This window comes from Salmo salar, chromosome ssa05 (assembly GCF_905237065.1).
Source record: "Salmo salar chromosome ssa05, Ssal_v3.1, whole genome shotgun sequence".
NCBI classification, from domain to species: Eukaryota; Metazoa; Chordata; class Actinopteri; order Salmoniformes; family Salmonidae; genus Salmo; species Salmo salar.
In genome coordinates this window covers 25736042-25808130 of record NC_059446.1, presented here as the reverse complement: position 1 = coordinate 25808130, position 72089 = coordinate 25736042, and the positions used below count along the sequence as shown (strand labels likewise).

General features: G+C 40.9%; 2 protein-coding genes and 1 long non-coding RNA gene across 7 annotated transcripts; all 3 read right to left on the bottom strand.

Moving 5' to 3' along the window:
* Positions 1 to 24098: 24098 nt before the first annotated feature.
* Positions 24099 to 41336, bottom strand: LOC106604549 (farnesyltransferase, CAAX box, subunit alpha). Of its 4 annotated transcripts, none has more exons than XM_045718012.1 (10): positions 40891 to 41336; positions 40121 to 40208; positions 39581 to 39709; positions 39261 to 39375; positions 39005 to 39109; positions 38544 to 38670; positions 36398 to 36546; positions 33762 to 33824; positions 32645 to 32816; positions 24099 to 24831 (listed from the first exon to the last, which is right to left on the bottom strand). In XM_045718012.1, the coding sequence occupies exons 2-10, from the start codon at positions 40197 to 40199 to the stop codon at positions 24700 to 24702; spliced, it is 1071 nt and encodes a 356-aa protein (XP_045573968.1). In that variant the 5' UTR covers positions 40200 to 40208; positions 40891 to 41336; the 3' UTR covers positions 24099 to 24699. The 4 variants fall into 4 exon arrangements, with proteins under 4 accessions (XP_045573968.1, XP_014054776.1, XP_045573967.1 ...); XM_014199301.2 differs by having other exon boundaries at positions 39581 to 39666; positions 40891 to 41330; XM_045718011.1 differs by lacking the exon at positions 40891 to 41336 and having other exon boundaries at positions 40121 to 40832.
* Positions 41337 to 43769: 2433 nt separating this feature from the next.
* On the bottom strand, positions 43770 to 59336 carry LOC100136484 (glutathione S-transferase P). Its single transcript, XM_014199302.2, has 7 exons — positions 59223 to 59336; positions 54543 to 54578; positions 50407 to 50513; positions 50002 to 50089; positions 49356 to 49459; positions 44358 to 44459; positions 43770 to 44148 (listed from the first exon to the last, which is right to left on the bottom strand). Coding segments are annotated over exons 1-7 (627 nt in total). The 5' UTR covers positions 59224 to 59336; the 3' UTR covers positions 43770 to 43959.
* Positions 59337 to 61932: 2596 nt separating this feature from the next.
* LOC106604561 (uncharacterized) lies at positions 61933 to 64724 on the bottom strand. Of its 2 annotated transcripts, none has more exons than XR_001328693.2 (4): positions 64617 to 64724; positions 64034 to 64163; positions 62718 to 62805; positions 61933 to 62236 (listed from the first exon to the last, which is right to left on the bottom strand). It is a non-coding gene; the product is annotated as an uncharacterized lncRNA (long non-coding RNA). The 2 variants fall into 2 exon arrangements; XR_001328694.2 differs by having other exon boundaries at positions 64519 to 64635.
* Positions 64725 to 72089: the final 7365 nt, after the last annotated feature.

Genomic DNA, 72089 nt, shown 5'->3' with positions numbered 1-72089 from the left:
GTTTGAAATGTTTGGACCAAGTTTACAGGTCAATTATTAGATACTTTGTAGGCATGTTGGGCGAGTTGTATTTGTGAATCAAACGCGCCAAATAAATTGACATTATCGAACAAAATGACCATTTGTGATGTTTATGGGACATTTTGGAGTGCCAACAGAAGAAGATCTTCAAAGGTAAGGAATTAATTATATCACTATTTCTGTCTTTTGTCACGCACCTGCCTTGTTGAAATCTCATTTTCATGTGTTTGTATGCGGGGTGCTGTCCTCAGATAATCGCATGGTTTGCTTTCACCGTAAAGTCTTTATGAAATCTGACACCTTGGCTGGATTAACAAGAAGTTAAGTTTTATTCTGATGTATAACACTTGTATGTTTTGTGAATTTTTATTATGAGTATTTCTGTTTTTGAATTTGGCGCGCTGTAATTTCACTGGGTGTGGTCAAATCAATCCTGTTAACGGGATTCGAGCGGGAGTGGGATAGAAGGGTTCCCTAAGAGGTTTTAAGTTCCTCTGCGTACACATCACAGACAAACTGAAATGGTCTACCCACAAAGTCAGCGTGGTGAAGAAGGCGCAACAGCGGCTCTTCAACCTCAAGAGGCTGAAGAAATTTAGCTTGTCACCTAAAACCCTCACAAACTTTTACAGATGCACAATTGAGAGCATCCTGTCGTGCTGTATCCCCGCCTGGTATGGCAAATGCACTGCCGTCAACCGCAAGGCTCTCCAGAGGGTAGTGTGGTCTGCACAACGCATCACCAGGGGCAAACTACCTGCACTCCAGGACACCTACAGCACCGATGTCACAGGAAGGCCAAAAAGATAATCAAGGACAACAACTACCCGAGCAACTGCCTGTTCACCCCGCTATCATCCTAAAGGCGAAGTCAGTACAGGTGCATCAAAGCTGGGACCGAGAGACTGAAAAACAGCTTCTATCTCAAGGCCATCAGACTGTTAAACAGCCATCACTAACATAGAGAGGCTGCTGCCAACATACAGACCCAAATCACTGGCCACTATAATAAATATATTTAATAAAGGTATCACTAGTCCCTTTAAATAATGCCACTTTAATAATGTTTACATATCCTACATTACTCATCTCATATGTATATACTGTATTTCATACCATCTATTGCATCTTGCCTATGCCGCACGGCCATCGCTCAACCATGTACATATTCTCATTCACCCCTTTAGATTGTGTGTATAAGGTATTTGTTGTGAATTTGTTAGATTACGTGTTAGATATTAATGCATTGTCGGAACTAGAAGCACAAGCATTTCGCTACACTCGCATTAACATGCGAGGGGGGGTATTCCGACCCAAGTTAAGCATGCGTAAATGGAAGGTAATTCCCTTTTTATGCACTTTTCTCTCTGTATGTATTCTGACCTTGAACTTAAGCATGAGAATAGCATGCTATTTACCTGCTATTCCTTTTGGGTGGAGATCTAATACATGAAGGTGTGTGTATTCTGACCTTAATTCCCTTCTAATTCCACCACCTTTACATGCAATGAAGCAATGAATAAGGTTGAGCAACCTGTCAGTTCCAAGTGGAACAACATGTACTTTATTTGTTCCGATAGAAATAACACCATTCTCCATGCACTGTAATTTACAACTTGATTAGAGCTATTGATACGAGCTAGGTAAATTAGTAATTTGTTTGGATAAGTAGATTGTAAATATTAATGACAATTGTTTTAGATTTATTTTACCTTGTGATCACTGGAGACAAACGGTCCCGTGTGGCTCAGTTGGTAGAGCATGGTGTTTGCAACACCAGGGTTGTGGGTTCGATGCCCACGGGGGACCAGTACGGAGAAAAATGAATGAAATGTATGCATTCACTACTGTAAGTCGCTCTGGATAAGAGTGTCTGCTAAATGACTAAAATGTGAAACCGGTCATATGCAAGCAAACTGAAGCATATTAACATATCACCTTTTCCATGGTGAAGTTTATGAAATGCTGGCCTTATAATTTGGGTTAAAATTTGGAGACCCAAGCTATTGGCTTCTGTAGCCAAGCGCAAACCTACCAAGTTATCCATTGTTAGTTTACCTTTCTTTCCTCTGTCACATTCGTGTGGTTGTTCCTGAGGATCGCTAGCAATAGTGGATCATATTAGGCTAACATATTACAAGTTGTGCAATAAGACATGTAGCCTATTTTAATCATTATGGAACACAGACCATATGTAGCAGTTTAAACCTGGAGCCTGGCACACGGTTCACGACGACTGGACTGTTGTCATACAGTTCCATGATTAGTGTGGATTATTAGGGTAGATTTATAGGATTACAGTTCAACACCTATTATACACTGTTCATAACTTTCTAGTATTTAACGGATTGAACAATTGAATATGGCAGCTTTCAGGATGCATCCAACCACTGTATTTTTTTAATGAATCTATATTTAATGCACAAAGGCTCTCCAAACCTAAATAATATACAACATCAGAGTATTTTTAAATTTACCAATTGGTGCTGAAAAGTAGATGAATATGCATATATGGCTTTCTTTCATTGATCCCTAATATTCCGATCCATTCTCTCCATATATTTGAGTCTGTCAAAAAAATTCAAATTAAAGGTACACCAAATTTAAAGGGATGGCTACAGATAAAAGGGATGGCTTTAGATACTGAAAACCCTATTGAATGAAAACTCCACAAGAAAATATGTTGGCAAGCAAGTTGGAGGGTTTTCAGCGGTTTAATTAAATGTATTCAGCGCGCGCAACGGAACCACGCCTGCAAAGTCTGTTGTGCACCTTCATAAGGTAAGTCTGAATACCAACGACTGAGAAGTGCATACGAAAGGCTTTTGTAGGAAAGGCGTACATTTCCTAAGTCTGAATCGGGCCCCATAAGAGCCTTGTTCCAGGCAGTAGAAAGACAGCTGAAAGTTCTACCCAAAGACCAGCTGTTGTCTTTCATTACAAATGGTTCAAGAGCCCTTCAAGCACAGAATTAAAAAACAAGACAATAATAACTTGGTCAAAAGTAGTGCACTACATAGGGAATCACAGTCCTCTGATTTAAATGATCCACCTGGTAGTCGGTGGGAGCCAGTGCAGTAAATCATCTTGATTACAGTGGAATTGCCCAGAAAGGCCAAGCAATAAAGACAAACTGAATAAACAGGTTTTTATTAAACACTGGATAGGAGTCAAATTAATGGGATGCTTTAATGCAACGTGTCTCATTGGGTTTAAAGGTTCCATCTGAGATTGGTCAGGCTGAAAAAAATTGTCTTAAAGGTGCAGTCTGGAATATTTGCAGATGTTGATATCATGAAATGTGCCTATGAATTTAAGAGTGGTTACAGTTCTCCAGCCTAATCCCTCAATTTACGTTGTGGGGCTGCTGTTGGGCTGACACACAAATACCAGATTGTAGCTATATCAATCAACTTTTGAAGAGAGACAAAATGGAGAGAAAAATAGTGCAAGAAAAATCCAGTTTTCAGATTATAAAATAGGACGTTAGCCACTAGAATAGGATGCTTGTTTTGCTCCCACCTTTCCCAGGACTGTGATTTTCACTTTGCCAGCTCTTTTTGCTGAGCAGAAAGATGAAGCCCTCTTTTTCACCCCACCATCCCACCCACCCTCCCTCCCTTCCACCATTCCCCCTTTCCTTCTCCTCCCTGTCAATTGACTGAGTGCAGTAACCACAGTGCGGGTGTCAGGACCTTGGCTGGAGGCCAGTGCTGACAGAGAAACAAACAGAAACACTGCAGAAAAAACACTGGCCTCAGACATCTACTTTGCATTACAATACCGAGAGCTACACGTAACACCGTCCAAGATGGAGGGGCTCTGATGCCAACGTTTCCTCTCCACATTAGAAGGTGCCCAGTATTCTCTAGAAAGGGATGGGCAGTGGGGGCAGGCTTTTCTTCCAGCCAAGGGCTAGGCTACATATGATTCAACAACTCTAAAGTATACATAGAAGATTGTGGTTAGCTGATTAGTTTAATTAGATGTGTTACTGCTTGGCTGGAACTTGGCAGAGTAAGATTGCCTACCTACAACATCATTATATCTATACCATCCTCTCCCAACCCACTGTGATAGTACTACAGTACCTTGACTTAACCTGGATACTATAACCCACAGTGATAGTACTACAGTACCTTGACTTAACATGGATACTATAACCCACTGTGATAGTACTACAGTACCTTGACTTAACATGGATACTATAACCCACTGTGATAGTACTACAGTACCTTGACTTAACATGGATACTATAACCCACTGTGATAGTACTACAGTACCTTGACTTAACATGGATACTATAACCCACTGCCATAGTACTACAGTACCTTGACTTAAAATGGATACTATAACCCACTGTGATAGTACTACAGTACCTTGACTTAACATGGATACTATAACCCACTGCCATAGTACTACAGTTCCATATGAATATCTATTGGAGAGTCAGAAAGAATACGCACCGTGACATCCACCATTATCTCCTGGCTGGCAGTCTTAGAGAACCTCATTAAGCAAACTAAAGTGCATTAGTAGTAATAATATAAAGGCCCAAATGAAGTAAATCAGTTTAGTTAAACTGCCCGTGAAACCGTGAGCCTAAATTGCCCTCTCGTATTAAAGTTACACTGCTTTCAAAGAACACTACTGTACCTGATGACATCACACATCACAGGAAAGTCACATTAGTCAATGCATGTCCATATACATGTAAATCATAACCCTTACCCCGTTTGTCTGTCTGACAAATAAGCGATGTAGTTAGAATTTACAACTTGGAAATATTATTAATTAGCCTAATTAACAGCCCTAGGGCATGTGCCCTCTGAAAATTAATTAATAAACAGCCCTGTATGTTCTTATCCTGGTCATTTGAATAATCATTAATTGGATGAGGTGAGCAGGAAGGAAATAAGAAGATTGCATTGCAATACATTACATTAAGCAAATTAACCAGCAGTGATTTTATAAATCAAGGATAATTTTAGTCAGCTTTAAATGTTTTGATGTACAATAGACCATTCAGAAAGACAGGATGCCAAGATGCCATCAATGTAACATTAAACATGCCTGACATCATAGTGTTATTGTAACATATGACCCAAATTATGTCAAATATTTTCTAAACGACTTGCAGCTTTGCAGCAATTACATGCCAGGTTGGATACTGATATATCACCACTGAGCACTATATACTGTAACTGCAAGTACATATTCTACATATATTGTGCTTGGTAATGACAGAATTCCATTAGTACCACTGTAAAATAAAGTTTTATGATATATCTCAGGGAATAATTATATGCAAGCATAATCATACAGGTATCCTATTATGCAAACTGTTCTGTAAAATATCCAAGGTAAAACTGAGAACTAACAACAATAAAATATCCGTGGTCCCTAAGCAATTCCAGAAATCACTTTCTCATTGAGATCTCAGATAGACTATAATGAACCGCAACAACTAGCAGGCCCTGCAGTTTTTGATGTCTTTATGCTCAAATGACTGTTCCCTATTTTCAAAAGACCCCCAATATGGGCATGTAGACCCATTCAATCCATTATCTCCCCCTGAAACAAACAAATTAGCTGTTTATCTCAACTCACAATATATTTGATCCCTTTTACAAATGACAACACTATGACCATGTAAAGACAGCAGTTTGAACTGAACTCTTGTCACAGTTTGCTTTGAAATGAGCATACAGTGTATATATCAGGTGATTCAGTACATTTCAGAGGCATACAGCCCTACAGCTCCACTGTCCCATACAGTACGGGGCATGTCTTTCTAAATACTGTATGTTCAACTCCTGTACGCCAAGATCACATGAATATCTAACCCCATTTATATCCAATCATTCTCGCTAGTCGCACACGAGAAACAGAGGTAATATCAAAGTTCCTAGCAACGGCTGAGGAAGTGATTTCACACCCAACTTGAGTAATCTTATCAGGTGAGAGTGAGAGCATCACACCCACTCAACACTGGGTGAAATTCAGCAAAGAAGTCATCAATGAGAGTTTTTATCGGCCACTTAGGGGGTGAATGGGAGGTGTGGTGCTCTGGTGACTCATACTAGTGAATGGATGTGTCCCAAATGGCATCCAATTGCCTTTACAGTGCATTACTTTTGACCAGACCACTATGGGAATAGTGTGCTATTTGGGATGCAGACATAATACTCAATGGTTTAGTTGCTATTTAGTTAAGCATGTGAAACAAATGCAGGCTACCCATTAGGTTAAACTGCAGTGAGAACAAGAGCAATTGGCTCCGCAAAGTGTGCAAAAAGGTGGAAGGGGAATACATCTACCTTTTTCATTACTACTGTATTGCATTTATATGGAAAAGTAAATTCATTTCCAATTTGGAATGATGTGGGCCTGTCTGCGGTCTTGTTAATCAAGCACTAGCCTAATTTAATGGGCTACACCTGTTGGGTGTACAAGACACATTACAAGCCCATTGTGGATGTTAGAGTATTAGGCAGGTAAAATGCAGGTTGGTTTTTGAATAGAACTTCTAACATCAGGTGAGAGTAAATATACTTTTATTCATATGTTAAAGAAAACAATAACAACAGCAAACTATATGGGCATTTGATGTGTATCCAATCTGAACTCAAAACAACTGCTGCTTTGAGATTTGGACTGGTATGGTAGCATCTTATGGTCTATGGATCTGGTATTTATTACCATGGAATTTCGACTGTATCGATGGATGGCAATAGACTAGTTAATTGGCAACATAATGGTAGATGCGCATAAAGTGGACCAGGAGGCTACCTTTGCTGAGAAAAATAAGCATAAAGGAAATGGAAAAAACTGTTTACGTAAGAATCTCTCCATGATTGTTTGTCCCAGCACTGTATAGACCGAAGGGAGAAAGCCAGTGATTGTCACTGCAGAATTTAGAGCCCATGTTCCAACTTTTTTGTTTGTTCAGAGTGAGTTGCTATTTGTTACTTTCGTCTCCAGGGAAAATGTCTTCGTACGCGGGCGGTAACTCGTTCGGGAGCGGGTAAGAAAAGGGGTAGGAATGGTTGAGCTCGGGATCCGTGGGTGAGTAACCCGGGAGATCGATAGACGGGTGGCCCCCGCATTGTACTTCAACACCTGCTTCGTCGAACACTTGAAATACCCCCAAGTTAATGTAGGAAACCGGTTGGAATTCGGACACGGTAAAGTCCTGCTCCTCACTGAAAATAATAGTCCCCACGCTCTGCCTCTGTGATTGCCTCCGTCTGTAAAACTGCGCTGTTTTGTACCTTTTGATGATCACCAAGTTCATAAGCCCGAGAAGGCATTCCAAAGTGCTAAGAATGGTTGAGATGACTAGACTTCTCTGATATTCCTTCAGTTGGTTGCAGATGGCGGTTAATTCCACTGAGTCTATGTCTAGGCAATAATGGGAATATTTGCGCTCCACCAGAGACACCGTGTCCCCGTCCACCACGGCGCCGGAGAAGGCGGTGAGAACTCCCAACAAAAACACCAGGATACCCAGGAGAAAGAAATTCCGACATCCGGGCGTCCCTTTGCAACAAAGTAGCGCAAAGCCCAGCAGCGCCTGCCCGAGTCCGACCAGTATCCCCGAGTAGAAAGCCCCGGCCGCGGTCGACAGGTGAAAATGCACTTTTACTTTGGTGCCCAGCGAGATGCATTTGAATCCGACAACAACTTCGCTCACCGCGCAGACGAAGAGGAGGGCGCTGGAGACGATGGTACACAGTCCTTTCCCACTCAACTTCATTATATTCCTCCTCTGCCTCTCCCGGTCCCTCTCCCTCCTTCATCCTCCTTTGTCCTCCTCGTCAGCCCGTCTCGAAGCACTGTCAGATTGTGACATAATACGCCGGTGACTGCAGTTCAAAACCTGTATCTCCGGAGCTGTGTGCTCTCCCCCCCTTTCCCGCTGCTTCAGGGATGGATGAATTATTGATAGGAAGAGCGCGTTCCTTCTACGGTAGCGACCCCCAAAATCCAACTCAAAGGTAATGATCACCCTCATGACCCTGCTCGCCCCCCATCCACACCGTTATGCAAGCAGCCACATCTTCAAACGCGAGTGCAAATTGTTAAGGTAGGACCATTAGCTCAAACCCGCGTGATTGCGATCATACACTGAGTGCTAAACGGCATGCGGCAGTGGAGTGCCGCTGGGAGCGCAGAACAACTCTTTCCGGGAGGAGGGAGTAGAGAAGGCGGCTATTAAATTGTTCAGAATCCAGACGGCTTGCAGCTCCTAGCAAATGGCCATACTGGCTGCCGCTCTCTAGCCTGTTACACCTTTTTGGCCCATCACTCGTGTACAAACTGAATCGTGAATAATTGGTATGTGGTTTTGCTTTGAAAAGAAAACAAATAGCCCCATGCTTTTTAGTCCGTGTCCATTTTAACAAGCGTTGTCCCTAACCAGTATTACATGCGCTGTCCATTGTGCTGAAACCTCGGCCAACGAAGGGGAGAAGGGGTTGGCGGGGTTATCAAGGCTTTAGGGGGATAAACGCCTGGTTATCGCTGTTCAGTATTGCACGAGCTGTGCGTTGTGCAGAAAAGTCGTTAACCTCAGCCTCAACCGAGAGGGGACTGGTAGTGAGGGCATACAGAGTTTAACGAGGATGTAGGCCTAGTTGGTAAAGTTGGAAAAGTAATTTGGAACGTAACATCATGTCTGTGATTTAAAGCATTACTGTCCACATCATTTCATTAGCCTACCTGTCTTTCGTTCAGGGAGGTGCAGGTATCCAATCATAATCAATTTCTGGACTGACACTGAGATGACGGATTTGTTTTTGTTAGTGACAGGAATTAGTGCCATATTAGTTCCCATTTGTAAGCAGGCACCCAGGGTCATATGGTGATAAATTGTTTTCAGCAACTTCAGGGTGCTGGGGACTTAGCTGCAAGTTGGTGGGGAGAATAATTAAATCCAACCATTGTACGGCAAACCTTGGATCCATTCTTTGAACATAAGAACCCTTTTTATCAATGCGTCATGTCGACATTTTATATTCTATGTTTTAGGCCTTCAATATGCTGTTTAAATATCCAGCTGTGGAACTTGATAATGAAATGAATCGCCTAGCTATTTAATAAAATAGGGTTTTAGAGACTGAGATTATGTTCTGTGTATTAGATCTCCTTGTAGAACGCGAATGCCAGCAGTCTGACTGGCAGGTGACTAAAACGGATGTAGGAGAGAACTTTTTCTGCACCTGTAACCCTGACTCTATCTAGAATTCACACTAGAGAGCACCCACACATTATCTATTCACTGGAACTAAAACCCTGTGGAGGTAGACGATGTATTTTCCAAAATCCACAGATTAATTTTGACAATTCCAAGTGTTTCCTTTCACATAATCCATAGACATCCAAGGCACTAATGAAACCCTCCAGTGAAATCCTCCATTATCCCGCTAAGCAAGTAATCACTGCAATTAACTGCTGATCCCGATGTCTGATTGACTTGCTCTCTTAAAGAGAATACCCCTGAACACTGGTCCAAACTGTGTGTGTGTGTGTGTGTGTGTGTGTGTGTGTGTGTGTGTGTGTGTGTGTGTGTGTGTGTGTGTGTGTGTGTGTGTGTGTGTGTGTGTGTGTGTTTCAGCACCATGGGCAGCTCAGGTCATACCGTTTTGGCCTCCGCGCTCCAAATAGATCAATGGCGTTATTGTATTACTGCATGTGAAGGTACTAACTCCAGAGAAACTGAAACTGAAACTAGACAACCAAAATAACAAATCAGCGGTTTTAAACCAAACATCTTTCATAAACTGGTATTTTAAGGCATAATAACAGCAGTTTCTAAAAACCACCTGTTTATAATACATTATGGATGCACTTGCAGTGCCTAATATCACCACATAGTGCAAGTATAAGACTTGCTATAAGCATTCATAACTATTGCATTTTAACACCCTTTATAAATGTCTAAATGCTACATATGCATTCCTAAAGGATTACACACATGGACATATGCAATATAAAACATGAGCGTTCATAAAATTGACTGACTCGAAATATAGTTGTATGCATTATACAACATGACATAAACCAACATCTAAAAGGGCAATTATGCCACTTTTCAACCTCATTCATCATCTTCAGCACCATACCAGTGTCTACATATGTGAAAACATCGTGTTTCTATGATCTGTGGTTAAAAAGATAAGAAGAAAGGTCCTATAAATTGCTTCTCTGTGGCATCACAGGGTAGGATTAAAAGTAAAGGCTCTATTCAATCTGTAAAACTGAAGCATTACAGATTCTGTGTTAGAAATGTTAAGGTCATTTCCGATTGAGCTGACATAGCCTATACAGCGTTTACCGTGAATGTAGTCTCCACTAACACAGGGACATTGCCTTTAAATTACAATCATGCTGTAACCCTGAATTTCCGCTATACATATTGAATAGAACCCTATGAAAAACGGTGGTTTTCAAAACCTGCAACGAGTTTCTAGCACTCCCAGCAAATCTCTGTGTCACTGTTTTTTAAATTATTTTTATTTAACTTTTGATGACGTCATCAGGTATAACTTTGTAAAAAAAAATATATAATCATACAAAACGTAGAAATGCATCGTTTTCACATATGTAGAAACTGGTATTGTGCTGGAGATAATGAAAAGGAGGTTGACCAGTGGTAGAATTGCCCATTAAATGAAAGCTCACTATATGTTTAAATGCCTATGTATTTATGATGCATTACAAACCAGGAGGCATAAAAAGTGTTACCAAAGGGGATCAAGTAATAATAGCATAAGGCTATTAATCCGTACACACTGCTCTCTTATAGCTATCTTTGATATTAGACACATGCTTACTTGTGTGTCTGCATGTCATCCAGCATACATATGCATGAGCAAAATATGCTTATGTATTTATTTTTGTGTTGGTGACTGTGTTGGTGTGAGACGTCTGTACATGTGTCGAGTTAGACTGTGTCGCCAGCTTGTTTATTCATGCTTGCCAGGTAAAAAAAAAAAAAAGGCACAATGAGGACAGATGACAGATGATGAGATTGCTATTTTCTCCCTTCATGTTTTTACATCGTTGCTGTGGTTGCTATGGCGCAAAGCAGCTGGTGTAGGGCTCGAACACACGGATAGGGAGTTCAAAACGATTTTACATGTAGAATCGCGCGACAATGCCTGCAGTCAGGCGTCTACAGCGCGCTGAACGATCGGTAGAGGAATGGGAGAACCACATTCGGTGCGATGTATGCGACCCTAGAAGTCCAGTCCCTTAGACACTGCCACTAACAAAGCCAAAGGCCAAATGACTCACTACAGGTCTCAGTACATTGGATGGAGTTTGACAGCTTTCTTGATAAACTACTCAGACAATGGAATCACAACACAGATTTAACAGGAGAAAAGGCCAAAATGAAGTATATTGCCATGTAAACACATACAGTACATTGAACATCTAGATGCTCTCACGCTTCAAAAAATAAGTGCCAGACGAATCCAGACAGACACAGGCCTACTAGAGACATTTAGGCGAGGCAGCCCTCCCTCCCTCTTTCATCAGTATTCTCGTCCCCAGCCGGGCCATAAAATGAAGGTTTACCTGCGCCGTGACAAGGTGAGGGAGGAGGGATTTTCCATTCCTCACCTCCAAACTCATTCCTCTTTTCACTCATACAGCAATAATGAAGGCTGAGTGAACCAAGTTTTACCTGGTGTCGCTAAGCAACCATATTCTTGGTCGCTCTCACTCCTTACTTAAAAAGATTTTTGTCAGAGTGCAGTATATCTGCAGTATGCTGCAATCATTGCGTCCAAAATAACACAGTTGACTGCAGTTACTGCACTTTTACTGCAGTTTCAAAACAGCAATATTTTTTGTATGCGTCCCTCTCCCTATTTCAAGTTCTTCCCTAAACGAGGAAAAAAATGCAGTGTAGAGCTTGATGGCTTGATGGTGAATGCGAACAAGGAGCTGTGGACATCAATGGAAATGTACAGTAGGTTATATAAGCAAAGTCATGGATGTTGGGACTTGGCACTACAATAAATGTTATATTTTTGGGATTATATGTTCCAAAGATTTATGTTGGACCCTTCAAAAGGAATCAGGCAAATATCGTACCTGTGAAAAAGAATGCAAATGCCTGTACACTCACTCTTGAGCGTGTGCACGCACGCACGCGCGCACACACATACACCACACACACACACACACACACACACACACACACACACACAGCTGTATTTTTTAAATCTGTTATTGGAACGTCTTGATTCATCTCAGTAGGAGTTCATTGCAGTAGGTGGTAATTAGGTCAAAAGCCAACTAACTTTACAACAAACCAAGCCCCCTGCTAACAGGTAGCTGTCACATACTAAAAACCTTTGTTTGAACTTTGCTTCCCAATATTGGATATGTTGTCTCTTTCTTAATTCATCTTTCCTCCATTCCTTGCATCCTATGTCCTCCCCTCCTTCCTAAAACGCATTGGAGAAGAGGGTCTGAGGGGAGGAATCACAGAAAGAATGTGTCTCTAAACACATTTTCATCCACAGTTTGTATGTGAGTAAAGTCATACCATATAAAAAAAACATGACAGCTGTTTTGGAAACTGGAACTTTTGGCTAAATGTTATAAATGCAAGTCGATCATTTGTTCGTTCGACATGGTGGGATCTTTTTGCCTTGGTCAAATTAATTATGTGAGAAATGGTGGTGGAGATGCCTTCATGCATAAATATTGCTATAATAACCATCATATCGAAGTAAACTTGGATTCACAAGATGATATGGTGTGTGGTCCTCCCACTACTATTCGGGAAACCATGCAATTTATTAGGCTACAGATGAAATAAATGATGATGAACTTTACAGGGTGGTGATAGTGCACGATGATCTTGATGCTCCTTTCCAATAAATATTGAGGTTCTTATTCTGGTGGCATGTGTCTGCGAGCTGTTCGCTGGAGTGCACGTGCCAAGACCAGAGTAGGCACATTTGCTATTTAACGCAACAGTGTTAGTGACAAAACTATCGGTAGTGTTGAAAATGCGAAACTCATTGAACTTTAGATTTTTATTTGGTACACGAAAACTTATGCGAAAGTTGTCATCACACACTGATTTTTATCCGCAACAAGTCTGTTTGGTGGAAACACACCTCTGGTGGGAAAATGTGCATCTTTTTTCTTAATGCTGATTTTTTAAATATTTCCATGAAAATCTGTCGCCAATTGGATGGAAACCTAGCTACTGTCAAATGATAGTGTAACATTTTTGTGTGAAATGGAACTGGGCCCATTGCTGCTGCTAACTGATTGGGTGATGGTGGACTGGGTCATAGTGGACGGTGTGTTTGGTTGGAGTCCAGAGTCACTGCTTCCTTTATCTGTACAGTATACAACCATCTTATCATATCACACAACCTTGCATATGTGTGGGTGCGTACGTGTGAAACCAACCTCTGTTCCTGACAGGGGCTCAGCATAGCCTCTGATTAGTTCTGGGTAGCTGTAGGGGAAGGAAATATCTGACAGTATTTTCCCACACACCTCCTCTAATGCCTTTCTACTCCATTTCTTTTCATGTGGTTGGCATTTCCCTCAATAACTTATGAAGATTACAGAGTCACAGGACTGAGCTTGCTTCCTGAGCTTGCTGATAAATTATGAGTTGTAAACTCAGGTATCCAAAAGCAGCAACACAGTCTAATAAAAACAATCCTATACTTTAATAACAGTATACTTTTTAATTAATGATCTGCATTGTTTTCAATGTCAATTTGATGCTAGTGTTCTAACCATCGCAATTGCTCAATTGATGGCTACAGAAATACTGAAAAGGCTTGAAGTATATCGCAGGCCTTCAGCGCTACGGATTGAATCGAGCCCTTAGAGGGCATGGCGGAAGTAGATCTTTACAGCATGATTGAAATTTAAAGGCAATGTTCCCGCTTTAGCGTAGACTGCATTCATGGTAAAACGCTGCATAAATGTTACATTCTATCGCAGAATCTGTAATGCTTTAGCTTTAGAGATTGAATAGATCCCTTCACTTTTATATAAAGCTTTTTGATATCTAAAACTGACGCCTAGATTCAATCAGATCAAGCGTTAACCGGCGATAGTCTACACCCGCCTAGCAGATGTTTTGGAGGTGTAACTACTTTGAAGTTGTCAAATCGGTGAGCAGCTGCTCTTTATCATTGTCATGAAGCCACACCCATCCCACTCATATTAGAAGTTCAGAACGAGAAAGTGTAGGCCAACCAAACATCAACTGGTGGATCACGGTCTGTGTCTGGACCCAGAGAAGGGTCAATCCAAACCGGACAACATCACATTTTGTTATATAAAAGTAAAATTATTTTTAGACAGCTTTTAAAAAAATCTACCGGCCACAGCGGCCTCTAACTCAGCAACCTCTCTTCCTCACCCTCTCAGGAAGTAACGCCCACCTCTACTAGTGCCCTGTCTAATCCAATTGTGTGGTTATATGCAAATACAAGAGGCCGCGACTTACCCAATCACATCAATCCTAATATCCTCTGCGGAACCTTGGGACAAGCAGGCAGAAAGAAACAGAAAGATTTGACCACGGTTCAACTGTTAATATCATAGATAGAAGGAGCTTAGTTACCAGTATCTTTGTTAATATTGCTTGTTAAAAAAAATCTAAGTTGAATCTGAAAACCGTATATTCAAAGACGAGTGGACGGAACAGTATTTATTAATTCTCCCCGCAACTAACACAAAACCAATTTTCTTGTGAAACAAGCAAAAAATAAGACAAAAAAACAGAAAACTTGAGCGTGCATAACTATTCACTCCCCCAAAGTCAATACTTTGAAGAGCCACCTACTGCAGCAATTACAGCTGCAAGTCTCTTGGGGTATGTCTCTATACGCTTGGCACATCTAGCCACTGGGATTTTTGCCCATTCTTCAAGACAAAACTGCTCCAGCTCTTTCAAGTTGGATGGGTTCCGCTGGGGTACAGCAATCTTTAAGTCATACCACAGATTCTCAATTGGATTGAGGTCTGGGCTTTGACTAGGCAATTCCAAGACATTTAAATGTTTACCCATGAACCCCTCAGTGTTGCTTTAGCACTATGCTTAGGATATTGTCCTGCTGGAAGGTGAACCTCTGTCCCAGTCTCAAATCTCTGGAAGACAAACAGGTTTCCCTCAAGAATTTCCCTGTATTTCGCACCATCCATCATTCCTTTAATTCTGACCAGTTTCCCAGTCCCTGCCTATGAAAAAAATCCCCACAGCATGATGCTGCCACCACCATGCTTTACTGTGGTGATGGTGTTCTCGGGGTGATAAGAGGTGTTGAGTTTGCGGCATACATAGAATTTTCTTTGATGGCCAAAAAGCTCAATTTTAGTCTTATCTGACCAGAGTACCTTCTTCCATATATTTCGGGAGTCTCCCACATGCCTTTTGGCAAACACTTTAAGCAATGGATTTTTTTCTGGCCACTCTTCTGTAAAGCCCAGCTCTGTGGAGTGTACGGCTTAAAGTGGTCCTATGGACAGATACTCCAATCTCCGCTGTGGAGCTTTGCAGCTCCTACAGGGTTAACTTTGGTCTCTTTTTTGCCTCTCTGATTAATGCCCTCCTTGCCTGGTCCGTGGGTTTTGGTGGTGCCATATTCTTTCAATTTTTTAATAATGAATTTAATGGTGCACCATGGGATGTTCAAAGTTTCTGATATTTTTTTAGAACCCAATCCTGATCTGTACTTCTGCACAACTTTGTCGCTGACCTGTTTGGAGAGCTCCTTGGTCTTCATGGTGCCCCTTGCTTAGTGGTGTTGCAGACTCTGGGGCCTTTCAGAACAGGTGTATTTATACTGAGATCATGTGACAGATCATGTGACACTTAGATTGCTCACAGGTGGACTATATTTAACTAATTATGTGACTTCTGAAGGTTATTGGTTGCACCAGATCTTATTTAGGGGCTTCATAGCAAAGCAGGTGAATACATATGCATGCACCACTTTTATGTTTTTTTTTTTAATTTTTGAAACAAGTTATTTTTTAAATTTCACTTCACCAATTTGGACTATTTTGTGCATGTCCATTACATGTAATACAAATGAAAATCCATTTAAATTACAGGTCGTAATGCAACAAAATAGGAAAAATGCCAAGGGGGATGAATACTTTTGCAAGGCACTGTAATGGTGTTGGGACTGTTGTTGGGACAGCTTTATGTAGGCTCTAACAGTTTGTGGGCACCGTTTGTCACCGTTATAGTGCAATTCATGTATTGTTTAGTGTTGTGTAGTGGCTTTGCCTGCATGCATCCGACATTTGCCCCACCAAGATTGACATGCTAAAATTTCCACTGGACACCAAGCATAGTAAATTAGATCAGATGTATCCTCTGAACACAGAGGTGAGAACAAACAAGATTAACCAACTCAAATCCCAATATGAGAGGTCCACCAAAGTCCTTGTCAATTCCCTGACAGCCCAACAACGTGCAATGGAGTGTTCACTGAGGATAGGTTGGGTTTTGGGAAAACTTTTTCAGATGGTGAGATGGTAAAAGGATGCATGTGTGAAGTTGCTGACACCTTCCTTGAAGGTAAACAAAAAGATGAGCTCAGAGAAAAGATCAAACAGATCCCACTGTCAGATGGGATTCACAGCAATGAGGAGAACTGAAATATTAGCTGAAGATTTAACTTCACAACTTGATGAGGCCATTCAGAATGCACCATGCATTTCATTAGCGGTGGATGAATCAACAGATAACACTGATAATGCCCAGCTTCTGGTGTTTGTCAGATTTTATAACTAAACAAATAAGAAATTCTGTGAAGAGCTGTTGGGCTTAACAAATCTAGAAGCACACACACAGGGAGAGGATATTTATGAGGCCATCAAAGGGATGCTGACAAGAAGGGGGAGAGATCTGAAGTCAGTGGTCTCCATCACCACAGATGGAGCTCCAGCCATGATAGGAAGAGGGAGGGGACTGGTTGCACGTTTTGAAAGAGGACCACCCTGACCTGACATCAGATCACTGCATCATCCATCAATCTGTCCTGTGTGCCAGTCTGGGAAAAGAGTATCCTGAGGTCATGACAACAATGAGGAAACTGATCAACTTTTTGAGAGAAACATCATCCCTACAACACCGGCTGCTACGAGGGATTCTGACAGAGGCCAATGCCAGTTTTGATGACTTACTACTGCACAGCAATGCCAGATGGCTCAGCAAAAGCAGGGTTTTGGAAAGCTTTTGGGCCATTCAGGAGGAAATCAAAGCTTTCTTATCAAAGCAAAAGAGTGACAAGGCAACTCAGTTTTCTGAGTTTTTGGAAAATGAGGAGAAGATGGAAACAGTTGCATTTTTGCCAGACATTACATCACACCTTAATCAACTGAATGTTAAGCTGCAGGGACAGGACAACACAGTGGGTGATATGATAACAGCAGACCGGGCTTTCCAGAAGAAATTGGAGCTTTTCAAGAATGATCTCCTGGGAGAAATTGTCCACTTCCCCAATCTTCTGGTGCAAACGCAGAGAGACAAAGATGTTCCCAACCATATAGATTTCATCCAGAAGCTGATGGATAACTTCAAGGCATGCTTTGATGACTTCACTGTTGGAAGAGAACTGCTGTTGCCCATTCAGAACCCCTTCTTGGTCACAAATGTGACAAAGTTGTCAGAAGAAGCTTAACAGATCTTCAGATGGGTAGATGTTGCTTCACTGAAATGGAGTTGATTGAGCTGCAAGAAAATGTGACTTTGAAGGAGCAGGCTGGTGATTGTGACCCTGTCACTTTCTGGGGAAAGATGGTGCCTGCAGCTGATGTTCTCAAGAGACTGGCACTATACATCCTTACCATGTTTCGCTCTACATACAGCTGTGAATCAGCCTTCTCCACAATTAACTTTATTAAAAACAAATACCACACCAGGCTCACCAATGAACATCTGCACCAGTGTCTCGGAGTTTCTCTCACACTGTTTGTGCCAAAGCTCAAAGCATTGGCAAGAGACAGAAAGTGTAATTTCTCTCATTAATGCAGAGCAAGGCCCAGAGTGACTTATACATTAATATTGCATGGCCCACAGTGACCTTCTGTGCGTTTAGATTTTTTTTTTTCAACTCTCCTTTGTTCTCTAGAAAACAAGCACTTTGTTAAAAAAAAAAATCAATAATGGTTCACAGTGCACTTTTTGCATAGACAATTATGCAAACACTTTTGTTCTTCAGCAATGTTGCACATGTTTACATTCGAAAGACATTGTAATTAATTACAGTTCTTAGTCTCATTTAATGTATTTAATGTACATTTTATATAACAACATGTTCCCTAAATCGTAGACGACTATGTTTGTTACTACACTGTGCCACAGCGCCAATTATAGACGATATCCATCGGGACCTTTGCCACCTAGGAAATTTGTGTCACTGGACTTTCTCAAATAGTAGTTGAGTACCCCTGGTATAGGCTATATAGAAATAATGATGCTCAAATAGAAAATATTTAAATGAAATAATTAGGATTTCTATCAGCCTTATCAAGGTGTAGATTACATCTCACATTCTAGTGTTCAAACTTGTGAACAAGGCTGCATGAGATTTATGTCAATGTCACTCCGTGCAGCCAATGGAAATGTCCGCTTTGGGGATTTGGATGATTCCACGTGTCAAATGTCCTCTCCGACATTAACACTTCACAACGCAAACCTAACTATCTCCATTGACAAAGAGAGACCAGTTCTAAAATAGCTTTCACCGCATGCGACCGACCACACGCAAAATGCACTGTGCAAGACAAATTGGATTTTTAAGAATGTTAAGACTCCAATCCTCCGGTTCAGCCATTAGGCATGTGGCACAGGCCCCACCGATAGAGAGAAACATTGATTGATGACATGTTTACTCCCCGCTGGTGAGTCCCCCCCACCACAAAGATTTTATTTGGGGCTGATTCCGACTTAGGAATTTACACCTTTCCTTCACACGTCTTTCCTACGCACTTCTCAGTATTTAGTCTTACCTTACTCAGTCATGTAACACGCTCTGCAGATGTGGCTTCTTTACACGCTCTGAATAAATTTCATTCAACCGCTGGAAACCGTCCCACTTATTGGCCAACAGATTGTTTGGTGGAGTTTTCATTCAATAGGGATTTCAGTACATTTATCTTAAGCCATCCCTTTAAATATGCTGTACCTTCTAGTTAGAATTTTGTCCACAGACTCACTAGAATATATTGAGAGAATGGGTTCAGAATATTAGGGATCAAAGAAAGCTATCTAAATACGCTGAGTGAAGTAAACATTAGGAACACCTTCCTAATATTGAGTTGCACCCCCTTTTGCCCTCAGAACAGCCTCAATTTGTCGGGCATGGACTCTACAAGGTGTCAAAGCGTTTCACAGTGATGCTGGTCCATGTGATACACACAGAAAACTGTTCAGCATGAGTTTGCTCAGCAGCCCCCCCACACCCCTGGGACGGCTGGGCTAACGTAGGCTAATATGATTAGTATGAGGTTGTAAGTAACAAGACATAGACATATCTGATATAGGCAGAAAGCTTAAATTCTTGTTAATCTAACTGCAATGTCCAATTTACATGAGCTATTACAGTGAAATAATACCATGCTATTGTTTGAGGCGAATGCACAGTTATGAACTTGAAAATGTATCAATAAACCAATTAGGCACATTTGGGCAGACTTGATACATTTTGAACAGAAATGCAATGGTTCATTGGATCAGTCTAAAACGTTGCCCATACACTGCTGCCATCTAGTGGCCAAAATCGAAATTGCGCCTAACCTGGAATAACCTCTTACATTTAGACGTTCCGCTAGTGGAACACCTGCTCCAATATCCAATGATAGGCGTGGCGCGAATTACAAATTCCTCAAAAATCCCAAAACTTCAATTTTTCAAATATATGACTATTTCACAGCATTTTAAAGACAAGACTCTCCTTTATCTAACCACACTGTCCGATTTCAAAAAGGCTTTACAGCGAAAGCAAAACATTAGATTATGTCAGCAGAGTACCCAGCCAGAAATAATCAGACACCCATTTTTCAAGCTAGCATATAATGTCACAAAAAACAAAACCACAGCTAAATGCAGCACTAACCTTTGATGATCTTCATCAGATGACAATCCTAGGACATTATGTTATACAATACATGCATGTTTTGTTCAATCAAATTCATATTTATATCAAAAACCAGCTTTTTACATTAGCATGTGACGTTCAGAACTAGCATACCCCCCGCAAACCTCCGGTGAATTTACTAAATTACTCACGATAAACGTTCACAAAAAACACAACAATTATTTTAAGAATTATAGATACAGAACTCCTTTGTGCAATCGAGGTGTCCGATTTTAAAATAGCTTTTCGGTGAAAGCACATTTTGCAATATTCTGAGTAGATAGCCCAGCCATCACGGCTAGCTATTTAGACACCCACCAAGTTTAGCCCTGACCAAACTCCAATTTACTATTACAAAAGTTTGATTACATTTGGTGTTCTTCGTCAGAATGCACTCCCAGGACTGCTACTTCAATAACAAATGTTGGTTTGGTTCAAAATAATCCATCGTTATATCCAAATAGCGGCGTTTTGTTCGTGTGTTCAAGACACTATCCGAAGTGTAAATAAGGGTAACTAGCATGGCGCATTTCGTGACAAAAGATTTCTAAATATTCCATTACCGTACTTCGAAGCATGTCAACCGCTGTTTAAAATAAATTTTTATGCCATTTTTATCGTAAAAAAGTGATAATATTCCGACCGGGAATCTGCGTTTAGGTAAACAGACGAAAGAAAACAAAGCATGGGGTCGACGAGGGCACGCGCCTGAGTCTCACAGTACTGTAACCAGCCACTACCCAAACGCGCTACTTTTTTTCAGCCAGAGCCTGCAAAGCCACGATTCAGCTTTTTGCCGCCTTCTGAGAGCCCATGGGAGCCGTAGGAAGTGTCACGTAACAGCAGAGATCCTCTGTAATGGATAGAGATAATCAAGAAGGGCAAGAAATTGTCAGACAGGGCACTTCCTGCATGGAATCTTCTCAGGTTTTGGCCTGCCAAATGAGTTCTGTTATACTCAGACACCATTCAAACAGTTTTAGAAACTTTGGAGTGATTTCTATCCAAAGCTAATATGCATATTCTAGTTTCTGGACAGGAGTAATAATCAGATTAAATCGGGTACGTTTTTTATCCGGCCGTGAAAATACTGCCCCCTAGCCATAAAATGATAATACATTTTGACCTTTCTCTTGCACTTTTACCAGATTGAATGTGTTATATTCTCCTACATTAATTTTATATTTCCACAAACGTTAAAGTGTTTCCTTTCAAATGGAATCAAGAATATGCATATCCTTGCTTCACGGCCTGAGCCACAGACAGTTAGATTTGGGTATGTCATTTTAGGCAAACATTTTAAATGAGGGTCCGATCCTTGTCTCCTCCCCTTCATATACACAGATTGAAGTGGATTTAACAAGTGACATCAATAAGGGATCATAGCTTTCACCTGGATTCACCTGGTCAGTCTATGTCATGGCATCTTAATGTTTTGTATACTCCGTTTATATGCATATTTGTCTCTGTCTCAGCACCAATTGGTAGATTTAAAAATACAATTTTCTTGTAGATTATTTAGATTTAGGAAAGTATTCATGAATCAGAAAAAAACTAAAGAAAGTGGTTTGATTAATTCAGAAAACACATGATAATGTTGGAAGATTAGCGTACATATAATTATAATAGGGAGAACAGTGTACAATAGTAGCCTATACGCTGGTCTATTGCCTGCACTAACCAGGGAACTGTGTGATGACACGGCCAAGTATTGCGCCATGCGTCAGTTTCAAACTGTTAGCGCTTGGTCTGACACTCCGTTCCATAATGATTTAATTAGCCTACATTTCTTTTTTTTTATATTATCACCTGTTACTAATGATCCTCAGCAACAACCACACGGCCATTACGGCATTTACAGAGGAAGCAAATGAAGGTGAACGAAACAATGTAATTAAATGGAATGATAATGTAGGCTATACCAACAGAAGGGAACTAACAGAAAATTGCCAGTTGAAAATGTGTTATTAGGCCAACTGACGGTCGATACTGATAGTGGCTTATATTTAACATGCTAGAAATAGGAAATAAGGTAGCCTATAAATAAGACATTCAAGACTGCCCATCCCTGCAAGTTAAAAGGCTACACAATAAAAAATTCTGCATAAACGCACAGCATTTCATAAATTTTACTGGTGGAAAGTTGATATGCTTCAGATTACTGCCATATGACTGGTTTCACATTTGTCTCCAGCGATTATAAGGTAAAATAGATCCAAAACTGATGTCACTTATATTTACAATTCCCTTATCCAAATGAATTATTCATTTACCTAGCTATTATTAATAGCTCGTATCAAGTTGTAAATTACAGTGCATGGAGATGGGTGTTATTTTTATATGAAAAAATGCAGTATTTGCTTTTCCATTTGGAATCGGTAGGTTCGCTCGACCTTATTCCAGGTTTCCTCACCCATACATTTGGAGGAATTATAAGGGAATTAAGTCAAATTCAGAATACCACTTATCTCCTGCAAGCTGACTGTGGTCGCCAGTTGTATGGTGTCAAGAAGCAGTGTGGCTTGGTAGGGTCTGTGTTTCAGAGGACGCATGGCTCTCAACCTTCGCCTCTCCCGAGGCCGTAAGGGAGTTGCAGTGATTGGACAAGACTGTAACTACCAATGGGATATCACAAAATGGGGAGGAAAAAAGGGTAAAAAAAAGTTATAAAAAGAACACGGCTTATCTGTAGACATCTCTGCCGCACCTTAATTTCTTAGATGTCCACCCGAACGAATAGCGGGTGAATAGCATGCTATTCTTATGTTTAAATGTCAAAATACGCATAGAGAGAAAAGGGAATTATGTTCAATATACGCTCGCCTAACTTGGGTCGGAATCAGGCCCTTAAGCACACACAGATTTAACCCTCCCGCCTGCGTGCCCAGCCTACCAATGCCCCCTGGCAGGCAGCCATTACATTGTGATTATGATGATGCAATCAGGGCACTCGTGGGAGCGATCGGTGCGGTAATCACACATAGCCTATAATCCTGCTAATGAGCGTGGCTTGTGCTAACGGACACTAGGCCTATAATCCTGCTAATGAGCATGGTTTGTGCTAACATACGCTAGGCCGATAATGCTGCTAATGAGCGTGGCGTGTGCTAACGGACTCTAGACCGTCTGGCTGGCCTCTCTCTGGACAGTCCAGCATCTATGAAGTCTGATTACATTCTCCCCAATGTATTAATGCCCTCAAATACTGATGTGACTGGGAGGAATTACGGAGAATTGACAACTGATGTGGTTGCATTTTGAAGCCAACTGGTGTAATGCATTAGTATATGGTTATAATGTATTGTTCTGGAAGACTTGTCATACATGATCCTGACTAAATAACAGCTTGTTTCAGTCTTGAGAAATGTCTGCATTGAAATACATACCAATTTGCAATGCAGGTATACTGGAAAGTTAATGTTGCACTTACAGCACACATCGTTATGGTTTCATCCCTAGTATGGGACTTTCACACTGCTCCGTTTCATTGTAATTAAGTTACTATTTTAGTCCCGTGATTTAAGATATGCCTTTTCCCCTCCTAACCTCAGATATAAATTAGTCAAGGTTTTCTAGTTTCAACATAAGGGGAAAGCCATTGCGATTGGGTCGTGCTTTCGATGTATAATTTCTACATGACCCCAAAAAAAATCTCTGGTAAATGTAGTTTAGCTCAGCAGCTAACTGCTAATACGATGAAATGCTTGTTCATGAGCGGATGTGTTATATTCATTTCGCTCGCTCGTTAGTGGGACCGAATCCAGATGAGACAATTACTGTATGAACTCAAACACACAGGCCCATTATGCCCAGTAGTGCCGACAAAAATGGCTCACTAGGGGGAAAAAGGGGGAAAAAAGGTGAAAAGTGGGTACATGTTAGAATGAGAGGCACCTAAACGAGAGAGAAAACAGACAAGGGCAGAACTTCCAGTTTAGAATAACCATATAATTAGTTATAGCGTACAAAAGACTGGAGCCTCCAGTAATGCCGAGTTTGGTTATACAGTGTTTTGGCAACGACAGCAATATATATATCTACAGAGATTTTTTAAGGGCTTTTAGGCAAGAAGCAACATCTTCTTAGCTACAGTGTCACATACAAATGTCCATGTGTACTGCGCAGCAGAAGAAATCCAAAACAAGCATAATTTCTCTAGATACAGTATGATCTGAAAGCCAACATTCACAGCAATAAGACTCTTGGTTAGCACACACTCAAGTCATCAACATCCAAACTAGCTCACCTATGGCTATAAACCTTAATACATGACAATGACAGCAGGCATTCACATCTTCTACCCTAAGTCATAATACTTATCTGCAGTGAGTTCTTTTACAGTAAGCTTAGAGTGTTTTTTGTTATTTCTCTTTGTATTTTATTTAACCAATGTGGTAATGCTGCGCTATTGCCAAACAAACTCAGGCTGAATAAAAGCAGTTGCTCCCTCGACTCCCATTGGGTTCTATGTCTTCTTCTTTTAGCTATTGCAGGTGGTCTCCTGGTGAACGGAGACTGAGGCTGATCCTCAGTCAGTTTCTGGGGCGCTGCTGGTGGTAGAGGGGTCACTAGAGCAGTACTTTGTCTGCAGGGAGCGGCCTACGTATCTCCAGTACTCCCTCCGGATGGTGTCCTTCTCCTGGGCCAGGAGCTCACAGAGCTTGGGGGAGAACAGGAGGAGAGGGAGGGGGATGGAGAGAGACGGAGAGGGTTAGAGTTATAGCACGATTAAAGGGGCAAGACACGAGAGACGAAACAAGTGGACAAGAGATCCATTTACACAACACGGCAGAAAGAACTGATGTGGTAAGATAATGATTTCTTATACAATAATAATTTCTTATACAATGGGTTAAAGTTATGTATAGTAACCCTAGGTGTAAAATATTAAATAATGGCTTCTTCTCAGATAGTATTAAACTGTCAACTATCGGCATATCTATTTATTATGGCCATCGAAATGTTAGCTATTAAAATCAGATCCAACAATAATATCAAGGGGTTAGAAATCCAAAGCTTAAAACAGGGATGCAAACTGGTGAGGGGCCAAAAAAGGTGACTATTTTTTCTCAATGAAAAATGCAAAACAAATCCCTGCTAGGGGGTAATGCAGGTTAACTAATTAAAACAAAGAATATGATCTACATGGTCAGTCTGTATGTAAAATAAAGTGGTTAATGTGAACCTAACTCACAGCTAAAAAATGCAAGGAAAGCAATCCAATGTTATTTGTTGCCTAGACTTTACTGCAAATGACACTCAAGTCTTGAGAAAAAAAACAATACTAATATTGCAGTTTGCCATGACAGCCTTTATAATAGAATGCTTGTGACCACACACACACACCTAAATATTGCACTTGGGGGAGAATAAAAAACAATTTCAAAGTAGAAATAGAATGAAACAAACAGGCATTCTATTTTTGATCTATTATAGCGGCCACTATAATAGACATTGGTCAAGTGCACAAGGCTACATGTGTGCAAAAATAACGTTCACCGAGTAAAAAATTAAACAATCCCCCCTCACTCACAAAAGTGTTACTGTCAAATGCAACACAACAAAAGCAATATCTTTGAGCTACATTGTTCACGTTCTGCCTGTGGACATCGGTTCTACAATGTGCCAGCAGAGCATGATACCCTTTGCTGGCATAATTGATCTCTTTCAGGCAGAGAGTACACCTGGCATACCCCTTTCTATTCACTGTATTGAAAGACAAAGTGTGTGACGTTTCTTTCACCTCTATTGGTATCCAGCATAAGTCAGGCCCAGCTCCAGCTACACTTGATCCCTGAATCCAGTTGTTTAACAAGCAACGCCTCATTTTCACCTCATTCTCTCATTTTGAAAATTAACCACATGCTGTACAGGGAAAACATTAGTTGACAGATATAGTTTGTTCCTTAGCTAGTTAACATTTCACACAGACTGCCAGGGTCCATTAAACAACTAAGGCGTTAAAACTTGAGGAACGGCAAGAATCCTATACCAGGTAATATTATTGCGAATTAGTTAGATTATTAACGTTAGCTTATCTGATGTTGTAAGGTTAGTAAGCTAGCTGTCGGACTTTATTAGCCAGCTAATTTTCAAACAATAAACTCAATTATTTGATCAGCTAAATTCGCTAATGTTGCTCAACATTTCTCTGGTTAGTTTACGGAGAACTCCATCCAACTACTATAGCAAGATACTTAACAATGCTGACAATACTTGTTCCACCACACTTTTTCCTTCACCTCAAACTTTCCAAATGCCAGTTGTTTTTCCGGTTACAGGTCATGAAGTATGCTTCGTCACCTTCTCACCCCCGTTCGTGGTCAGGCTTCTCATCTACCTCTTCGTCATCATTCAGGGACGCGCTGCTGTAACTAATAACCTTTGAACCCTACTGCTGTCTTTCCAGAGCCCTCACTGAATCTCTAACTAGCAAATCTCTTCAATCCCGTGCTGCATTCTGTTGTTATGTGAACGGCTGGCTGAGCCTTGGATACAGCCAGTATTGCTCCAAACGCGCATCCAAACGCTTACAGCCATCCAAAGCCCCCCCTCCCCAAACTTTTCTCATCGGATCTACACGATTCACCTAGGTCACATATTTTTGATTCAAAACGGCCAATTTCACCGAAAGGTGACTAGTTTGCATCCCTGTTAAATATAGGTGTCATTGTACACTGATGATTCATGTTCTTTTAAATCCACAATTTGGATCCCTCCAAAGCCTCAGAGGATCTAGATACTTTTTCTAACCTCTGGATTACAACCACATTATGATAAATATTACGTATTGCATCACAAAAATAAAATTAAAAAAATACACCTTTTATATGTCCGTGTAGTTTAACAATAAAATAATCTGACTGATGTGGATATACTCGGTATTCATATCCCGAAAGAAATACATTCTCTCACTAAAATACATTTCAATTGAAAGTTAGCAAAAAAGAAAATCTTGCTACCATGAACAGGAAAATACCTGTCTATTTGTAGAAAAATCCCCCAGACTAACTCTTTAGTCATGTCCCAGTTTACCTATTTGCTTATGGCCTTGCCTACACCTAGCGACTTGTTTTAAAAAAATTATATGAGCAACAAAAAAAACTAATTTGGAACGGCAAGCCAGACAAAATGCAAAGGAGCCTATTTATATAATGAATATGAATTCAGAGGGCAGAAATTATTAAATATTAAAGCATTAGACTTCTCACTAAAGGCTTCAGTCATACAAAAGTTATACTTAAATCTGAACTGATTCTATAGCAGATTAGTAAAAATGTCTCACCCCTTGAACAAGAATGGACTTTTTTGCTTCATTCTGATTACAACCTCTCACTCTGTTATTTGAAAATGAAAATCTCTGAAATGTATATATATTATTTTTTAACAAACCATAAAGTTGGTTGCAATTTCAGTTTAATCCACCAGAAAAGACAGAACAAAAAAAATACTAATATTATGGTTAAAATGCAAATATACTAATTGATTAAAAAAGCATTTTTGGAATAAAAACAAGTATGAGTATAATCCTTTTAAATTATGTCATAAATAGGACTGGTGGAGTTGTCACACGTGGAGCTAATGAAAACATATGGAAATGTCTGCTCTACTCAAAATTACAACAATTGCAGCATTACCGCAAAAATGGAAGAGGCAAGTGGAAGGGGGGGAAAGTAAGGAACTTGTCTGTCCGCCCTGCATTAAAGATCAAAATTGGTTAAAGAAAATTGTCATAAATAAAAAAGTATATCAGTTTCATTTAAGGACCAAAAAAATTGACAGCTGTGCCATATAGATTGCAAAATAGCTGTGAAGCGATTTACGATATACCGATTCCATGGTACATGGTTTATAAACTGATACACAAAACAATACCGGATTCAAAAAACTGCATTTTTCAATAAAAAGATTATACAAAATTCTTGCAACCAATAGAATGTTATACGGTGCACTCGGGAAGTATTCAGACCCTTTGACTTTTTCCACATTTTGTTACATTACAGGCTTATTCTAAAATTGATTGAATAGATTTCTTTCCCCCTCATGCATCTAAACACAAAACCCCATGATGACAAAGCAAAAAACAGGTTTAGAAATCTTTGCAAATGTATTCAAAATTAAACAGTCTGAGAGTCCTTCTGTGGAGATGGGGGAACATTCCAGAAAGACAACTATCTCTGCAGCACTCCAGGCCTTTATTGTAGAGTGGGCAGACTGAAGCCACTCCTCAGTAAAAGGCACGACAGCACGCTTGGAGATTGCCAAAAGGCACCTAAAGCAGTCTCAGACCATGACAAACAGGTTTCTCTGGTCTGATGAAACAAAGATTGAACTCTTTGGCCTGAATGCCAAATGTCAAGTCTGGAGGAAACCTAGCACCATCTCTACGGTGAAGCATGGTGGTGGCAGCATCATGCTGTGGGGATGTTTTTCAGCGGCAGGGACTGGGAGACTAGGCAGGATCGAGGGAAAGATGAATGGAGCAAAGTACAGAGATCCTTGATGAAAACCTGCTCCAGAGCACTCAGGATGTCAGACTGGGGAGAAGGTTCACCTTCCAACAGGACAACGACCCTAAGCACACAGCCAAGACAATGCAGGCATGGCTTCGGGAAAAGTCTCTGAATGACTGAGATGGCCACGGCATTTCATTTTCATGCTCATCAAACCATTCAGGTGACCACTCGTGCCCTGTGGATGGGAGCACTGTCATCCTATATGTCAAAAATAATGGCCTGCCCAGCATTTTTATACATGACACTAAGCATGATGACACTAAGCTAAAGAAACCACACGTGTGGAGGCACCTGCTTTCAAAAATACTTTGTATCCCTCATTTACTCAAGCGTTTCCATTATTTTAGCAGTTACCTGTACATTGACATCTCTCGAGGTTGCACTAGCATCGAGAGACGTCAATTGTTTTTTTTAAGTAAATAGAGGAAAAATACAAATCATTCTCAACAACCAACTGAAAGCAATCCCGTCCTGCTGCATGCATTTCCGAGTAGATGGAATTAAAATAAGTATAAGAGCTCCTGCAGTGATTTTTTTCTGAATGAGCCAATGCCTATTGAAAACAGCAGCAGAAGAAAAAGAAAAAAACTCCCCAGAACCCTAATTAACTCCAACACACACCCGAGCATTGAGTTCCCCAATACAGAGGCAACATACCAGCTGTCATTCAAACTGCCAGGTAGACATGGGAGGCTTGGAAAAGCACGCAAGACATCCAGCGCGATAGGCGAAAGAGTTTTCAAATCCGACACGCGGACTCGTTGAATAATTCCTACTGATTTACCCTTTTTCCTCAGCCTAGAACTGTTGGTGCGAGGGCTGTTATACACTGATTGACTCGGAGTCAATGTTTTATACTGGAAATGTACTAAGAAAGGAGACGTCCCAGCCATGGTAGAACACTCCATTTTCATTCTCTGCACATTGTTGCCAAGTTCTTCAGCATCTACACCAGTTTCACAATTTCTGTTCGGGCAGAGCACTAGCACATTTCAACTCATCAAAGCTTGGTGTTTAGTTGAATCAAGTGTGCTACTGCTGGGCTAGAATAAAAATGTGCACTCCCTTCGGGTCCCCCAAGAAATGGATTGAGAAACAGTGATCCAGAAGACTCCTTTCAGCTGAGTGCACAACCAAATACTACTTCTGCCACCATCTGTCTCTAAATTATTTTATAGTTGTTTATACAGTTGAAGTCAGATGTTTACATACACCTTAGCCGAATACATTTAATCTCAGTTTTTCACAATTCCTGTCATTTAATCCTAGTAAAAATTCCCTGTTTTAAGTCAGTTAGGATCACCACTTTATTTTAAGAATGTGAAATGTCAGAATAATAGTAGAGAGAATGATTTATTTCAGCTTTTATTTCTTTCATCACATTCCCAGTGGGTCAGAAGTTTACATACACTCAATTAGTATTTGGTAGCATTGTCTTTAAATTGTTTAACTTGGGTCAAACGTTTCAGATAGCCTTCCAAAATAAGTTGGGTGAATTTTGGACCATACCTTGACTTTGTTGTCCTTAAGCCATTTTGCCACAATGTTGGAAGTATGCTTGGAGTATTTGTCCATTTGGAAGACCCATTTGCGACCAAGCTTTAACTTCCTGACTGATGTCTTGAGATGTTGCTTAAATATATCCACATAATTTTCCTGCCTCATGATGCCATCTATTTTGTGAAGTGCACCAGTCCCTCCTGCAGCAAAGCACTCCCACAACATGATGCTGCCACCCCCGTACTTCATTCACAGTTGGGATGGTAGTCTTCGGCTTGCAAGCCTCCCCCTTTTTCCTCCAAACATAACGATGATCATTATGGCCAAACAGTTCTATTTTGATTTCATCAGACCAGAGGCAATTTCTCAAAAAAGTATGATCTTTGTCCCCATGGGTAGTTGCAAACCATAGTCTGGCTTTTTTCTGTTGGTTTTGGACCAGTGGCTTCTTCCTGGCTGAGCGGCCTTTCAGGTTATGTCGATATAGGACTCGTTTTACTGTGGATATAGATACTTTTGTACCCGTTTCCTCCAGCATCTTCACAAGGTCCTTTGCTGTTGTTCTGGAATTGATTTACACTTTTCGCACCAAAGTACATTAATCTCTAGAAGACAGAACGCATCTCCTTCCTGAGCGGTATGAGGGATGCGTGGTCCTATGGTGTTTATACTTGCGTACTATTGTTTGTACAGATGAACGTGGTACCTTCAGGCGTTTGGAAATTGCTCACAAGGATGAACCAGACTTGTGGAGGTCTACAATATTTTTTTCTGAGGTCTTGGCTGATTTCTTTAGATTTTCCCATGATGTCAAGCAAAGAGGCACTGAGTTTGAAGGTAGGCCTTGAAATACATCCACAGGTACACCTCCAATTAATTCAAAATGATGTCAATTAGCCTATCAGAAGCTTCTAAAGCCATGACATTTTCTGGAATTTTCCAAGCTGTTTAAAGGCACAGTCAACGTGTATGTAAACTTCTGACCCACTGGAATTGTGATACAGTGAATTATAAGTGAAATAATCTCTCTGTAAACAATTGTTGGAAAAATTACTTGTGTCATGCACAAAGTAGATGTCCTAACCGGCTTGCCAAAACTATAGTTTGTTAACAAGTAATTTGTGGAGTGGTTGAAAAACGAGTTTTAATGACTCCAACCTAAGTGTATGTAAACTTCTGACTTCAACTGTACCCCCGCACATTGACTCGGTACCGGTATCCCCTGTATAAACAGCCTCATTATTATTTTGTGTAAATGTTTTTTTTGTAAAAATTTTTTTACTTTAGTTTATTTAGTCAATCTTTTCTTAACCCGTTAGGGCTAGGGGGCAGTATTTACACGTCCGGATAAAAAACGTACCCGATTTAATCTGGTTATTACTACTGCCCAGAAACTAGAATATGCATATAATTATTGGCTTTGGATAGAAAACACCCTAAAGTTTCTAAAACTGTTTGAATGGTGTCTATGAGTATAACAGAACTCATATGGCAGGCAAAAACCTGAGAAGATTCCTTACAGGAAGTGGCCTGTCTGACAAGTTCTTGTTCTTCTTGACTCTCTTTATTGAAAACTGAGGATCTTTGCTGTAACGTGACACTTCCTACGGCTCCCATAGGCTCTCAGAACCCGGAAAAAAGCTGAATGATGTAATTCCAGCCCCTGGCTGAAAAACATTAGCGCCTTTGGTAAGTGGTCTATCAGAGGACAATCTGACTGAGGCGCGTGCACGAGGGGATCCCATGTTTTTATTTTCTCTCTCTTTGTACTAAAACACAGATTCCCGGTCGGAATATTATCGCTTTTTTACGAGAAAAATTGATTTTAAACAGCGGTTGACATGCTTCGAAGTACGGTAATGGAATATTTAGAATTTTTTTGTCACGAAACGCGTCGGGCGCGTCACCCTTCTTTACCGTTTCGGATAGTGTCTTGAACGCACGAACAAAACGCCGCTATTTGGATATAACTATGGATTATTTTGAACCAAACCAACATTTGTTATTGAAGTAGAAGTCCTGGGAGTGCATTCTGACGAAGAACAGCAAAGGTAATAACATTTTTCTTATAGTAAATCTGACTTTGGTGAGGGCTAAACTTGGTGGGTGTCTAAATAGCTAGCCCTGTGATGCCGGGCTATCTACTTAGAATATTGCAAAATGTGCTTTCACCGAAAAGCTATTTTAAAAATCGGACATAGCGAGTGCATAGAGGAGTTCTGTATCTATAATTCTTAAAATAATTGTTATGCTTTTTGTGAACGTTTATCGTGAGTAATTTAGTAAATTCACCGGAGTAAATTCACCTGTTGTATTCTGCGAATAAAATTGTATTTGATTTTATATGCATATCACTACTATAAAGTAATCCCAAATGTGAAATTAGATTATGCCTATTTTCCCATACATTTGGGCTGAACTATCCCTTTAAGTTCGATAGGTCCCAGTGCTGCTCACCTCCAGGGCCTTGCTAAGGACCTCCTCCTGGTCTCCTGAGGTGTTCTCCAGGGAGTCCTCGTAGATGTCCACCAGGAAGCCCAGCAGGTAGGGCGAGCAGTGGGTCTCCTTGAGCTCCAGGATCTGCTCCAGGAGACCCGGGTGGGACGATAGGCCCCGGTCCTGCAGAATCCTGGGGGAAAAGGAGGAGGAGAGGGGTGTGAAAAGCTTCAGCCAACTCTACAGAAGCAGTATCCCAATTCAGAGCTCCTACACTAAACATGGTGACTTCTGACATCTGCTGGTGGAGGATAGAAACTGCAAGATAAGTGCATTATTATTAGCCATTATGTTGTAGACTCACAAATTAAAGGGCCGGTGCGGTCAAAAACTTGATTTACCAGTGTTTTATACATATTTCCACACTATGAGGTTGAAATAACTGTGAAATTGTGAAAATTATGATAATGTCCTTGTCAGTGTAAGGGTGGTTTAAAAAGACTGCCTGAAATGTCAGCCTGTTTTGGTGGGATGGAGTTTTGGCCTGCCTAGTTACATCACCAGGCGGTAAATTAATTAAAAGACCAATAAGAAAGAGTTCCAAACCTCTCTGCCAATAACAGCTAGTTTTCAGTTTTCCCCTCCCCACTCAGACCACTCCCAGACAGTCCTAGCAAAATTCTTGCTTGAAAAATTACTCTTTGATAAGAATCTATTTTTGTTTCTTTTTGACCATTTTAATGGAAAAACAATCACAGTAAGGTATTAATTGTTACCCAGAAATGATTTGATATTGAGATAAAAACAGCTGCATTGGACCTTAAATATGAATACTTAAGAATTTTGGCAATGAGGCACTTTATCTACAGTACTTCGTAGATAAAGTGCACACATTATGTCCATGTGTGCAGTTTGAAGGAAGTTGCGAACTAGTATTAGCACAGTGACTGGAAGTTTATGGTAACTGCTAGCATGCTAGTGGATGCCATAGACTTCGTCATTGCGCTAACACTAGTTAGCATTGGCTCAGGAAACTACCTCCATACTTGATGCAGAGACATACAAATGTCCTAAATCCCTATGTATCCCTTTAAGTATTATTTAATTCCCTACTGAATGAATCCTGTATGACACCTACCCTTTCAAATAGTTCCACACACTTTCATTGTGGGGAGCCTTCTTGATCTGTTTGAGACTGTACCTTAAAAAAGACAAAGGAGAACACATTTATCAGATATGTGTCTGATGTAGCACACTGGAAATCTCTGTCCAGTCCACAGAAAATCCCTTACCCAAGGAGATCCAAAACAATTTGATAGGTGTAATGCTGGAAGACCCATCTAGCCTATCAGAGGGCAAGGTGGAGCTACTATTATGATGCTCATACTGAACACATCCTTTCAGATATAAACTCAGCAAAAAAATAAATGGCCCTTTTTCAGGACCCTGTCTTTCAAAGATAATTCGTAAAAAATCCCCAAAACTTCACTGTAAAGAGTTATAACACTGTTTCCCATGCTTGTTCAATGAACCATAAACAATTCATGAACATGCACCTATGGAGCGGTCGTTAAGACACTAACAGCTTACAGACGGTAGGCAATTAAGGTCACAGTTATGAAAACTTAGGATACTAAAGAGGCCTTTCTAATGACTCTGAAAAACACCAAAAGAAACATGCCCAGGGTCCCTGCTCATCTGCGTGAACGTGCCTTAGGTGTGCTGCAAAGGAGGCATGAGGACTGCAGATGTGGCCAGGGCAATAAATTGCAATGTCCGTACTGTGAGACGCCTAAGACGGCGCTACAGGGAGACAGGACGGACAGCTGATCGTCCTCGCAGTGGCAGACCACGTGTAACAACACCTGCACAGGATCTGTACATCCGAACATCACACCTGTGTGACAGGTACAGGATGGCAACAACAACTGCCTGAGTTGCACCACGAATGCACAATCCCTCCATCAGTGCTCAGACCGTCTGCAATAGGCTGGACTGAGGGCTTGTAGGCCTGTTGTAAGGCAGGTCCTCACCAGACATCACCGGCAACAACGTCGCCTATGGGCACAAACCCACCGTCGCTGGACCAGACCGGACTGGCAAAAAGTGCTCTTCACTGACGAGTCGCGGTTTTGTCTCACCAGGGGTGATGGTCGGATTCGCGTTTATCGTTGAAGGAATGAGCGTTACACCGAGGCCTGTACTCTGGAGCAGGATCGATTTGGAGGTGGAGGGTCCGTCATGGTCTGGGGCGGTGTGTCACAGCATCACCGGACTGAGCTTGTTGTCATTGCAGGCAATCTCAACGCTGTGCGTTACAGGGAAGACATCCTCCTCCCTCATGTGGTACCCTTCCTGCAGGCTCATCCTGACATGACCCTCCAGCATGACAATGCCACCAGCCACACTGCTCGTTCTGTGCATGATTTTCTGCAAGACAGGAATGCCAGTGTTTTGCCATGGCCAGCAAAGAGCCTGGATCTCAATCCCATTGAGCACATCTGGAACCTGTTGGATCGGAGGGTGAGGGCAAGGGCCATTCCCCCCCAGAAATGTCTGGGAACTTGCAGGTGCCTTGGTGGAAGAGTGGGGTAACATCTCACAGCAAGAACTGGCATATCTGGTTCAGTTCATGAGGAGGAGATGCACTGCAGTACTTAATGCAGCTGGTGGCCACACCAGATACTGACTGTTACTTTTGATTTTGACCCCCCCTTTGTTCAGGGACACATTATTCAATTTCTGTTAGTCATATGTCTGTGGAACTTGTTCAGTTTATGTCTCAGTTATTGAATCTTGTTATGTTCACACAAATATTTACATGTGTTAAGTTTGATGAAAATAAACACAGTTGACAATGAGAGGACGTTTCTTTTTTTGCTGAGTTTATGAAGTGTCTATGATGAAGTGTCTGGTAGGTAGGGGCTAGGAGGATGAAGTGTCTGGTGGGTAGGAGGATGAAGTGTCTGGTGGGTAGGAGGATGAAGTGTCTGGTGGGTAGGAGGATGAAGTGTCTGGTGGGTAGGAGGGTTATGTGTCTATTGGGTAGGGGATAGGAGGATTAAGTGTCTGGTGGGTAGGAGGGTTATGTGTCTATTGGGTAGGGGATAGGAGGTTTAAGTGTCTGGTGAGTAGGAGGATTATGTGTCTATTGGGCAGGGGATAGGACGATTAAGTGTCTGGTGGGTAGGAGGATTATGTGTCTATTGGGTAGGGGATAGGAGGATTAAGTGTCTGGTGGGTAGGAGGATTATGTGTCTATTGGGTAGGGGATAGGAGGATTAAGTGTCTGGTGGGTAGGAGGATTATGTGTCTATTGGGTAGGGGATAGGAGGATTAAGTGTCTGGTGGGTAGGAGGATTATGTGTCTATTGGGTGTTAGAGGATTAAGTGTCTGGTGGGTAGGAGGATTATGTGTCTATTGGGTAGGGGATAGGAGGATTAAGTGTCTGGTGGGTAGGAGGATTATGTGTCTATTGGGTAGGGGATAGGAGGATTAAGTGTCTGGTGGGTAGGAGGATTATGTGTCTATTGGGTAGGGGATAGGAGGATTAAGTGTCTGGTGGGTAGGAGGATTATGTGTCTATTGGGTAGGGGATAGGAGGATTAAGTGTCTGGTGGGTAGGAGGATTATGTGTCTATTGGGTAGGGGATAGGAGGATTAAGTGTCTTGTGGGTAGGAGGTTGTTTCTTTCCCATTTTCAGTTTCTACTCAAGAGTAGTAAGGTGTGGGGCTGACATGAGATATGGTATGTAGGGAGAGCTGGTACATACTGTACTTCTCTGTTGAGTATGGCTGGGTCTGAGTAGCCTGTCGTGTGGGAGATGACGTAGTGCCTCTGGTTCCATGCAGAGTTGTTCCTCACATCCTCCTCCAACAACTGCTCCACATACACCAGCTCACTGTCCCACAGCTTGTACTCCTGGAGAACAATACACACCTATTTAGTACTGACACGCCATACACTTTAGTCGACACACTTCCAGTATTTAGTCCAGATACACACATCAGTATTTAGACCAGACACACGCCATACACATATTTAGTAAAGACAGAGACAAACACACCATTGTCATTGCTATACAGTATTCCAATGGCATTTGACCACTGATTAGTGATTAATATGCACTGCAGATAAAGGATTTTCTGGTTGAGAAATCTCCCTTCATGCTAATATCCTAGAGACATTTCTGATCCATCCGCTACTAGATACTTTCCAAGACTATACAGTGATTCAATCACACATAACTAGAACAACAAAACTGCACAGTCATATAATCAATGCAGCCCATTTCAGAGAACCACAGGAGGTCTGTTCGGAGGCAGAATGCAAATGTCACTTCATTTGCATAGACATGCGAAAATAAATTATGCAAATCAAGGCCATTTGGTTTCATTACCACAAATCTGGAGCTGATAACATTTTCAAAATTGGGCCATTGAGTCTTAGGTAGGCTACATTCACAATGCTTTTGCAGTTTGACCGCAAATCATGCAACACTACTGTAATAAGTGGGGTGAGATAATGAAAGGAAAGGGACAGCCGAAACTGGGATCATCACTTTGCTCATCTAGCAGAAGTGTCAGTTTATCCTTCCAATCAGAGACACAGAGAGGAAATCTTTGGCACCACCCGTTCTACTAGCAATAGATTGTTATTTGACCCTTTCTGATAACAATAGATTATTTGCATACTCCATAGGCAGCCATATACTCTCAATTTCATAAGAAGATATGTGATTTTGAATGTGTAACAGAGTAGATCTAGTCCCTGTCCCAAACTGGGCTTATCCAGAGACACATTGTACAGGAACACTTCCTACTCAATAAGCACCGTCAATTTGGTCCGGGACAACAGTAATTCTATGTGTCAGGGCAGGAGATGTCACTTGGTCCGGGACAACAGTAATTCTATGTTTCAGGGCAGGGGATGTCACTTGGTCCGGGACAACAGTAATTCTATGTCTCAGGGCAGGAGATGTCACTTGGTCCGGGACAACAGTAATTCTATGTCTCAGGGCAGGAGATGTCACTTGGTCAGGGACAACAGTAATTCTGTTTCAGGGCAGGAGATGTCACTTGGTCCAGGACAACAGTAATTCTATGTCTCAGGGCAGGAGATGTCACTTGGTCCAGGACAACAGTAATTCTATGTCTCAGGGCAGGAGATGTCACTTGGTCCGGGACAACAGTAATTCTATGTTTCAGGGCAGGAGATGTCACTTGGTCCGGGACAACAGTAATTCTATGTCTCAGGCAGGAGATGTCACTTGGTCCGGGACAACAGTAATTCTATGTTTCAGGGCAGGAGATGTCACTTGGTCCGGGACAACAGTAATTCTATGTCTCAGGCAGGAGATGTCACTTGGTCCGGGACAACAGTAATTCTATGTCTCAGGGCAGGAGATGTCACTTGGTCCGGGACAACAGTAATTCTATGTCTCAGGCAGGAGATGTCACTTGGTCCAGGACAACAGTAATTCTATGTCTCAGGCAGGAGATGTCACTTGGTCTGGGACAACAGTAATTCTATGTCTCAGGCAGGAGATGTCACTTGGTCCAGGACAACAGTAATTCTATGTCTCAGGCAGGAGATGTCACTTGGTCCAGGACAACAGTAATTCTATGTCTCAGGGCAGGAGATGTCACTTGGTCCGGGACAACAGTAATTCTATGTCTCAGGGCAGGAGATGTCACTTGGTCCGGGACAACAGTCATTCTATGTCTCAGGGCAGGAGATGTCACTTGGTCCGGGACAACAGTCATTCTATGTCTCAGGGCAGGAGATGTCACTTGGTCCGGGACAACAGTAATTCTATGTCTCAGGCAGGAGATGTCACTTGCATGATGGCCGCTACATGCACACAGCTAACAATTCACCATGAGTTACAAACACAACCTGGTTGTTGAGGCTCCTACCTTGAGGACCCACTGTCTGTGCTGCCAGGCGTGGTAGTTCTTAGCATCCTGACTTAGGATCTCTGCAATGAACTCCAGTTCTTCTGAGGGGTCGTTCAGCCACTCCACCACCATACGTCTATGGTGCCTAGGATAAGGAGAAGACGGTTATTGACACACATTCTATGGTTCTACACAAGTCTTTGTGTAACAGAAGAACAAGTTTATTGTTCAACTTGTTGAGAAGGAAAATGTATCTATATGCTCAAATGCAAATGTTGGAGACAAACAGCCTGATGATGTCATCCAGTCACATTTGTTCATTTTCCAAAAGTACAGCACACAATATTTTACATAAAGTAGGTTCTTAAAGGATTATAGTGTTCGTCTGCTTCGTGTTTGCTTTTTGCCATGGAAAATTGAGTATTGTCAGATCGTGATAGTGGTATAGTGACACTACATTTTAGATTGGAAGAACTCACCAGACTTGGTAGTTTTTGGGCTGGTCCTCAATGATGGCTGTAATGTACCTCATCTCCTCTCTCAGGTCCTTCTCCAGGGCCTGCAGTAACACTCGCCGGTAGTGCCTTCACACACACAGACACACACAGAAAGAGGAAAAAGTACATCCTTTCTTGAGGGTCTTGCACTTGTCATTTTCAAAGAGAGGGTTATACCATATAAACTATAGGTATTCTACTGTTGTTGTGTTCATAAATCATAATAACATTGGCTTACCATACAGTGTAATTTGCAGCATTCAGTTCAATAGCTTCAGCCGTCAGCGTGAATGCCCTGTCGCTTTTTTCATCATTCTTCAATAACGCTCGGAAATAGTCATACACGTCTGTGACTATTGGAAACAAAAGTGACATGTTTGGTTGCATTGGGTACGTGTGAAATTAAACGTTTCTGATGCAAAGTGAAATAATTTTGACATGAATCGTAACTACTCAAAGGGACTTCGGAGTCATTTGGTAGGCTAAATGCATGAGATGATATGCATAACACATTATGGATGTATGGTTCTAAATTATATGCCAAGTTCAATATCTTACACTTGTCTGAGTAGGCAATCTTCACAACAGGATTGGGACCATCATCTTGTGGAACAGGTTCTAAATCAGCCCATTCTTTTCTGTCTCTTTTATATGAGCAGAGGCGGGAGGGAGAGAGAGAGGGTAAAGCTAGAGGGACATTAGTGAATGGGGCAACTGTTCTCTCAATGCGGCTACGACAAATGTTCAGGTATCCCATTTAAATCAAAGCAAAATATAAAACACTAATACCTAGCTATAATTGTAAGTGTACTATCAATTACAGATCAATCGGATCTCCCTTTCAAGGCGAGCAAGCTAACGTAGCTAGCCAGCTAATTCAAACCGGCTCAGGGAGTTGGGAAAAATAGCCAAATTACTCCACAGAGAACAATCTTTGACTAGCTAACGTTACACTCTGATAGCAATGTGAACCCGTCTTTATGCATCTTCGACTTATGATGAATGCATGGCTAAATTTGGCATCACTAACCACAACATGCAATCACTTTTCTAGCTTACGTTAGCTAGCTACTTAGCCTAACGAGCTAATTATCCTACCTGTAAAACATATAACGGAACGGGTTTTCATAGTCAATCTCGGGCTCCTCTTCGACCCCTTCCTCGCTCCTCCTCTCATCCTGCAATCCTGAGGATACATGTGAAGTTTCTTCAATGCCTGACATTCTGTAATAAGCTGGTCTTTCGGTTGCAGGCTGAACAAGTGCTGCCTTATTTGCAACGTCGGACCTCTGTGTTGTTGCACTCATTGATGTAATTTCCTCTGTTTTGTGCAACTCGGATAACCGTTTTACAAGGTACAGTGTACTGGAGCATGTATGATCCGCGTAGGGGTCGATAGCAATAGTTAGAATAATAATAATAATAAGAGGAAGAAATATCAACGAGGAAAGTTTTAAAACGTTGAGTGTTTTTGTCAGCTATCGGTTAGCTCATTATCACATAAATGGTTTTCAAAATGGTTTGTTTTGTAAGTATTGGTACTTTCAATACAACTGCTACCGCGTTCAAAACTGGGAAAAATATGAGGTCAAATCATGACGTCAGTGATCTTCAGGTCGGAAATTTAGGAAAAAAGGCCCAATCTGGAATTCCGAGTTGATTTGAACGCACTGAGGTCGGAGATTTCCGAGTTCCCAGTTTTAAACGCGGCATGGGAAGTCGGAAGAAACTAGGTCAAATCATGACGTCAGCGAAGGAGGCGGCTGAGCGGAGAAGGGCTGATCATAATGGCTGGAACAGAGCAAATGAAATAGCATCAAACAGCTGGAAACCATGTTTGATACCATTCGAGGTTTGGTGCCACAAACCTCCTGTGGACGTCAGTGATCTTCAGATCGGAAAGTCAGAGCTCTAGGAAGAGGCCCGCGTTCCCGACATGGAATTCCGAGTTGGATGACCGTTCAAAACGATTTTTCCCAGTCTGGAGCGGGTTTTTTCAGAGCCCTTTTGTCTCGAACGCATTGAAGTCGGAGTTCCCAGTTGTTTTGAATGTGGCATACCCACACAGGTTTACCAAAGACAGAGGTCTTGTTCCGACATTGCCGGCGACTGCGGACTGACTGATCAACAAAGAACATTGCATCATACAATTATTATTTGTAGACCAGTCAGACAGTCACAATTTACCCATGATACATTACGATTTTGATCATTTCGAACATGGCCCTTGTTTTACTGAACACATAAAAGCAACATGTAAAGTTTTCGTCCAATGTTTCATGAGCTGAAATAAAAGATCCCGAAATGTTGTGCTCTCCAAATTTGTGCTCAAATTTGTTTACATCCCTGCTAGTGAGCAGTTCTCCTTTGCCAAGAGAATCCATTCACCTGACTGGTGTGGCATATCAAGAAGCTGATTAAACAGCATAATCATTAAACATATGCACCTTGTGCTGGGGACAATAAAAGGCCACTATAAACTGTGAACAATGCCACAGATGTCTCAAGTTGAGTGAGTGTGCAATAGGCATGCTGACTGCCGTACTGTCCACCTGAGCCGTTGCCAGATAATTGAATGTTAATTTATCCACCATAAGCTGCCTCCAACATTGTTTTAGAGAATATAGCATTATGTAACCACGCCAGCCCAGGACCTCCACATCCGGCTTCTTCACTTGCGGGATCATCTGAGACCAGCCACCTGATGAAACTGAGAAGTATTTATATCTGTAATAAAACCCTTTTGTACAGAAAAACTCAATTCAGATTGACTTGGCCTGGCTCCCAAATTGGTCGCCCTATGCCCAACCATGGCTGCGCCCCTGCATAGTCATGTGAAATACATAGATTAGGGCATAATGAATTTAAATGTACTGATTTACTTATGAACTGTAACTAAGCAAAATCTTTAATTGTTGCATGTTGCGTTTATATTTTTGTTCACTATACATTGGGCACTAACATGTATTTGTTTCCCTGCACTAGATTAATGCGGACTGGACAAAGTGGACATGTTCCTCTGCCCAGGCGAAGCTGACACATGCCATTTCTTACAATGCCTGGATAACCACAATTTGTTATAGAAATCTGTCAGTCGATGACATGGCACGCAACCGTTGGTTGATGCATGCAACATCTGAGCAGGGGAACACGACCATTGTTTTGGATCTTAAAAGACAAGTGAGATTTAGGACATTGTTTTGACTTTTCATCGAAAGGATGACACCTTTTAGCAAGAATTTATCCCATCACTGCCACCCACCCATCTATCCATAACTGCCCAAAGACCAAGAAGAGGAGTGCCTCTTACTGACCATTGTCGTGGAAATATTGAATCAAATATTTCTCAGATACCGGAGCATGTGAATTCAAATAGACCTTATTACAAAAAGTAACAAAGCCGAGCAATTTCATGGAAGAACTGCCTTCTCGTCACAGGCTTTATAGGTTTCCACTTTCAGATAACACACGGTCACTCCCCTCTATGTAGATGATTAACACCCCTTGGCCTCTCACCACCATTATCTTTCTGTCTCAATTCTTGCTTGTTTACAGATTCTGTTGGTGGCGTAACCATGGCAATGATACAAAAAAATAAGACACATATAATGCAGGTGTCTGTCCAATGATACTTATAGGACTACACGATGGCTCTCCCCAAGCCTGTAATGGCACAGACATACAATACTACATACCCTAAAGCCAGTCACAGGACCAGGCAATGGCTTCCCTCAGGCCTACAACAGCACAGGCATACATAATAATGCAATTGCATGTCTCAATGCTAGTCACAGACCCAGATAATGACTTCCCTCAGGCCTATAACAGCACAGGCATACATTTTCTGCTTACATTCTGTTTTTACATGTTGACCCAGCTCTGTTCATTCACCTGAGCTCAGCCATTCTGCTTGCACATGGCTATTAATTAACCTTATGTTGATTCTGCTTACTACGACTGGGAGAACAGTCTAAATACTGGAAAATCACCCATAGTCATGAATTTTCTCCTACACCTTCTACTGAATGTAACCAAGGAGAGGAGTACTCCTTACTGATCATCTACTGAATGTAACCGAAGACAGGATTTTCCCAGAGGAGAGAATTCCCCCGGCACAGGAGTGGGGCGACATGTACAGTAGCCTAGTGGTTCAGAGAGTTGGGCCAGTAACCGAAAGGTTGCCGTTTCGAATCCCCGAGCCGGTGTTGTGCCGAAAATCTCCCCCCTGACAGAACCACCCCTCTTCTAATTTCCTTAATTTTGTGGCAAGAGTCAAATATTTTCTATAGAACAAACTTCATGTCAGGATAGGCAACTGAAATGAATAATTAATTTCAATAAACATTTCAGAACAACTATGGCTGAATTAGTATCCTACACTTTCAAAAATACTAGTCGAATAAGACATTGGAGAGATGCCGAATTTTGGCAGAGATTTATTTATAGACTAATACAAATCAGAAGTGGATTTAGGTAAAATCAGCCGTTCTGCCCCAACAACTACTCGGCCATGACGTTGCTTAAGGCACCTCGCTGATTCCGTGGGGTTGGGTTAAATGCGGAAGACACATTTTGGTTGAATGCAGTCAGTTGTGCAACTGACCAGGAATCCCCATACTGTATGTACCATTCTGCTACATGGCTGGTTATCATAATATTCACAGAACTGCAGAGAATGAAAGTGATAAGTGTATACAAATAATTTCAGTAATGTTCAAAAGTGCTTTTTCCATAAAGACCTGGATACTTCTCTCAAAAAGCCCTTTATTTTTAACATATGAAAATTCATCTACTCAGTAGCTAACAATTGTACATTTAGTTAACACGTTTGTGGGCTAATGTGTAAGATGGACTTGTAAAACATTGCTATTATCCAAAACCGTTCAGGTTACAGCGAAGGTAAATGGATGGAATCGAGCCTTCTTTGTTCAGGAATTTCACTGTTTGCCATTGCCATTAATGGGCAGTTTTTTGTAGGCGTCAGAGCCCAGGAAGGCCTTGATTTTGGGACGGGCTGACATCTTCTCGACAAAGCTCTTCAGGGAGGGGAAGGTATCCAGGCAACTGGAGCAGAGCACCAGGTGGTTGAGCAGCACTTCAAACAGACTGTAGTCAGCAAACGAAGGCTATGTAGGATAGGGAACATAGAAACAGACTCTCTCATGATGGCATTTAACTTGAATGGCGATGCATGTTCTACTCATTCTAGTTCTGTGATAGGTAACAGACAGTACTGTGATTACAAGAGAACCAAACCATTTAATGAATACATTTTGGTAACTTACTCCATAATTCAATAGCCCTCTTTTTGTTTGTGCATTGCAGGATTGGTTACCTTGTCACCAACGAGAAAACCAGTCTTGTTTTTGGCCATCACAGCTTCAAACTTGTCGAGGTGGTTAGGAAGGTCTTTGATGTATGGGTCTTTACCAGTATCCTACGAAAAAAGAGTGTTTAATAATGACACTTCATAAATGTTTACACATTAAGCTACCAGGGTTTCCTTTTGCTTGCAAATGGAAAGCCAATAAATACAACTGTTACCTGCCAAAATGACTGGGAGAAATAAAAGAAAACGTCGCAAAATAATGCTTTGTATTAATTGATGGAAATACCAGTCGATGGAAATACATTTCAACATAATGCTTATCGGTCTATAGATTAATTTGCATACTTTGGGGAATAAAAAAAAAAATTGGCCTGTGTGTATTGTTAGTCATCATGTATCTTATTCAATGGTGACCCATCATTCAGAGCAGAGCCTGTGTTCAGCCCCATCTGTTTAGCTATTTATTTGCATGTTACTTTGGCATTAATACACGTCACATATCAGTTTGCAAACAAGGTAAAAAAACAAATCATTGAGTAATAAAGCCGCATAGAAAACACAGTGTCTTTTTTTTGCTTCCTTGAGTAAGGCGGTTTCAAAATGCAGGTGTTTCAGCCTAGCTCAGTGCTTTCTGCGGTGGGGTGACCAGCAGAAAATACGGAGCGTATAGGTTGGTAATGTTCTCTAGTTGTGCCGGGATTGGCTCAGTGTTCTGTCACTCATGGGGACAATACGTCACCGCAAAATCTACAGGGAGAGCTTGAAAATTCAAGGCCCTTGGATTTATATCTAATGTAGTTTTGATTAGACTGATCATGTCAATATCATACTTTCAAAATCTTAGCTAGCAAGGATTGTGATGAATCAAGTTGACAATCTACAGTTGAAGTCTGAAGTTTACATACACTTAGGCTGGAGTCATTAAAACTAGTTTTTCAACCACTCCACAAATGTCTTGTTAACAAACTATAGTTTTGGCAAGTCGGTTAGGACATCTAACCGACTTGTAATTTTTCCAACAATTGTTTACAGACAGATTATTTCACTGTATCACAATTCCAGTGGGTCAGAAATTCACATACACTAAATTGATTGTGCCTTTAAACAGCTTGGAAAATTCCAGAAAATGATGTCATGGCTTTAGAAGCTTCTGATAGGCTAATTGACATCATTTGAGTCAATTGGAGGTGTACCTGTGGATGTATTTCAAGGCCTACCTTCAAACACAGTGCCTCTTTGCTTGACATGGGGAAAATCCAGAGAAATCAGCCAAGGCATCAGAAGAAATATTATTGACCTCCACAAGTCTGGTTCATCCTTGGGAGCAATTTCCAAATGCCTGAAGGTACCATGTTCATATGTACAAACAATAGTACGCAAGTATAAACACCATGGGACCACGTTGCCTTCATACCGCCCAGGAAGGAGACACGTTCTGTCTCCTAGAGATGAACGTACTTTGGTGTGAAAAGTGCAAATCAATCCCAGAACAAGAGCAAAGGACCTTGTGAAGATGCTGGAGAAAACAGGTACAAAGTATCTATATCCACAGTAAAACGAGTCCTATATCGACAAAACACGAAAGGCCGCTCAGCAAGGAAGAAGCCACTGCTCCAAAACCACCATAAAAAAGCCAGACTATGATTTGCAACTGCACATGGGGACAAAGATCGTACTTTTTGGAGAAATGGCCTCTGGTCTGATGAAACAAAAATAGAACTGTTTGACCATAATGACCATCGTTATATTTGGAGGAAAAAGGGGGATGCTTGCAAGCCGAAGAACACCATCCCAACCGTGAAACACAGGGGTGGCAGCACCATGTTGTGGGGGTGCTTTGTTGCAGGAGGTACTGGTGCACTTCACAAAATAGATGGCATCATGAGGCAGGAAAATAATGTGGATATATTGAAGCAACATCTCAAGACATCAGTCATAAAGTTAAAGCTTGGTCTCAAATGGGTCTTCCAAATGGACAATGACCCCAAGCATACTTCCAAAGTTGTGGCAAAATGTCTTAAGGACAACAAAGTCAAGGTATTGGAGAGGCCATCACAAAACTCTGACCTCAATCCTATAGAACATTTGTGGGCAGAACTGAAAAAGCATGTGCGAGCAAGGAGGCCTACAAACCTGACTCAGTTACACCAGCTCTGTCAGGAGGAATGGGACAAAATTCACCTAATTTATTGTGGGAAGCTTGTGGAAGGCTACCCGAAACATTTGACCATAGTTAAACAATTTAAAAGGCAATGATACCAAATACTAATTGCGTGCATGTAAACTTCTGACCCACTAGCAATGTGATGAAATAAATAAATCAATCAATCATTCTCTACTATTATTCTGACATTTCACATTCTTAAAATAAAGTGGTGATCCTAACTGACCTAAAACAGGGAATTTTTACTAGGATGAAATGTCAGGAATTGTGAAAAACAGAGTTTAAATGCATTTGGCTAAGTTGTATGTAAACTTCCGACTTAAATTGTACTTAATTGTTTGAAATTTGAATGTTTCATTTCATATTATGTGACATGTCTTACCTTGCTTCAAATTAGCCTAAAGGCAAAATCTGACCATGACAACGTGGAGGCAATTTTTTATAAAGACTTCATAGGCGGCAGATGAATTTCAAGTTTGGGGTTAGCATACAATTTATCCTACCATTTCCACTGTTCTGTGTGCCAGTTATGAAACTCCCGGAACAGCTTCATTTGAATAAGAATGTTTTCATTTCTCAAAATCATTGTCATGTGGTTAATCATAAAAATCATAATTAAAATAGAAAGTTGAAAGCCTAATGCAGCCAAATGCACAATCATAGTCATATTAGCAACCCATCCTAGTTGTTGCATCTTTAGATAACAGATTTTCATCTCTGTCACATATGGAACCGCTATCAGGTGCACTGTTTAGAATCGTGTTTTCCCAGGTGCGCAGTTTAGAATGGTGTTTTTCCCCAATTTGCATTTTGGCAAATGTTTGAAAATGACAAAATTCTATTAAGATGTATTACCATAATCTAAATGCGATTTCTGTCATTCTGAGCATCATGGGTGGACGCCCTACTGGATTATGCACCCAATGCATATGGGTCCGAAAAATTTCTCAAATGGCCAGTAAATTAAAATCTTCCCGGTCTCACTTATGGCGCTGCCTACTCCTGATGATTTGTTTTTCAAATCATATGAGCAAAACATATTTAGCTTCATCTGGGATGCTAAACCAGACAAAATAAAACGTGTCTATCCATATAATAAATAGGGTGGGTTGAGATTATTAAATATAAAAGCACTAAACCTCTCGAAAAGCTTCACTTATTCAAAAGTATTTTTGAACCCTAAATGGTACTCAAGTAGATGACAAAGAAAAGCTCATCCATTGTTTAAAAATGTCCTTTTTGCAGATTGCCATATCTCATTTACGATGAATTGAAAATGATAATTTTTTCAAAGTATCTCTTCTTTTCAAACAAACATTGCAGAGCTGGCTACAATTTCAGTTTCATCCCCCTGAAAAGATAGAACGAATATTATGGCTGAACTCAAATGTGCTGGTTGATAAAATACCTGTATTTATGGGAAAGATGTTTGAAAAGGATATTTTGTTCTTAAATGATATTGTAAATTGGAATGGTAGAGTTATGTCCTTGATGGAGTTATCAGAATTGTACGGGAAGGTCTACTCCAAGAGTATAACCAATTGAGTACAGAATTACCCCAAAAATGGAGGAGGCAGGTGGCAGCGGGAGGTAGGGAACTGGGCTCTCTGTCCAATATAAAGGATCAAAACTTGCGGAGGAATAAAAATAGCATAAATAGGAAAGTATACCAGTTTCATTTAAGGACCAGGATGTTGACAACTGTGCCATACAGATTGCAAAATAGTTGGGAAGAGATTTTTGATGTACCAATTCCATGGTACAGGGTGTATGAGTTAATATATAAAACAACGCAAGATTCAAGACTTCGTGCTTTTCAGCTAAAATTATTATATAGAATTCTTGCAACCAACAACATTTTGAATATTTGGGGCATAAAATAATCGAAGCTCTGCAGATTTTGTTGTGAGGATACAGAATCAATAGACCATGTATTTTGGTATTGCCCTCAGGTAGCCTGTTTCTGGTCTCAGGTTCAGTAATGGCTGAAAATGCATAGCATTGATCTAAAATTGACCCTAGAAATAGTACTGTTAGGAGATCTGGAGAGACCGGATCAGTCAATTACGTATATATTAATACTCTTAGTAAAAGTATTTATCTTCAACTCGCAATCTGTGGATTCTATTCGATTAGATAGATTGAAATTGTACGTTAAACATCACAGCATAGTTGAAAGACGTGTTGCGTAGAAAGCCGAAGTGGGTGGACAGCAGAGATAGATGGGATGGGCTGAGGGAAGCTCAGGGTTGGGATGTGGAATTGGAGACAAGTGGTGTTGCTGCGCGGGAGATAGAATGATGGTCAAAGATACATTTTTTTTAAATGTCAAAATAAAACATAATAAATATTATGTTTGAATGACAACGAGGGACAGTGTTTTTACAACTAATGCCGGTTTGCCTGAGGCTGATGCCGTGCAGGTGTTTGTACACATGCATATACACACACACTCTCATTCAAAAAAACACATACTAGAAGACACACATACATGTAATATTGCCAGACATGCACACAAACATATACAGTTGGCATTGCTGTTATGATTTTAGTTGTCCTTGATGTCCTTTGTTTTACTTTTTTAAATTTATTTATTTATTTTTTTTGAGGGTTCGGGTTCACGTTTTTTGGCCTGGTGGGAGATCTGTCAACGTGCCGTTGCGCAGGGCATTGACCCTGTATTGTATATTTCAGATATCAAATGTTTTTTATTTTACCGGTCACGTTGTCAGGCGCCACACATTGAACCAAATGTTTTTTTTACTGCACTGCATTAGTAAAGGTAACATTTTGTATGAACTGTACCCTTAGTCAGAATTTCAGCCTTGGTGAATACTTACGTATTCCTGGTAAATCATTTTTCCATATTTAAGACGAAGGTCCTCAACGCCATCACACATCATGTCAATGAGGGCGGCCTCCTTTCCATCTTTCCCATAGGCATCTGTGTGTGTAAGAGTTAGGTGAAACATTTCAGTGTAATATTTGAGAGATTATAAAGGATAAATGGAGTGAGGAAAACAATGTAAATATCAAACATTAGAAACTCTCTCCCCCCCCGCTCCAAAAGCGTTCCACAGGGATACTGGCCCATGTTGACTCCAATGCTTCCCACAGTTGTGTCTAGTTGGCGGATGTCCTTTGGGTGGTGGACCATTCTTGATACACACAGGAAACTGTTGAGCGTGAAAAAACTCAGCAATGTTGCAGTTCTTGACACAAACCGATGTGCCTGGCACCTACTACGATACCTCATTCAAAGGCAATTAAATATTTTGTCTTGCCCATTCACCCTCAATGGCACATACACAATCCATGTCTTCAAGGCTTAAAAAGTCCCTCTACCTGTCTCCTCCCCTTCATTTAACAAGTGACATTAATAAGGGATCATAGCTTTCACCTGGTCAGCCTATACCACGGAAAGAGCAGGTGTTCTTAATGTTTTGTATACTCTGTGTATATGACATTACAATTGAGATCAATTACCATGATTGCGGCCCAAGTGCCTCAGAATGGCATTGGATTGGTACAGGACCAATCCTCCATCTTCAAACTTGGGCAACTGACCAAATACCTAAAACCAAAAAATTAAGTTGTTACAATCTATAATAAATAACACAACTAAAAGGGACATGGGGTTTACATATTTATTGTAGCTGAATAAACTCTACATTGATGGCAACTGAGTTAATGAGGTAAAATCGCTTTACTTCAATATGAATAATGGAATGTACAGGCAGAGATTGTTGAAACAAACAGTATACACTAAACAAACCAGTTTTCCTTTAAAAGCACATCCCAGCTGTTATTAACAGACCATCATCCTTGGCTAAACTGAACAGGTTGACAAATGAAAGATGGTAACAAAAGAATGATCCATTCCCCACTCACACAAGAGGCTTTCAGATCTCCTTTCATCCAGTCAGAGAAGTCTATCAGGATCTCCTTCCACTCCTGGCCCTGGTCGGCCATCATGATCCTCATAGCTCCACAGCGCCCTGTGGTACAAGAGACAGTTAGAACAGGTCAACAAAAACAAAGCAGCTCTCAATCATAAGACACTTTGGCACAGATCTAACATGTTATAAATAGCACTAGTGTTGTGTGAATATATGCATTCCAGACTAGATAAAAAATAAACAGGTAATAATGTAAGCCGAAGTAAAATATTAAGGGGTGCAAAGTTTGCTTTCTTGTTGATGTACAGTAGGTCTATAAAAAGGCAGCTTATATCCAGAAATAAAAAGGCTATTTTATCTCTGGGATTATTTATACGACTTTCTTGATTATTCAAGTACAAAATATTTTTCGGGTTCAAGTCAATGAACCTTTAGTCCCATGTCGGGTTACAAAGGTTCGGAAACTTACCTGTAAATTTAATAAAAATTTTAATGGGAAATTAAATTTGTGGGATACACACAAGGCAATTCTAGGTCTTGTGGCATATTTTGGTTAAACTCTCCCCAATTCAATGGAATTGCAACCCTCTGCATGCACAGTGCATTCTTCCATCACATGTACAGCTGATTCTCAAGATCTTGCACACTAATGAGATGCCATTGAGCCCACACTACTATGCTGTCTGAGCCAAGGACTACATGCTTTCTGGTAAGTTTTGATTACAATACTGGGTGGGGTGAATTTTTTTATGACATACATGATTTTTTGTTAACTTGCAAATAGTAGCCTACGGCAAAGTGTGTTTACATAATTTCTAACTTGTTAACAATTTCTGCTAGTTAGTTTTTGCTACCATGTGGGTTTTAGCTTGCTTGAGCCTGCTAACTGAGGAGTGTTAATTCAACTGTTTCCTTACATGTTTAATTTTAAAACATGTATCTTACAAAGGAGTTGTTTAATCTAACTGCTTAACTATTTATCTGTACATGGAGTTGTATTTGGTTTTTATTTTAAAAAAAATCATTTCTTTACAGGAAAATGCCACGGGCACTATCTGATGTGTGGAGACATTTCACTGCAGCTAATGTAGAAGGAAACGCTGTGTACATTTGCAAATACTGTGCCAAATCATATGTGAAGAATGCAACAAAGATGCAGAATCATCTGACCAAGTGCATGAAGTTCCCTCAGCGCTCACAACAAGCAACCTCTGACAAAAGTCCCTCTACTTCTATTCGAGGTGAAAATGATGAGTCAGACACCTTATCGATATCAACAGCTCATGGTCCTCCTGGAATCAGAAGTTTTTTTTGACTTTATGGAGGAACATAGTCAGAGAAATGTTGATGAATGTTTTGCTCAAGCTGTGTGTGCAACTGGTTCACCTCTGATGCTCACAGGTAATGTGTATTGGAAGAGATTTCTGAATGTACTTCGCCCAGCATACACCCACCCCTCCAACTAGACATGCTTTATCTACTCATTTGCTGGATGCAGAGTTCAACAGAGTTCAAGTGATGATCAAGCAAATCATAGAGAAAGCAGACTGTATTGCAATCATCTCTGATGGGTGGTCAAATGTTCGTGGGTAAGGAATAATTAACTATATCGTCTCCACCCCTCAACCAGTATTCTACAAGAGCACAGACACAAGGGACAACAGACACACCAGTCTCTACATTGCAGATGAGCTGAAGGTAGTCAGCAATGACCTTGGATCACAGAAGGTATTTGCACTGGTGACAGAATGCTGTGCACATGAAGGCTGCTTGGTTTAAATTGGAGGAGTCCTACCCTCACATCACACCCATTGGCTGTGCTGCTCATGCATTGAATCTGCTCCTCAAGGACATCATGACATTGAAAACAATGGATACACTCTACAAGAGAGCCAAGGAAATGGTTAGGTATGTGAAGGGTCATCAAGTTATAGCAGCAATCTACCTCACCAAGCAAAGTGAGAAGAATACGAGCACCACACTGAAGCTGCCCAGCAGCACCCATTGGGGTGGTGTTGTCATCATGTCTGATAGTCTCCTGGAGGGGAGGAGTGTCTCCTGGAAATGGCCATATCACAGTCTGTCAATATGGACAGACCCATCAAGAGAATCTTCCTGGATTATGTATTTTAGGAGAGAGTGGTAAGCAGCCTGAAACCTATTCACTGTTGCTCCAAGCAGAGGAAACTGCAGTTATGAAATGCATCAAAAATCATGAAGACTTCTGCCTGAAGCCCATACACGCCACAGCGTACATGTTGGACCCCAATTATGTTGGCAAGATCATCCTGTCTGGTGCAGAGATCAACAAGGCCTATAGCGTCATCACTACCATGTCTCGCCACCTTGGCCTGGATGAGGGCAAGGTTCTTGGCAGTCTGGCAAAGTACACTTCCAAGCAAGGGCTTTGGGATGGAGATGCAATATGGCAGTCGTGCCAACATATCTCATCAGCCACCTGGTGGAAGGGACTTTGTGTATCTGAGGCTCTTTTCCCTGTTGCCTCCATCATCCTCCAACTCCAACCAACATCAGCCACCTCAGTGTGCAACTGGTCCTTGTTTGGGAACACACACACCAAAGCATGCAACAGGCTGACCAATACAAGGGTTGAAAAATTGGTGGCCTTCCAGGCAAATTTGAGGGTTTTTGAGCCTGACAACGAGCCATCCTCTACAAGGTTGGAAAGTGACAGTGAAGATGAGGCCTCAGAGTGATGTTCAAGAGGTGGACATTGAGGAGGTCCAGGGAGAAGACATGAAAGCCTGAGAGGAAGACAACCAAAGCTTTAGTTTCTAGACTATCATTTTACAGATGCATTTTGAGAACGTTTTTGGGTGATGTGATGTATCATTGGGGATCATTCAATATTCCCTTTTGTCGCTCAGTGAAATTATCCCATGTGAAGAGTCAACTAATTTAATTGAAGTTCAATTTGTAACTAAATAGTTTTAAAAAAAATTATATTGGAAGGATTTAATAATTTGCAATTATGTCTACTTATGATAAGGTAAAAGGTTTATGTTTCTGTCTCCATATATGGTAAATATATCCAATTCAAAAAACATCTACATTTAAATGGTATTAATATTAATTTGCATATATTTCTGTCAATTCCCATAGATTCCCGTTAATTCCCACCTCTGAATATTCCCCAAAATGTGAAACCCTAGTCCCATGACATGATTGTTCACCCCACATTAACCTGGGTCACATGCTCCTCCTGACTGAAAGCCAGCCCTTCTCAGTGCTAAAGCACCATGAATAATGTAAGCAGCAGACACAGAAGGAACACAGACCGTTTTAAGTGTATGAACGGTGATCAAATGTATTTATATAGCCCTTCTTACATTAGCTGATATCTCAAAGTGCTGTACAGAAACCCAGCCTAAAACCCCAAACAGCAAGCAATGCAGGTGTAGAAGCACGGTGGCTAGGAAAAACTCCCTAGAAAAGCCAAAACCTAGGAAGAAACCTAGAGTGGAACCAGGCTATGAGGCCAGTCTTCTTCTGGCTGTGCCGGGTGGAGATTACAACAGAACATGACCAAGATGTTCAAATGTTCATAAATGACCAGCATGGTCAAATAATAGGGGGCCAGCTGAGCCAACCTAGTAGTCCAAGTATTTTCTGTGAGAACAATCAAAAGTGATGGGTGAGGCTGCAAGATAAACAGCCATTGTGGGTGAAATCCAGGTCATAAAATCTGTGTGAAAGATCACACATGGTGTTAAGATGACCTGGAATGACTTCACCTCCAGTTTATGTTATAAAATCAATAGAAACACAATATTGAGTATTGAGTCAAGCTGCTGCAGTAGGCTACTGGGTAATGAATGATGGAGATAAGGTCTTTGGATATGACACTAAATAAGTTCACATTTCATGAATGTGAGCAGTAACAGGTGCAAGGCTTTTGTCTTACAATACATACACCATTTTTTAAAGAGACGGTCCAATTGCAGGAAAGATTTGGTAATAGTTAGCTATATTATCAATATAAAAAGCGTATTATAACAGGGAATGCATGAACAACCATGCACTCTCCAATGGTAGGCTATTATTACTTCAAAACAATAACCAGGCTCTGTCATGTGATGTTGAATAGGATTAACTGGCTCCACATACCTCGGACTCCAAAGTAAGTGATTGTGTAGGGACCCACTGGAGAGAGGAGATACAAAACATGTGTCAATTCATTACAAGAAAATACACTTTGATGAAAATATTTCGGACAAAAATTATTCTGACTTTTATCCCATGGATTCAGACAAACTAATCTGTTTTGTGCCCCATTGCTATTGCAACTACAGTGAGGGAAAAAAGTATTTCATCACCTGCTGATTTTGTACATTTGCCCACTAACAAAGAAATGATCAGTCTATAATTTTAATGGTAGGTTTATTTGAACAGTGAGAGATAGCATAACAACAAAAAAAATCCAGAAAAAAACAACGTCAAAAATGATTGGCATTTTAATGAGGGAAATAAGTATTTGACCCCCTCTCAATCAGAAAGATTTCTGGCTCCCAAGTGTATTTTATACAGGTAACGAGCTGAGATTAGGAGCAAACTCTTAAAGGGAGTGCTCCTAATCTCAGCTTGTTACCTGTATAAAAGACACCTGTCCACAGAAGCAATCAATCAATCAGATTCCAAACTCTCCACCATGGCCAAGACCAAAGAGCTCTCCAAGGATGTCAGGGACAAGATTGTAGACCTACACAAGGCTGGAATGGGCTACAAGACCATTGCCAAGCAGCTTGGTGAGAAGCTAACAACAGTTGGTGAGATTATTCGCAAATGGAAGAAACACAAAAGAACTGTCAATCTCCCTCAGCCTGGGGCTCCATGCAAGATCTCACCTCGTGGAGTTGCAATGATCATGAGAACGGTGAGGAATCAGCCCAGAACTACACGGGAGGATCTTGTCAATGATCTCAAGGCAGCTGGGACCATAGTCACCAAGAAACATATTGGTAACACACTATGCCGTGAAGGACTGAAATCCTGCAGCGCCCGCAAGGTCCCCCTGCTCAAGAAAGCACATACATGCCCGTCTGAAGTTTGCCAATGAACATCTGAATGATTCAGAGGACAACTGGGTGAAAGTGTTGTGGTCAGATGAGACCAAAATGGAGCTCTTTGGCATCAACTCAACTCGCCGTGTTTGGAGGAGGAGGAATGCTGCCTATGACCCCAAGAACACCAACCCCACCATCAAACATGGAGGTGGAAACATTATGCTTTGGGGGTGTTTTTCTGCTAAGGGGACAGGACAACTTCACCGCATCAAAGGGACGATGGACGGGGCCATGTACCGTCAAATCTTGGGTGAGAACCTCCTTCCCTCAGCCAGGGCATTGAAAATGGGTCGTGGATGGGTATTCCAGCATCACAATGACCCCAAACACATGGCCAAGGCAACAAAGGAGTGGTTCAAGAAGAAGCACATTAAGGTCCTGGAGTGGCCTAGCCAGTCTCCAGACCTTAATCCCATTGAAAATCTGTAGAGGGAGCTGAAGGTTCGAGTTGCCAAACGTCAGCCTCGAAACCTTTAATGACTTGGAGAAGATCTGCAAAGAGGAGTGGGACAAAATCCCTCCTGAGATGTGTGCAAACCTGGTGGCCAACTACAAGAAACATCTGACCTCTGATTGCCAACAAGGGTTTTGCCAACAAGGGTTTTGCCACCAAGTACTAAGTCATGTTTTGCAGAGGGGTCAAATACTTATTTCCCTCATTAAAATGCACATCAATTTATAACATTTTTGACATGTTTTTCTGGATTTAGTTGTTTTTCTGTCTCTCAATGTTCAAATAAACCTCCCATTAAAATTATAGACTGATCATTTCTTTGTCAGTGGGCAAACGTACAAAATCATCAAGGGTTCAAATACTTTTTTCCCCCACTGTAAATGAAATAGCTGCCTTTGGAAGAAAATACTAATGAGAGTACTGTTAAACTAAAAAGAGACTTTAGTATTAAATCCTACAAATATAGTATATTTAAGCAATAAGGCCCAAGGGGGTGTGGAATTTATTTGTATATATTTTTTTATTTTACCTTTATTTAACTAGGCAAGTCAGTTTAGAACAAATTCTTATTTACAATGACTGCCTACCCCGGCCAAAACCGGATGACGCCGGGCCAATTGACCGCCACCCTATGCGACTCCCAATCACAACCGGATGTGATACAGGCTGGATTCGAACCAGGGACTGTAGTGATGCCTCTTTCACTAAGATGCAGTGCCTTAGACCGCTGCGCCACTCAGGAGCCCAATATGGCCAATATACCACGGCTAAGGGCTGTTCTTAGGCAAGACGCAACTAGAGCAGAAGAAATTAAATGTCATACCTGTGGTTTATAATATAAACTTGGGAGGTTCGAGCCCTGAATGCTGATTGGCTGACAGCCGTGGTATATCAGATGGTATAGAGGCGAAAGAACTGGACACCTATTTAGGCGAGGTGCTGGCTAGCGGAGTAGAACACTTAAATTAAAGGAGAGCCGCACACTCTAGGAGCTCAGATGCAAAAATGTAATAACCTAATAACCAACGTTTCGACAGACAAGCTGTCTTCATCAGGGAATAATGACAAACACTTCGGGGTGACTAGTTTATATAGTGTCAAAAGACACACACAGGTGTCTGTAATCATGGCCGGGTGCAGCCTGATATCATTGGTTAATTCTCATAAATTAAAATAGCATACAAAAAAAAAAAAATGGATAGCATATGATCATAGATACAATTTGGCTACATATGCCTACAAACATTTACAATAGCAAAATCACAATAACGGCTTCAGATCAACGTCTACATTGACACCGAAGGGAGCAAGGGTCTTTAAATTAAAGATCAAGACAGCCTCTCATTTTAACAATAAATTATCGAGGTCACCCCCTCTCCTAGGGAGGGTGACATGTTTGATGCCAATATAACGTAGGGACGACAGAGTGGTTTGCTTCCAAAAAGTGGGCCGCAACTGGGTCCGAAAACATTACCGATACTGTCATCAGATCTTAGAATATGACAATGTTTGTGAACTTTTCCCTTAATTTGTTCGGAGCACTTTGAATAGCGGGTAGGTAGAATGCAAGAACGCTTCTTTTTGCGAGATTGACCTTTGCTTAGAATTTTCTCAATGGCAGTATTAATCTGACCATTTTTGTACCCCCTCTCCTTGAACTTTCTTTGCGTCTCAGCCATATTTCTGTCGAATCTGATTGTTTTTTGCAAATTATTTTCATTCGACAGAATTGGCTGTAGGGCAAACTGTTTTTTAAGGTAAGTGGGTGACAACCATCAGCCCTCAAACTGTTAGGATCAGTAGGTTTCCTGTAAAGATCAGTGTATATAGAACATTATCTTCACACAAGATCAGAAGATCAAGGAAACTGATTTGACGTGTGTCCGATTGCATAGTAAATCTCAGATGCTCAGAACAGGAATTTAAAAAAGCATGGAACAACGGGAGCTGTTTTGCGTCACCCCTGCATAGAACAAAAATATCATCAGTATACCGTTTCCAAATAATAATGTTAGGCAACAAAAACTTTGAGGATTGGAAATTGACTGTTTCTCCATGTATGCTATTTTAATGAGAATTAACCAATGATATCAGGCCACACCCAGCCATGATTACAGACACTTGTGTGTGTCTATTGACACTATAAACTCGACACCCCGCAGTGTTTGTCATTATACCCTGAAGACATCTTGTCTGTCGAAACGTTGGATATTAGTTTAACATTTTTGCATCTGAGCTCCTCGGCTCTCTAATTTTTTAAATAGCAGATGGTATACCACGGGTATAACAAAACATGCATGTTTACTGCTCTAATTACCTTGGTAACCAGTTTATAATAGCAATAAGGCACCTCAGGGGTTTGTGGTATATTGCCAATTTATCACGGTATCCAGACACTGCGTTGCGCCGCGCGTAACAACAGCCATTAGCCCTGGTATATTGGCCATATACCACAAACCCCCGAGATGCCTTATTGCTCGAGTATAGGCCAAGTTGTAAGTGCTATTTGCATGTGAAAATCCCATGCGCCTAGGAATATTTGAATAAACGATTGTTTTTGTTGGCAAACAAGTCTCGCAGTGTGGTCAGTCTGGCCTCTGTGGCATTTCAGCATATCAAGCATCCAGGTTATGTCAGGGGTTATTAGTCAGATTCCGTTGCAAAACGTTTACTCTAGGTAACAAACGGAAGCAACCAGAGTAAATGTCACTAAACGGGGAGGGACATACCGAGTTTGGCCAATATAAACTCGTTTTCGTTGCAAAACGTTACGCTTGCAACGGAATCATACTAATGAATACACCCCTAGTCTAGCTAGCCAGGACGCTCAAATTCACCCAGTCAGTCTGACAGCACTTCAACCAACTCAAGCATAGATATACTCGAATATGAAACTTGAATGAATTCTGAAAGTAAAAACATTCCAACTGTCAACCACCATGCATAACTGCGTGGGAGGGCAATCTGTTGTTCAGTTAACTAACTAGCTACATAACCCAGGTTTAGCCAAGAAAGTAGCATCACTTCCAACTAGCTAGCTATTGGTCTTATTTTTCGTATACCGTCGAGGATCAGTTTTAGTTGCAAAATGAATTTAATGGCAAGGTAGGCTCATTAAAGTTAACCTAATTCAAAGGCAAATAGCCCGCCCGCTAGGACAAACATCTGACTGTGCGCAGTATAAATCCTAAAGTCCTAGTCATCTATTGCACATTGCTTTGTTATAACGTAACTACATTTTGCAATTGTTGTCTAAAGCTAGCTACTTACTTTTGTGACGCAAGTGTTGCAGTGACTTCTAGGTGGCTCTGACAGTGATCAGTGAAATGAACACGTTTGAAAATTGAATGGGGGGTTGTCCCTTTCTAAACTCCCAACTACACGCCCACATCTGTCACTTTCTGCAAAGTCATACTGACTTACAAGTTAGTTACGCTGTTGCCTTGAATTGAAAGATCCCAATGTGCTATAGCCTAAATCAATCATGATAACCTGATACAAAAGCAAAACTCATTTCGTGTAGTCTCAAGGGTTGCTTTCAAGTCCAAAGAAGTCCCAATGTCACAATAGTATACAAGGATGTGCTTATTATCAAAATAGTTGCATTTGCAATGGTCAGACTAGTTTCTAGGTTTTGGTCAAATCTAATTAAAGTCTGGATAAAAGGTTTTTGTAGCCAACCAGAGTCATCCTGCACTGCTCTTCCCTACTGTATCTTGAAGTCATATCAAGATTCTTATGTGAGCATCCAAGAAAAATCTTCCCCCGAGGCCTAGTCCATGAGAACCATGCTTCAGTTCAAATGTCCATACATTCCATGCATGCTGGCATTAGGCCAACACACAGCATGTTGTAAAATTGAGCTTCATAAAGTTGCCATTTCCTAGGCTCAATGTGTCTCCTTTAATGAGTTGTCTGCAGTAGACCTCTACTGTTCACATGTACCCCATATAGTATTTGCACAAATAACCTTCCAGAGACAAAAGAAAAAACACACACCTTCCCTCAAGGCATTGAGTCTATCCAAAGATTGGACCTACAGTTGAAGTCGGAGGTTTACATACACCTTAGCCAAATACATTTAAACTCAGTTCTTCACTATTCCTGACATTTAATCCTAGTAAAAATTCCCTGTCTTAGGTCAGTTAGGATCACCAGGTTATTTTAAGAATGTGAAATGTCCGAATAATAGTAGAGAGAATGATTTATTTCTGCTTTAATTTCTTTCACATTCCCAGTGGGTCAGAAGTTTACATACACACAATTAGTATTTGGTAGCATTGCCTTTAAATTGTTTAACTTGGGTCAAGCGTTTCGGGTCGCCTCCCGCAAGCTTCCCACAATAAATTGGTTTAATTTTGTCCCATTTCTCCTGACAAAGCTGGTGTAACTGAGTCAGGTTTGTAGGCCTCCTTGCTCGCACACGTTTTTTCAGTTCTGCCCACAGATTTTCTATGGGATTGAGGTCAGGGCTTTGTGATGGCCACTCCAATAGCTTCACTTTGTTGTCCTTAAGCCATTTTGCCACAACTTTGGAAGTATGCTTGGGGTCATTGTCCATTTGCGACCAAGCTTTAACTTCCTGACTGATATCTTGAGATGTTGCTTCAATATATCCACATCATTTTCCTGCCTCATGATGCCATCAATTTAGTGAAGTGCACCAGTCCCTTCTGCAGCAAAGCACCCCTACAACATGGTGCTGCCACCCCCGTGCTTCACGGTTGGGATGATGTTCTTCGGCTTGCAAGCATCCCCCTTTTTCCTCCAAATATAACAATGGTCATTATGGCCAAACAGTTCTGTTTTTGTTTCATCAGACCAGAGGACAATTCTCCAAAAAGTACGATCTTTGTCCCCATGTGCAGATGCAAACCGTAGTCAAGCTTTTTTATGACAGTTTTGGAGCTGTGGCTTCTTCCTTGCTGAGCGGCCTTTCAGGTTACGTCGATAGGACTCGTTTTAGGACTCGTTTTACTGTGGATATAGATACTTTTGTACCGGTTTTCTCCAGCATCTTCACAATGTCCTTTGCTGTTGTTCTGGGATTGATTTGCACTTTTCGCACCAAAGTACGTTCATCTCTAGGAGACAGAACGTGTCTCCTTCCTGAGCGGTATGAAGGCAGCGTGGTCCCATGGTGTTTATACTTGCGTACTATTGCTTGTACATATGAACGTGGTACCTTCAGGCGTTTGGAAATTGCTCACAAGGATGAACTAGACTTGTGGAGGTCTATAATTTTTCTTCTGAGGTCTTGGCTGATTTCTTTGGATTTTCCCATGATGTCAAGCGAAAGAGGCACTGAGTTTGAAGGTAGGCCTTGAAATACATCCACAGGTACACCTCCAATTGACTCAAATGATGTCAATTAGCCTATCAGAAGCTTCTAAAGCCATGACATAATTTTCTGGAATTTTCCAAGCTGTTTAAAGGCACAGTCAATTTAGTGTATGTAAACATCTGACCCACTTGAATTGTGATACAGTGAATTATAAGTGAAATAATCTCTCTGTAAACAATTGTTGGAAAAATTACTTGTGTCATGCACAAAGTAGATTTCCTAACCGACTTGCCAAAACTATAGTTTGTTAACAAGAAATGTGTGGAGTGGTTGAAAAACGAGTTTTAATGACTCCAACCTAAGTGTATGTAAACTTCCGACTTCAACTGTATATTCATATTGTAGTAAAGTAAATGCTCACTATATAGGACTGCAAATAACACACCTGCTCCTCCTCCCTGTACAGTCTCTCACACTCTTTTTTTCATTTGACACTTGGCAACAACCATAACTGGCTCTTACAGTATGTAAGTTGAGCTGCTGTTTGTAATGCAATACTTGAGGCAGCGTTTCAGTAAATGTACATGTGCCAATAGGTTTCAGCATCACTTATTCTAATTGGAAAAGGAGATTATATACAAAATATTTAAGCAAGAGACATACTCCAAGACACACAGTACTAAATAAACTGCCACATTACAATGCAGGGTGAACCATTCTGGTTGAATGTATACATGCTTTAATAATATTGAGGCATATTGGATATGATATAATATTGAGGTACAGTAAGAGGACTAGGGCAACATCCACTTTAAGTTCTCTTCCCAGGAATGATGGGTCCGTTCTTGAAGTCCTCACTTTCGAGGTAATGATGCAGATTGGGTCAGGCACACAACCTCCTCATGTACTTCTGGAAGGAGGGGAAGGCATGAAGGCAGGGGGGGCTGAGGACTTGGTGGTGGATCAGCAGGAGCATGAGGGCGTAGTCGGCTAAGGACATCTTCAAGAAAGAAGAAGAGACCATGAGAAGTCCCAGTCCAAAACAACCCCTAGTCCCTCCCTACCACCATGTACAGTCGATGCCAGTTGACGTCTTTGATGATCATTTGATAACAGAAATACATGTATTTTGTTGTCAACCAGAAAGCTTCCTTTATTTCTGGACAGGGTTTTCTCAAAGGGCATGAGATCTGTTGGCAGTGTCTTAAGGTACCCCTCTTTACCGGAGTCCTAGGGAACCAAAATATCATTTTTAATCAATTTGGGGCTCAATTCAATCAAATTTGCATTGTGGTTACAGTAGGTAAGTAGCTATGTTTCCTATAGTCAATACTTTAGTCCTACTCTACTACTTCTGTACTACTACTTTAATTCACTATACTATGACACAGAAATTGAGCAAGACATATTACACATAATGGGTGACTCAATAGGAATCTCATTATGTTGCAAGCAGGCTTTTATGCTATTCCTCCACCTACCAAGTTTCCGTGCGAGATGTCTCCTTACCACATTGATCTGGTACAGAGTGAGGCCACAGTCTTCAAATTTAGGGAGCTGACCAAAGAACTGTGAATGAAAATCAAACATAATTAAAGGTCCAGTGCAGTCAAAATTCTGTTTTCCTGTGTTTTGTATCATATTATACAACAGCTGATGAAACTAACACTTAAAGTGTGATCATTTTTTATATTGATGCTGGTTGAAAATGCAATCTACAACGGACTTTCTAATCAGCCTGTTTGCATGGGCGGGATTTTCAGTTTGCCTGGTGACAACACCAGGTGGTAAATTGGTTATTAGACTAATAACAAAGAGAGTTCCAAACCTCTCTGCCAATAACAGATAGTTTTAAGTTTTCCCCTCCCCACACAGACCAGTCCTAGACAGTCCCAGCAAAATTCTCACTTGAGAAAGAGTTTTTTGCTATAAAGCTATTGATGGAAAACTATTACAGTAAGGTACTTTAAATGTTACCCAGAAATGATTTGATATAAAAACAAAACAGCTGCATTGGGCACTTCACTTCTAATCCTAATTCAAAAATCGAAATTGTAATTAGTCACTTCCTCAATCACCTAGCATCTAAATGTCCTGATTCAAATTCATGATTCTGAGAACACCTTCTTTGAATACATAAGTGCATTCACAACGCCTTATGTGCATGAGCTATGAGACAGTATTTGTTGTAGCTGTATTTTGTATTGATATGTTTGTCAGGATCCGTTTGGCTGATCTTGCATCCATCATCTTCCCCCTATGGAGCTTGTTAAGGGCTCTCTCTGTCTCAGTAAGGCCCACATGGGTGTTGTTGCTTAGAAGCCCGGGATGCCAGTGTCATGTTTGCTAAGTTGCTATCTAAACTGCCTTGTTAGGAGAACATTGTCAAGGATGTTTCAGTAAACATTCAGCCAATGCCCGGATCAGGGCAAGTTGAACAAGCCCTCGGGGTATTGCATCATTTTTGCAAGTAGCTTTGCATAATTCTGACAGTGAGTAGTGAACCCATAGTGCAAATAAAACTCACTGTCAAGATTACTGTTTCCCCCCCAAAAAATGTTTTATTATAAGCTGGTCCTAGAGACCTTGCGTAAAACAGCAACATTCATTTCAATTGATTGATATTAAGAGCACACATCATCAGGATACACATTTATAAAATGCTTGAACGTTAATCATTTTCGAAGGTTACTCCCTTCCCAGATAAAACTGCATTAATGAAGACATTTTTGTTTGCATGTACTGTAAAAGTGAGGTGAAATGCAATAACATGACTTGACTAGGGTACACTGGTTACCTTGGTAGTAGTCAGAGACTCACACAGCTGGCTTTGAGAGTGCCCTCCATTCACATCTCCATAGCGACAACGTTCTTGTCAAACTCTGCCCCTTGGTCTTTTAGCATCACTTGGACGACCTCAGCACAACCTGTTATAGCGCAGACAAACAATCTCTACCAAATGAAAACATAGTAGGGCCTACTTCCAGCACACCAGGATGTCTAGTTCTTACAACAAGGTTACAAACAGAGTTTAGGGCAAAATAAAATGTTCTGTTTAGGCACATCAATAATTGTTTCTGTGTTGTTTCAAAGAAAAGGTTAAAAAGTTACTTCAAAAACCAAGTTTGACATGACACTTCCATAAGGAGTTGGCAAGAGAGCAGAAACAGACTGGCAACCAGGTTAAAGGTTGACTACAGTATTTTGGACTTCAATAGCTGTCCATTCTCAAAACTGAAAAGTTCATTCAATTATAGTGGAACATTGATCAGGTCAACATACCTCGAACCGGAAAATATGTGAGCGTGAAAGACACTAAAAAGAAAACAAAACCCCCCAGTAATTATGAGGAAGAGAGAAAATATTTTAAAAAGTCTCACCACACTGCATATTGTGGTCCACAGTGCAAAGTCTATTTTCTTTATTGTCAGTTGCCTACAGCATATCCAGCAGCAACTGCAGAAATCTATGGAATGTGTATGTTTTTTACCCTTTTTATACAAATCAACAATAATCCATAACTAAACAGGCAAGACCAGTAGATTAAGTGTTTCTGTGCATTCACTTACTCTCTGTTATCGGCTGTGGTTTGTAGAGTCAAGTATAGTTAGGGCGAGATTTTTAACTTGTTGGTTTGTCATTTTGACTTGCACGTTCAAATTGTAAAAATACTGGAGAGTTGGTTATGTATTACAATAGACGGTGTAATTTTCCACAGTGCTATGTTCGCTTCACTTCATGGAGTGCTTTGCTTAGTGCCAGATCTGTTTGTGCTGTCTTGCCAAACTGGTTTGACAATGACCATAGGAGTTGGCTTTACAGCACAAACAGATCTGGGACCAGGCAAGGGAGTCATAATGACTCATGCTTTGCTGTCTGGGGAGTTGCACAAGCAAAAACATGACTGGTCCATGCATTGGATGTGCGTGCTGTTGAACTGGATCCTCTGGCCTACGCCTGCCAGAAAGCAACTGCAGTAATAGTAGTCAACTGTATTACTATTTTGGCTGAGTCATTCACAGGTCGGCTAGGGATATCTTGTATCTGATGATATACAGTACCAGTCAAAAGTTTGGACACACCTACTCATTGAAGGGTTTTTCTTTATTTTTACTATTTTCTATGTTGTATAATAATAGTGAAGACATCAAAACTATGAAATAACACATATGGAATCATGTAGTAACCAAAAAAGTGTTAAACAAATCAAAATGTATTTTATATTTGAGATTCTTCAAAGTAGCCACTCTTTTCCTTGATGACAGCTTTGCTCACTCTTGGCATTCTCTCAACCAGCTTCACCTGGAATGCTTTTCTGACAGTCTTGAAGGAGTTTCCACATATGCTGAGAACTTGTTGGCTGCTTTTCCTTCACTCTGCGGTCCAACTTATCCCAAACCATCTCAATTGGGCTGAGGTTGGGTGAATGTGGAGGCCAGGTCATCTGATGCAGGACTCCATCACTCTCCTTCTTGGTCAAATAGCCCTTACACATTCTGGAGGTGTGTTGGGTCACTGTCCTGTTTAAAAACAAATGATAGTCCCACTAAGCGCAATCCAGATGGGATGGCGTCTTGCTGCATAATGCTGTGGTAGCCATGCTGGTTAAGTGTGCCTTGAATTCTAAATAAATCACACCCACACCATCACACCTCCTCCTCCATGCTTCACGATGGGAACCATACATGCAAAGATCCTCCGTTCACCTACTCTGCGTCTCACAGACACGGCAGTTGGAAGCAAAAATCTCAAATTTGGACATCAGACAAAAGGACAGATTTCCACCTGTGTAATGTCCATTGCTCGTTTTTCTTGGCACACGTAAGTCTCTTCTTCTTATTGGTGTCCTTTAATAGTGGTTTCTTTGCATCAATTGACCATGAGGGCCTGATTCACGCAGCCTCCTCTGAACAGTTGATGTTGAGATGTGTCTGTTACTTGAACTCTGTGAAGCATCTATTTGGGCTGCAATTTCTGAGGCTGCTAACTCTAATGAACTTATCATCTGCGTCAGAGTTAACTCTGGGCCTTCATTTCCTGTGGCAGTCCTCATGAGAGCCAGTTTCATCATAGCACTTGATGATTTTTGCGACTGCACTTGAAGAAACTTTAAAAGTTGTTGACATTTTATGGATTGACTGACCTTCATGTCTTAAAGTAATGATGGACTGTCGTTTGTCTTTGCTTATTTTAATTGTTCTTACCATAATATGGACTTGGTCTTTTACCAAATAGGGCTATCTTCTGTCTACCACCCCTACCTTGTCACAGCACAACTGATTGGCTCAAACGCATTAAGAAGGAAAGAAATTCCACAAATGTACTTTTAACAAGGCACACCTGCTAATTGAAATGCATTAATTGAACGGCTACCTCATGAAGCTGGTTGAGTGAATGCCAAGAGTGTGCAAAGCTGTCATCAAGGCAAAGGGTGGCTACTTTGAAGAATCTCAAATATAAAATACATTTTGATTTGTTTAACACTTTTTGCTTACGACATGATTCCATATTATGTGTTATTTCACAGTTTATGTCTTCACTATTATTCTACAATGTAGAAAATAGTAAAAATAAAGACAAACCCTGGAATAAGTAGGTCTCCAAACTTTTGACTGGTACTGTATGTACAGGTATCTGATGATATTCTTGAATGCAAGTGACATTTACTGACATACAGCTTTTTCAATTACTTTGGTGAAAGGTCAGTAATACTTTGGTGAAAGGTCACAGTAATACTTTGAGTGAGCAATTATGTCAATTACGTACAATAAGCGAGTGTTAGGCCACAATTCAATCAATTGCAAAAACTGCACTGATGTTTCATTCAAAATGTCTACACTTTAATTTCAGGAAAGGTGTGTTTTAGAGCTATCATCTTGCAGAATATGTATGCTCTATTGGACGTATTAACCAAGTTAAACAAATGAAACTGTTTCACTTCTTCTTCCTCTTCTTCCCTTGCAAACATTGTCTTTGGATATTGATGTGAAACTACAACCACAGAGTTTTTAAATCTTCACCACGTGTCTGCACCACGTACTCCCACTACTGGTGTCCCCCAGGGCTCGGTTCTAGGCCCTCTCCTCTTCTTTCTATACACCAAATCACTTGGCTCTGTCATATCCTCACATGGTCTCCCAGGTGGCGACATGCATCTCTGCGTGCCTGGCAGATATCTCAGCTTGGATGTGGGCCCACCACCTCAAACTCATTCTCGACAAGACGGAGCTGCTCTTCCTCCCGGGGGAAGTCCTCCCTGTTCAGAGACCTCTCCATCACAGTTGACAACTCCACGGTGTCCCCCTCCCAGAGTGCAAAGAACCTTGGCGTGACCCTTGACAATGCCCTGTCATTCTCTGCAAACATCAAAGCAGTGACTCGCTCCTGCAAATTCATGCTCTACAACATCTGTAGAGTACGACGCTACCTCACACAGGAAGCGGCGCAGTTCCTAATCCAGTCTGGACTACTGAAACTCGCTATTAGCTGGGCTCCCCACCAAACCCCTGCAATTTATCCAGAACGCTTCAGCCCGCCTGGTTTTCAACCTTCCCAAGTTCTCCCATGTCACCCTGCCCCTCCACACACTCCATGGCTTCGAGTCGAACCTCGCATCCACTACAAGACCATGGTGCTTACCTACGGAGCATCAAGAGAAACTGTCCTGCTCAAACAATACACACCACCTCGAGCACTCCGTTCTGCCACCTCTGGTCTCTTGGCCCTTCCACCCCTATGGGAGGGCAACTCCCGGTCAGCCCAGTCCAAACGCTTCTCTGTCCTGGCACCCCAATTGTGGAACCAGATTCCCCCTGAAGCTAGGACAGCAGAGTCCCTGCAAATGTTCCGAAAACATCTGAAACCCTACCTCTTAAAAGAGTATCTTAAATAATCCCAAAACGTCCCCCTCGCACTCCCTCCTCACCCCAACCTATTTATTTTGTTTCAAGATTTTGGTGAACAAATAATGTTTTGTAGTTGCATTTAACTGCTGAAAATGCTGTTATCGGGGTCATTTCCTAGGTGATGTCAGAGGTCAGCATGTGGGAGAAGTGGGTGCTCAGGATGAGGACGAGTTTCCCACTAGTAATTACCAATTGGAGGGCCGTTCAACTGGATTTTTCCCAGTCTTATGTGGTAATTTCCTACTTCCCACTTGCAGACAAATGCAGCTTAAGTGTCAGAAATCCTAATCTTCTATAGCGCACTACTGCCCTCTAGCTGAGAAAAACCAGCTGCTACTGGATCCGACTGGTTGCCAGGAACATACCATATGTACAGTAAGTGTCTTTACTTTTCCCCTCATGGTGATGCTGTACTACCAAGGATATACTCTATATAATGGCTTTGCTGCCTAATATCTTAGTATTACATTTACTCATGACAAAACATGATTGTAATACAACATGTATTATGTTGGATTTATATTACACAATGTTTATTTTCTCATAATAACTTGCATTATGTGCCCAAAGAAGGGGAGAGTGTATTTTCACTCCTAAGGTTGTCATTTTATATAGTGCTAATGTTCACGAGACTCTCTATGGAGTACTTGTCTGGTCCCAAATCTGGGGTTTGCTACTTAATACCTTGGTCTTACATTTACCTCAAAACATGATTGTTATACAACAAAATCAATCCAACTCTGCATTTTTCCAAAGGCATTTTATATAGAAAACAGGTTAAAAATATGCATCACCATATAGTTTCTAGATCATCTCATTGTACAATTATGTAATTATAGCCATCAAAATAACATCATATATATGGGTATATGAAAATACATAGCTTAAATGTGAAGAATATCCTACTGTAACAAAAAATCATGATGTAAGCTTGTCCCCAAGAAATAGTTGGTGCATCTATCCAAAATTAGTGGCCAGGTCTCTGATAATATTACATATATTGTTATGAGATATATTGTATGAGGTTTTCCATTGCCTATCTCAAGCCTTTTTTTATAACACAGCAGCTATCAATTTTTCATACGCATACAAACATTCGCTTTCAAATATTTCTGTTCTACTCAAAAATAGATCATTACAAAGAGAAAATTCCACCAGGACTGAAATATTACAGTTATTGAGCTAGAATACATTTTATTTACAGTGTCTAAGAACATCCTATGGAAAGACTTCCTATGAAATACAATATATAATCAAATGCATGTTTCTGTTCCCTAGTATAATTACAATATAGATATCAGACGAAAGGAATGCTATATCCTGCATAGATCATTAAGGAAATCTAAAGCTGTTTATTATACCAATAAATGCTTAAGTGTAAACCAAATCTGGTCCCGAAGAGGCAATTTTCCACTTTCTATCCACAATTTCACATCGGGGCTACACAGAGAAAATAGGTTTACCCACACAAGCACCTCTATCAATGAGTTGGCAATGTATTGGACATAGCCTTGTATGGTGCATTTGGCATAAACGCAGTGAGTCATTTAAAAGGAATGATGAAACCCACATAAAAGTATGTGTTATATCATAGAATATAAGAATGTGTTATATAGAATTCATCACATTTGACCTGAGAGGAATGCTCAACCAAGTCCCATCTAGGATGGAATGACAACTACTGTATATCATAACTCTTTGATAACGTTACATGGCTGTTACATGATCTTTGATAATGTCAGATGGCTGTTACATGATCTTAGATCAATGTCAGATGGCTGTTACATGATCTTTGATAATGTCAGATGGCTGTTACATGATCTTTGATAATGTCAGATGGCTGTTACATGATCTTTGATAATGTTAGATTTACATAGTTCTTAACAATCTATTACAAATGCTTACATTGAGTTCAGGTACATTGTTATACTTTTTTGAAAGGGTATGCTCTAATTACACACCTAAAACAGTACCTAGTAGGGATAGTACGCAATGGCAACACTGTGGTTGTTGCCATAAGCATTTCTGAATCTTAATGTACAGCTTATGATAGTGTTGCAGGCTTTATGTAATGTCCAATGCCTCCATCTTGGCACTCCCCAACCATTGTAACAAATATTTTGGAAGGTATAGAAATGCATTTATTAATGTCTACATTTGTTTTTGCCACGTTTATTTTTAATGCATGCATTCAAATTATAATATGTGAGCTAAACATAAATATACAAATAAATTTCATTTTTTAAAAGTTTTAAATGTTACTGTCCCCACTACAACAAAACAATAATTAAATGTATGTAATTTTGTCCTTGAAACACTTATTTGAAATACTGTAGCATTCCATTCATTCCTATGGAGGACTGCTTCTACTGGGGAGTACCAATATGGCTGAACGGTGGCTTCAAAGTCTCTTATCATCAGCAATCCAGAGTTTATATACTGTGTATTCGGAAAGTTTTCAGACCTCTTGACTTTTTCCTCATTTTGTTACGTTACAGCCTTATTCTAAAATGGATGAAACAGTTTTTTATCCTCATCAATCTACACACAATAATGACAAAGCAAAAACATGTTTTTAGAAATTTTAGCAAAAAAACTGAAATATAACATTTACATAAGTATTCAGACCCTTTACTCAGTACTATGTTGAAGCACCATCTCCAGAGATGTTCGATCGGGTTCAAGTCCGGGCTCTGGCTGGGCCACTCAAGGACATTCAGAGATCTGTCCCGAAGCCACTCCTGCGTTGTCTTGGCTGTGTGCTTAGGGTCATTGTCCTGTTGGAAGGTGTACTTTCGCCTCAGTCTGAGATCCTGAGCACTCTGGAGCAGGTTTTCATCAAGAATCTCTCTGTGCTTTGCTCCATTCATCTTTCCCTCGATCTTGACTGGTCTCCCAGTCCCTGCCGCTGAAAAACATCCCCACAGCATGATGCTGCCACCACCATGCTTCATCGTAGGGATGGTGCCAGGATTCCTCCAGACGTGACACTTGGCAGTCAGGCCAAAGTGCTCAATCTTGGTTTCATCAGGCCAGAGAATCTTGTTTCTCATGGTCTGAGAGTCTTTAGGTGCCTTTTGGCAAACACCAAGCAGGCTGTCATGTGCCTTTTACTGAGGAGTGGCTTCTGTCTGGCCACTCTACCATAAAGGCCTGATTGGTGGAGTGCTGCAGAAATGGCTGTCCTTCTGGAAGGTTCTCCCATCTCCACAGAGGAACCCATCGGGTTCTTGGTCACGCTCCTCACCAAGGCCCTTCTGATTGCTCAGTTTGGCCCAGGAGCCAGCTCTAGGAAGAGCCTTAGTGGTTCCAAACTTCTTTACAGACTATTCCTTCTAACTTCAACCTTTTTGCTCTGACATGCACTGTCAACTGTGGGACCTTATATAGACAGGTGTGTGCCTTTCCAGATCATGACCAATCAATTGAATTTACCACAGGTGGACTCCAATCAAGTTGTAGAAACATACCATGAATGCTCAATGGAAACAGGATGCACCTGAGCTCAATGTCGAGTCTAATAGCAAAGGGTGTGAATACTTACAGTACCAGTCAAAAGTTTGGACACACCTACTTATTCCAGCGTTTTTCTTTATTGTTACTATTTTCTACATTGTAGAATAATGGTGAAGACATCAAAACTATGAAATAACACATATGCAATCATGTAGGTACCAAAAAATTGTTAAACAAATATTTTATTCTTCAAAGGAGCCACCCTTTGCCTTGATGACAGCTTTGCACACTCTTGACATTCTCTCAACCAGCTTCATGATGTAGTCACCTGGAATGCATTTCAATTAACAGATGTACCTTGTAAAAAGTTAATTTGTGGAATTTCTTTCTTAATGCATTTGAGCCAATCAGTTGTGCTGTGACAAGATAGGGGTGGTATACAGAAGATAGCCCTATTTGGTAAAAGACCAAGTGCATATTATAGCAAGAACA

Coding starts and splice junctions, on each gene's coding strand:
- LOC106604549 (XM_014199300.2), bottom strand. CDS start 40,329: ATGAGTGCAACAACACAGAGGTCCGACGTTGCAAATAAGGCAGCACTT. Junction 39,110..39,260: donor GCTGCAAATTACACTGTATG/GTAAGCCAATGT, acceptor GTGTGTGTGAAG/GCACTACCGGCGAGTGTTAC. Junction 33,825..36,397: donor ATACTCAACAGAGAAGTACA/GTATGTACCAGC, acceptor GTCTTTTTTAAG/GTACAGTCTCAAACAGATCA.
- LOC100136484 (XM_014199302.2), bottom strand. Junction 50,514..54,542: donor CACTTACTTTGGAGTCCGAG/GTATGTGGAGCC, acceptor CTTGTACCACAG/GGCGCTGTGGAGCTATGAGG. Junction 44,460..49,355: donor AAATGATTTACCAGGAATAC/GTAAGTATTCAC, acceptor CTTTTTTCGTAG/GATACTGGTAAAGACCCATA.